We start from the raw sequence: 72089 nt of genomic DNA, 5'->3' as shown, positions 1-72089 counted from the left end.
TGGCGTCAGGTCATAATTATTGATCCGATTCTTTCATTTGTGTATAAAATATTGTATTGAAGTCTCCAAGACCGAATTTCTGATCCGATTCAGTGGTTCGACCCATAATCAGTTTTTTTTCCGGCTCGGTGAACATACCCCTTTGGAAATACTGGCAAAATTTCGAACGGGCCCCGGGGTGGCGTCAGGGCATAATTATTGATTCGATTGTTTCGTACGTGTATAAAATATTGTATGGAAGTCTCCAAGACCGAATTTCTTATCCGATTCAGTGGTTCGACCCATACTCATTTTTTCTCCGGCTCGGTGAAAATACCTATTTGACAATACTTGCAAAATTTAGAACGGGACCAGGGTGGAGTTAGGGCATAGTTATTGATTTGGTTCTTTCGTATGTGTATAAAATATTGTATGTAAGTCTCGAAGACCGAATTTCTGATCCAATTCAGTGATTTGACCCACGCTCAATTTTTTCTCCGACTTGGTGAACATACCCTTTTGGCAAGACTGGCAAAATTTCAAACGGGCCCCGGGGTGGAGTCAGGGCATAATTATTGATCCGATTCTTTCGTACGTGTGTAAAATATTATATCGAAGTCTCCAAGACCGAATTTCTGATCTGATTCTGTGGTTCGACGCAACTCAGTTTTTTCTCCGGCTCGGTGAACACACCCCTTTGGCAATACTGGCAAAATTTCGAACGGGCCGCGGGGTGGCGTCAGGTCATAATTATTGATCCGATTCTTTCATTTGTGTATAAAATATTGTATGGAAGTCTCCAAGACCGAATTTCTGATCCGATTCAGTGGTTCGACGCATACTCAGGTTTTTCTCCGGCTCGGTGAACATACCCCTTTGGCAATACTGGCAAAATTTCTAACGGGCCGCGGGGTGGCGTGAGGGCATAGTTATTGATCCGATTATTTCGTATGTGTATAAAATATTGTATGGAAGTCTCCAAAACCAAATTTATGATCCAATTAATGGGTTCAACCCATACTCAGTCTTTTCTCCGGCTCGGTGAACATACCCTTTTCGCAATACAGGCAAAATTTCGAACAGGCCCCGTGGTGGAGTCAGGGAATAGTTATTGATCTGTTTCTTTCGTATGTGTATAAAATATGTATCGAAGTCTCCAAGACCGAATTTCTAATCCGATTCAGTGGTTCGACCCACGCTCAGTTTTTTCTCCTTCTCGGTGAACATACCCCTTAAGCAATACTAGAAAAATTTCAAACGGACCGCGGGGTGGTATCAGGGCATAATTATTGATCTGATTCTTTCGTATGTGTAAATATTGTATGGAAGTCTCAAAAATCGAATTTCTGATTCGATTCAGTGGTTCGACCCATACTAATTTTTTCTCCGGCTCGGCGAACATACCTCTTTGGCAATACTGGTAAAATTTAGAACGGGCCACGGGGTGGAGTCAGGGCATAATTATTGATCTGATTCTTTCGTATGTGTATAAAATATCATATTGAAGTCTCCAAGACCGAATTTCTGATCCGATTCAATGGTTCGACCCATACTTAGTTTTTTCTCCGGCTCGGTGAACATACCCCTTTGGCAATACTAGGAAAATTTAGAACGGGCCCCGGGGTGGAGTTAGGGCATAGTTATTGATCCGATTATTTCGTATGTGTATAAAATATTGTATGTAAGTCTCCAAGACCGAATTTCTGATCCGATTCTGTGGTTCGACGCATACTCAGTTTTTTCTCCAGCTCGATGAACACACCTCTTTGGCAATACTGGCAAAATTTCGAACGGGCCGCGGGGTGAAGTCAGGGCATAATTATTGATTGATTCTTTCATTTGTGTATAAAATATTGTAAGGAAGTCTCTAGGACCGAATTTCTGATCCGATTCAGTGGTTCGACCCATACTCAATTTTTTCTCCGGCTCGGTGAACATACCCCTTTGGAAATACTGGCACAATTTAGAACGGGCCCTGGGGTGGCGTGAGGGCATAGTTATTGATCCGATTTTTTCGTATGTGTAAAAAATATTGTATAGAAGTCTCCAAAACAAAATTTATGATCCAATTAATGGGTTCGACCCATACTCAGTCTTTTCTTCGGCTCGGTGAACATACCCTTTTGGCAATACAGGCAAAATTTCGAACAGGCCCCGTGGTGGAGTCTGGGAATAGTTATTGATCCGTTTCTTTCGTATGTGTATAAAATATTGTATCGAAGTCTCCAAGACCGAATTTCTAATCCAATTCAGTGGTTCGACCCACGCTCAGTTTTTTCTCCGGCTCGGTGAACATACCCCTTTGGCAATACAAGCAAAATATCGAACGGGCCGCGGGGTGGTGTCAGGGCATAATTATTGATCCGATTCTTTCGTATGTGTATAAAATATTGTATGGAAGCCTCCAAGACCGAATTTCTGATCCGATTCAGTGGTTCGACCCATACTCAGTTTTTTCTCCGACTCGGTGAACGTACCCCTTTGGCAATACTGGCAAAATTTCGAACGGGCCCCGGGGTGGAGTCAGGGCAAAGTTATTGATCCGATTCTTTCGTATGTGTATAATTTATTGTATCGAAGTCTCCAATACCGAATTTCTGATCCGATTCAGTGGTTCGACCCACGCTCAGTTTTTTCTCCGTCTCGGTAAACATACCCCTTTGGCAATACTGGCAAAATATCGAACGAGCCGCGGGGTGGTGTCAGGGTGTCAAAATTTAAAACGGGCCGCAGGGTGGCGTCAGAGCATAATTATTGATCCGATTCTTTCGAATGTGTATAAAATATTGTATGTAAGTCTCCAAGACCGAATTTCTGATCCGATTCTGTGGTTCGACGCATACTCAGGTTTTTCTCCGGCTCGGTGAAAATACCCCTTTGGAAATACTGGCAAAATTTCTAACGGGCTGCGGGGTTGCGTGAGGGCATAATTATTGATCTGATTCTTTCGTATGTGTATATAAAATATTGTATGGAAGTATCCAAAACCAAATTTATGATCCAGTTAATGGGTTCGACCCATACTTTGTTTTTTCTCCGGCTCGGTGAGCATACCCATTTGGCAATACAGGAAAAATTTCGAACAAGCCCCGGGGTGGATTCAGGAAATAGTTATTGATCCATTTCTTTCGTATGTGTATAAAATATTGTATGGAAGTCTCGAAGACCGAATTTCTGATCCAATTCAGTGATTTGACCCACGCTCAGTTTTTTCTCCGACTCGGTGAACATACCCTTTTGGCAAGACTGGCAAAATTTCGAACTGGCCCCGGGTGGAGTCAAGGCATAATTTTTGATCCGATTCTTTCGTATGTGTATAAAATATTGTATGAAGTCTCCAAGATCGAATTTCTGAACCGATTCAGTGGTTCGGCCCATACTCATTTTTTCTCCGGCTCGGTAAACATACATCTTTAGCAATACTGGAAAATTTCAACGAGCCGAGGGGTGGCGTCAGAGCATAATTATTGATCCGATTCTTTCGTATGTGTATAAAATATTGAATGTAAATCTCCAAGACCGAATTTCTGATCAAATTTTGTGGTTCGACGCATACTCAGGTTTTTCTCCGGCTCGGTGAACATACCCCTTTGGCAATACTGGCAAAATTTCTAACTGGCCGCGTGGTGGCGTGAGGGCATAGTTATTGATCCGATTCTTTCGTATGTGTATAAAATATTGTATGGAAGTCTCCAAAACCATATTTATGATCCAACTAATGGGTTCGACCCATACTCAGTCTTTTCTCCGGCTCGGTGAACATACCCTTTTGGCAATACAGGCAAAATTTCGAACAGGCCCCGTGGTGGAGTCAGGGAATAGTTATTGATCCGTTTCTTTCGTATGTGTATAAAATATTGTATCGAAGTCTCCAAGACCGAATTTCTAATCCGATTCAGTGGTTCGACCCACGCTCAGTTTTTTCTCCTTCTCGGTGAACATACCCCTTTGGCAATACTAGAAAAATATCGAACGGGCCGCGAGGTGGTGTCAGGGCTTAATTATTGAATCGATTCTTTCGTATGTGTATAAATATTGTATGGAAGTCTCGAAAATCGAATTTCTGATTCGATTCAGTGGATCGACCCATACTAATTTTTTCTTCGCTCGGCGAACATACCTCTTTGGCAATACTGGTAAAATTTAGTACGGGCCACGGGGTGGAGTCAGGGCATAATTATTGATCCGATTCTTTCGTATGTGTATAAAATATCATATTGAAGTCTCCAAGACCGAATTTCTGATCCGATTCAGTGGTTCGACCCATACTTAGTTTTTTCTCCGGCTCGGTGAGCATACCCCTTTGGAAATACTGGAAAATTTTTGAACGGGCCCCGGGGTGGAGTTAGGGCATAGTTATTGATCCGATTATTTCGTATGTGTATAAAATATTGTATGTATGTCTCCAAGTCCGAATTTCTGATCCGATTCTGTGGTTCGACGCATACTCAGTTTTTTCTCCGGCTCGGTGAACACACCTCTTTGGCAATACTGGCAAAATTTCGAACGGGCCGCGGGGTGAAGTCAGGGCATAATTATTGATCGATTCTTTCATTTGTGTATAAAATATTGTATGGAAGTCTCCAGGACCGAATTTCTGATCCGATTCAGTGGTTCGACCCATACTCAGTTTTTTCTCCGACTCGGTGAACATACCCCTTTGGAAATACTGGCACAATTTAGAACGGGCCCTGGGGTGGCGTGAGGGCAGAGTTGTTGATCCGATTTTTTCGTATGTGTATAAAATATTGTATGGAAGTCTCCAAAACCAAATTTATGATCCAGTTAATGGGTTCGACCCATACTTTGTTTTTTCTCCGGCTCGGTGAGCATACCCATTTGGCAATACAGGCAAAATTTCGAACAAGCCCCGGGGTGGATTCAGGAAATAGTTATTGATCCATTTCTTTCGTATGTGTATAAAATATTGTATGGAAGTCTCGAAGACCGAATTTCTGATCCAATTCAGTGATTTGACCCACGCTCAGTTTTTTCTCCGACTCGGGGAACATACCCTTTTGGCAAGACTGGCAAAATTTCGAACAGGCCCCGGGGTGGAATCAGGGAATAGTTATTGATCCGTTTCTTTCGTATGTGTATAAAATATTGTATCGAAGTCTACAAGAACGAATTTCTAATCCAATTCAGTGGTTCGCCCCACGCTCAGTTTTTTCTCCGTCTCGGTGAACATACCCCTTTGGCAATACAAGCAAAATATCGAACGGGCCGCGAGGTGGTGTCAGGGCATAATTATTGATTCGATTCTTTCGTATGTGTGTAAAATATTGTATGGAAGCCTCCAAGACCGAATTTCTGATCCGATTCAGTGGTTCAACCCATACTCGGTTTTTTCTCCGGCTCGGTGAACATACCCCTTTGGTAATACTGGCAAAATTTCGAACGGGCCCCGGGGTGGAGTCAGGGCATAGTTATTGATCCGATTCTTTCGTATGTGTATAAATTATTGTATCGAAGTCTCCAATACCGAATTTCTGATCCGATTCAGTGGTTTGACCCACGCTCAGTTTTTTCTCCGTCTCGTTAAACATACCCCTTTGGCAATACTGGCAAAATATCAAACGAGCCGGGGGGTGGTGTCAGGGTGGCAAAATTTAAAACGGGCCGCAGGGTGGCGTCAGAGCATAATTATTGATCCGATTCTTTCGAATGTGTATAAAATATTGTATATAAGTCTTCAAGACCGAATTTCTGATCCGATTCTGTGGTTCGACGCATACTCAGGTTTTTCTCCGGCTCGGTGAAAATACCCCTTCGGAAATACTGGCAAAATTTCTAACGGGTCGCGGGGTTGCGTGAGGGCATAATTATTGATCCGATTCTTTCGTATGTGTATATAAAATATTGTATGGTAGTCTCCAAAACCAAATTTATGATCCAGTTAATGGGTTCGACCCATACTCTGTTTTTTCTCCTGCTCGGTGAACATACCCTTTTGGCAATACAGGCAAAATTTCGAACTGGCCCCGGGGTGGAGTCAGGAAATAGTTATTGATCCATTTCTTTCGTATGTGTATAAAATATTGTATCGAAGTCTCCAAGACCGAATTTCTAATCCGATTTAGTGGTTCGACCCACGCTCAGTTTTTTCTCCGTCTCGGTGAACATACCCCTTTGGCAATACTAGCAAAATATCGAACGGGCCGCGGGGTGGTGTCAGGGCATAATTATTGATCCGATTCTTTCGTATGTGTATAAAACAATGTATGGAAGTCTTCAAGACCGAATTTCTGATCCGATTCTGTGGTTCGACCCATACTCAGTTTTTTCTCCGGCTCGATGAACATACCCCTTTGGCAATATTGGCAAAATTTCGAATGGGCCCCGGGGTGGGTCGAACCAAATTTATGAATTTCTTATATGATTCAATGGTTCGACCCATACTCGGTTTTTTCTCCGGCTCGATGAACTTACCCCTTTGGCAATTCTGGCAAAATTTCGAACGGCCCCGGGGTGGAGTCAGGGCGTAGATATTGATACGATTCTTTCGTATGTATAGAAAAAATATTGTATGGAAGTCTCCATGACCTAATTTCTTATCCGATTCAGTGGTTCGACCCATACTCATTTTTTTCCGGCTCGGAAAACATACCTCTTTGACAATACTGGCAAAATTTCGAACGGGCCCCGGGGTGGCTTCAGGCATAATTGTTGTTCCGATTCTTTCGTATGTGTATAAAATATTGTATGGAAGTCTCCACGACCGAATTTCTGATCCGATTCTGTTGTTTGACGCATACTCAGTTTTTTCTCCGGCTCAGTGAACACACCCTTTGGCAATATTGGAAAAATTTAGAACGGGCCATGGGGTGGAGTCAGGGCATAATTATTGATCCGATTGTTTCGTTTGTGTATAAAATATTATATGGAAGTCTCCAAGACCGAATTTCTGACCGATTCTGTGGTTCGACCCATACTCAGTTTTTTCTTCGGCTCGATGAACATACCCGTTTGGCAATACTGTGAAATTTCGAACGGGCCCCCGGGGTGGCGTCAGGACATAATTATTGATCCGATTCTTTCGTATGTGTATAAAATATTGTATGGAAGTCTCCAAGACTGAATTTCTTATCCGATTCACTGGTTCGACCCATACTCATTTTTTCTCCGGCTCGGTGAACATACCCCTTTGGCAATAATGGCAAAATTTAGAACGGGCCGCGGGGTGGAGTCAGGGCATAATTATTGATCCGATTCTTTCGTATGTGTATAAAATATGGTATGAAAGTCTCCAAGATCGAATTTCTGAACCGATTCAGTTGTTCGACCCATACTTATTTTTTCTCCGGCTCGGTAAACATACCTCTTTGGCAATACTGGAAAATTTCGAACGAGACGAGGGGTGGCGTCAGGGAAAATTTATTGATACGATTCTTTTGTATGTGTATAAAATATTGTATTGAAGTCTCCAAGACAAATTTCTGATCCGATTCAGTGGTTCGACCCGTACTTAGTTTTTTCTCCGGCTCGGTGAACGTACCCCTTTGGCAATACAGGCGAAATTTCGAACGGGACCCGGGGTTGCGTCAGGCATAATTATTGATCCGATTCTTTCGTATGTTGTTAAAATATTGTATGGAAATCTTCAAGACCGAATTTCTGATCCAATTCAGTGGTTCGGCCCAGACTCAGTTTTTTCTCCGGCTCAGTGAACATACCCCTTTGAAAATACTAGCAAAATTTCAAACGGGCCCCGGGGTGTAGTCAGGGCATAGATATTGATACGATTCTTTCGTATGTGTAGAAAAAATATTGTATGGAAGTCTCCAAGGCCTAATTTCTTTTCCGATTCAGTGGTTCGACCCATACTCATTTTTTCTCCGGCTCGGTGAACATACCCCTTTGGCAATAATGGCAAAATTTAGAACAGGCCGCGGGGTGGAGTCAGGGCATAATTATTGATCCGATTCTTTCGTATGTGTATAAAATATGGTATGAAAGTCTCCAAGATCGAATTTCTGAACCGATTCAGTGGTTCGACCCATACTTATTTTTTCTCCGACTCGGTAAACATACCTCTTTGGCAATACTGGAAAATTTCGAACGAGACGAGGGGTGGCGTCAGGGAAAATTTATTGATACGATTCTTTTGTATGTGTATAAAATATTGTATTGAAGTCTCCAAGACCAAATTTCTGATCCGATTCAGTGGTTCGACCCGTACTTAGTTTTTTCTCTGGCTCGGTGAACGTACCCCTTTGGCAATACAGGCGAAATTTCGAACGGGACCCGGGGTGGCGTCAGGCATGATTATTGATCCGATTCTTTCGTATGTTTTTAAAATATTGTATGGAAATCTTCAAGACCGAATTTCTGATCCAATTCAGTGGTTCGGCCCAGACTCAGTTTTTTCTCCGGCTCAGTGAACATACCCCTTTGAAAATACTGGCAAAATTTCAAACGGGCCCCGGGGTGTAGTCAGGGCATAGATATTGATACGATTCTTTCGTATGTGTAGAAAAAATATTGTATGGAAGTCTTCAAGGCCTAATTTCTTTTCCGATTCAGTGGTTCGACCCATACTCATTTTTTTTCCGGCTCGGTAAACATACCTCTTTGACAATACTGACAAAATTTCGAACGTGCCCCGGGGTGGAGTAAGGGCATAGTTATTAATCCGGTTCTTTCGCATGTGTATAAAATATTGTACGGAAGTCTCGAAGACCGAATTTCTGATCCGATTCAGTGATTTGACCCACGCTCAGTTTTTTCTCCGACTCGGTGAACATACCCTATTGGCAAGACTGGCAAAATTTCGAACTGGCCCCGGGGTGGAGTCAGGGCATAATTATTGATCTGATTCTTTCGTATGTGTATAAAATATTGTATGTAAGTCTCTAAGATCGAATTTCTGAACCGATTCAGTGGTTCGACCCATACTCATTTTTTCTCCGGCTCGGTAAACATACCTCCTTGGCAATACTGGAAAATTTCGAACGAGCCGAGGGGTGGCGTCAGGGCATAATTAATGATCCGAGTCTTTCGTATGTGTATAAAATATTGTATGTAAATCTCCAAGACCGAATTTCTGATCCGATTCGGTGGTTCGACGCATACTCAGGTTTTTCTCCGGCTCGGTGAACATACCCCTTTGGCAATACTAGCAAAATTTCTAACGGGCCGCGGGGTGGCGTCAGGGCATAATTATTGATCCGATTCTTTCGTATGTGTATAAAATATTGTATTGAAGTCTCCAAAACCAAATTTATGATCCAATTAATGGGTTCGACCCATACTCAGTTTTTTCTCCGGCTCGGTGAACATACCCTTTTTACAATACTGGCAAAATTTCGAACAGGCCCCGGGGTGGAGTCCGGGAATAGTTATTGATCCGTTTCTTTCGTATGTGTATAAAATATTATATCGAAATCTACAAGATCGAATTTCTGTTCCGATTCAGTGGTTCGACCCACGCTCAGTTTTTTCTCCGTCTCGGTGAACATACCCCTTTGGCAATACTAGCAAAATATCGAACGGGCCGCGGGGTGGTGTCAGGGCATAATTATTGATCCGATTATTTCGTATGTGTATAAAATTATGTATGGAAGTCTCCAAGACCGAATTTCTTATCCGATTCTATGGTTCGAACCATACTCAGTTTTTTCTCCGGCTCGATTAACATACCCCTTTGGCAATACTGGCAAAATTTTGAACGGGCCACGGGGTTGCGTCAGGGCATAATTATTGATCCGATTCTTTCGTATGTGTATAAAATATTGTATGGAAGTCTCCAAGACCGAATTTCTTATCCGATTCAATGGTTCGACCCATACTCATTTTTTCTCCGGCTCGGTGAACATACCCCTTTGGCAATACTCTAAAAATTTAGAACGGGCCGCGGGGTGGAGTCAGGGCATAATTATTGATCCAATTCTTTCGTATGTGTATAAAATATCATATCGAAGTCTCCAAGACCGAATTTCTGATCCGATTCTGGGGTTCGACGCATACTCTGTTTTTTCTCCGGCTCGGTGAACATACCCTTTTGGCAATACTGGCAAAATTTTGAATAGCCGCAGGGTTGCGTCAGGGCATAATTATTCATCCGATTCTTTCATTTGTTTATAAAATATTGTATGGAATTCTCCTTGACCGAATTTCTGATCTGATTCTGTGGTTCGACCCATACTCAGTTTTTTCTCCGGCTCGGTGAACATACCCCTCTTGTTGTACAGGCAAAATTTCGAACGGGACCCGAGGTGGCGTCAGGGCATAATTATTGATCCGATTCTTTCGTATGTGTATAAAATATTGTATGAAAGTCTCCAAGTTTGAATTTCTGAACCGATTCAGTGGTTCGACCCATACTCATTTTTTCTCCGGCTCAGTAAACATACCTCTTTGGCAATACTGGAAAATTTCGAACGAGCCGACGGGTGGCGTCAGGGCCTAATTATTGATACGATTCTTTCGTATGTGTATAAAATATTGTATAGAAGTCTCCAAGACCGAATTTCTGATCCGATTCAGTGGTTCGACCCGTACTTAGTTTTTCTCCGGCTCTGTGAACATACCCCTTTGGCAATACAGGCAAAATTTCGAACGGGCCCCGGGGTGGCGTCAGGCATAATTATTGATCCGATTCTTTCGTATGTGTATAAAATATTGTATGGAAGTCTTCAAGACCGAATTTCTGATCCAATTCAGTGGTTCGGCCCAGACTCAGTTTTTTCTCCGGCTCATTGAACATACCCTTTTGAACATAGATATTTATATGATTCTTTCGTATGTGTAGAAAATATTGTATGGAAGTCACCAAGACCGAATTTCTGATCCGATTAAGTGGTTCAAACCATACTCATTTTTTTGTGGCTCGGTAAACATACCCATTTAGCAATACTGGGAAAATTTAGAACTGGACCCGGGATTGTGTCAGGCCACATTTATTGATCCGGTTTTTTCGTAATTGTTTAAAATATTGTATGGAAGTCTCCAAGACTAAATTTCTTATCCGATTCACTGGTTCAACCCATAATCATTTTTTCTCCGGCTCGGTAAACATACCCCTTTGGCAATACTGGCAAAATTTAGAACGGGCCGTGGGGTGGAGTCAGGGCATAATTATTGATCCGATTCTTTCGTATGTGTATAAAATATTGTATGGAAGTCTCCAAGAGCGAATTTCTGAACCGATTCAGTGGTTCGACGCATACTCTGTTTTTTCTCCGGCTCGGTGAACATACCCTTTTGGCTATACTGCAAAATTTCGAATAGCCGCGGGGTGGCGTCAGGGCATAATTATTGATCCGATTCTTTCATTTGTGTATAAAATATAGTATGGAATTCTCCTTGACCAAATTTCTGATCTGATTCTGTGGTTCGACCCATACTCAGTTTTTTCTCCGGCTCGGTGAACATACCCCTCTTGCTATACTGGCAAAATTTCGAACGGGACCCGAGGGGGCGTTAGGGCATAATTATTGATCCGATTCTTTCGTATGTGTATAAAATACTGTTTGGAAGTCTCCAAGACTAAAATTCTAATCCGATTCAGTGGTTCGACCCATACTCAGTTTTTCTCAGACTCGGAGAACATACCCTTTTGGCAATACTAGCAAAATTTCGAACTGGCCCCGGGGTGTAGTCAGGGCATAATTATCGATCCGATTATTTCGTATGTGTATAAAATATTTTATGGAAGTCTCGAAGACCGAATTTCTGATCCGATTCAGTGATTTGACCCACGCTCAGTTTTTTCTCCGACTCGGTGAACATACCCTTTGGCAATACTAGAAAAAAAATATCGAACGGGCCGCGGGGTGGTGTCAGGGCATAATTATTGATCCGATTCTTTCGTATGTGTATAAAATAAAGTATGGAAGTCTCCAAGACCGAATTTCTGATCCGATTCTGTGGTTCGACCCATACTCAGTTTTTTCTCCGGCTCGATGAACATACCCCTTTGGCAATACTTGCAAAATTTCGAACGGGCCCCAGGGTGGTGTCAGGGCATATTTATTGATCCGGTTCTTTCGTATGTCTATAAAATATTGTATGGAAGTCTCCAAGACTGAATTTCTTATTTGATTCACTGGTTTAACCCCTTTGAACATAGATATTGATATGATTCTTTCGTATGTGTAGAAAATATTGTATAGAAGTCACCAAGACCGAATTTCTGATCCGATTATGTGGTTTAAACCATACTCATTTTTTTGTGGCTCGGTAAACATACCCATTTAGCAATACTGGGAAAATTTAGAACGGGACCCGGGATTATGTCAGGCCACATTTATTGATCCGGTTTTTTCGTAATTGTTTAAAATATTGTATGGAAGTCTCCAAGACAAAATTTCTTATCCGATTCACTGGTTCAACCCATAATCATTTTTTCTCCGTCTCGGTGAACATACCCCTTTGGCAATACTAGCAAAATATCGAACGGGCCGCGGGGTGGTGTCAGGGCATAATTATTGATCCGATTATTTTGTATGTGTATAAAATTATGTATGGAAGTCTCCAAGACCTAATTTCTTATCCGATTCTGTGGTTCGAACCATACTCAGTTTTTTCTCCGGCTCGATAAACATACCCCTTTGACAATACAGGCAAAATTTTGAACGGGCCCAGGGGTTGCGTCAGGGCATAATTATTGATCCGATTTTTTCGTATGTGTATAAAATATTGTATGGAAGTCTCCAAGACCGAATTTCTTATCCGATTCAACGGTTCTACCCATACTCATTTTTCTCCGGCTCGGTGAACATACCCCTTTGGCAATACTCTAAAAATTTAGAACGGGCAGCGGGGTGGAGTAAGGGCATAATTATTGATCCGATTCTTTCGTATGTGTATAAAATATTATATCGAAGTCTCCAAGACCGAATTTCTGATCCGATTATGTGGTTCGACGCATACTCTGTTTTTTCTCTGGCTCGGTGAACATACCCTTTTGGCAATACTGGCAAAATTTCGAATAGCCGCGGGGTGGCGTCAGGGCATAATTATTCATCCGATTCTTTCATTTGTTTATAAAATATGGTACGGAATTCTCCTTAACCGAATTTCTGATCTGATTCTGTGGTTCGACCCATACTCAGTTTTTTCTCCGGCTCGGTGATCATACCCCTCTTGCTATACTGGCAAAATTTCGAACGGGACCCGAGGTGGCGTCAGGGCATAATTATTGATCCGATTCTTTCTTATGTGTATAAAATATTGTATGAAAGTCTCCAAGTTTGAATTTCTGAACCGATTCAGTGGTTCGACCCATACTCATTTTTTCTCCGGCTCAGTAAACATACCTCTTTGGCAATACTGGAAAATTTCGAACGAGCCGACGGGTGGCGTCAGGGCCTAATTATTGATCCGATTCTTTCGTATGTGTATAAAAATTGTATAGAAGTCTCCAAGACCGAATTTCTGATCCGATTCAGTGGTTCGACCCGTACTTAGTTTTTCTCCGGCTCGGTGAACATACCCCTTTGGCAATACTGGCAAAATTTCGAATGGGCCCCGGGATGGCGTCAGGCATAATTATTGATCCGATTCTTTCGTATGTGTGTAAAATAGTGTATGGAAGTCTCCAATACCGAATTACTGATTCGATTCAGTGGTTCGACACATACTCAGTTTTTTCTCTGGCTCGGTGAACGTACCCCTTTGGCAATACTGGCAAAATTTCGAACGGGCCCCGGGGTGGAGTCAGGGCATAGATATTGATATGATTCTTTCTGTATGTGTAGAAAATATTGTATGGAAGTCACCAAGACCGAATTTCTGATCCGATTAAGTGGTTCAAACCATACTCATTTTTTTGTGGCTCGGTAAACATACCCCTTTAGCAATACTGGGAAAATTTAGAACGGGACCCGGGATTGTGTCAGGGCACATTTATTGATCCGGTTTTTTCGTAATTGTTTAAAATATTGTATGGAAGTCTCCAAGACTAAATTTCTTATCCGATTCACTGGTTCAACCCATAATCATTTTTTCTCCGGCTCGGTGAACATACCTCTTTGGCAATACTGGCAAAATTTAGAACGGGCCGCGGGGTGGAGTCAGGGCATAATTATTGATCCGATTCTTTCGTATGTGTATAAAATATTGTATGGAAGTCTCCAAGAGCGAATTTCGGAACCGATTCAGTGGTTCGACCCATACTCATTTTTTCTCTGGCTCGGTAAACATACCTCTTTGGCAATACTGGAAAATTGAACGAGCCGAGGGTGGCGTAAGGGCCTAATTATTGATCCGATTCTTTCGTATGTGTATTAAATATTGTATAGAAGTCTGCAAGACCGAATTTTTGATCCGATTATGTGGTTCGACGCATACTTTGTTTTTTCTCCGGCTCGGTGAACATACCCTTTTGGCAATACTGGCAAAATTTCGAATAGCCGCGGGGTGGCGTCAGGGCATAATTATTCATCCGATTCTTTCATTTGTTTATAAAATATTGTATGGAATTCTCCTTGACCGAATTTCTGATCTGATTCTGTGGTTCGACCCATACTCAGTTTTTTCTCCGGCTCGGTGATCATACCCCTCTTGCTATACTGGCAAAATTTCGAACGGGACCCGAGGTGGCGTCAGGGCATAATTATTGATCCGATTCTTTCGTATGTGTATAAAATATTGTATGAAAGTCTCCAAGTTTGAATTTCTGAACCGATTCAGTGGTTCGACGCATACTCATTTTTTCTCCGGCTCGGTAAACATACCTCTTTGGCAAAACTGGAAAATTTCGAAAGAGCCGAGGGGTGGCGTCAGGGCCTAATTATTAATACGATTCTTTCGTATGTTTATAAAATATTGTATAGAAGTCTCCAAGACCGAATTTCTGATCCGATTCAGTGGTTCGACCCATACTTAGTTTTTTCTCCGGCTCGATGAACATACCCCTTTGGCAATACTGGCAAAATTTCGACCGGGCCCCGGTGTGGCATCTGGCATAATTATTGATCCGATTCTTTCGTATGTGTATAAAATATTGTATGGAAGTCTTCAAGACCGAATTTCTGATCCAATTCAGTGGTTCGGCCCAGACTCAGTTTTTTCTCCGGCTCAGTGAACATACCCCTTCGGAAATACTGGTAAAATTTCAAACAGGCCCCGGGTTGGAGTCAAGGCATAGATATTGATACGATTCTTTCGTATGTGTAAAAAATATTGTATGGAAGTCACCAAGACCGAATTTCTGATCCGATTAAGTGGTTCAACGCATACTCATTTTTTCTCTGGCTCGGTGAACATACTCATCTTTTGGCAATACTGGCAAAATTTCGAACGGGACCCGGGGTGGTGTCAGGGCATATTTATTGATCCGGTTCTTTCGTATGTGTATAAAATATTGTATGAAAGTCTCCAAGACTGAATTTCTTATTTGATTCACTGGTTTAACCCATACTCATTTTTTCTCCGTCTCGGTGAACATACCCCTTTGGCAATACTGGCAAAATTTAGAACGGGCCGCGGGGTGGAGTCAGGGCATAATTATTGATCTGATTCTTTCGTATGTGTATAAAATATTGTATGGAAGTCTCCAAGATCGAATTTCTGAACCGATTCAGTGGTTCGACCCATACTCATTTTTTCTCCGGCTCGGTCAACATACCTCTTTGGCAATACTGGAAAATTTCGAACGAGCCGAGAGTGGCGTCAGGGCCTAATTATTGATCCGATTCTTTCGTATGTGTATAAAATATTGTATAGAAGTCTCCAAGATCGAATTTCTGATTCGATTCAGTGGTTCGACCCATACTTAGTTTTTTCTCCGGTTCGGTGAACATACCCCTTTGGCAATACTGGCAAAATTTCGAACGGTCCACGGGGTGGATTCAGGGCATAATTATTGTTGGGTCAAGAGTTTGACCCAAATGAGGAGATTTGACCTAAATGAAGAATATTGAAGATTGAAATCTTCTCAACCTCCTCAGAAACTGCTAAGTATTGAATCCGGGTACACCTTGGACCTTCGAGTAAGCTTTTACTTAGCCGAGTATGAGACTTTGCCTTCCGGGCACGGTTTACTTCAAATAATCTTCTTAAGTGGATATCCGAGCAAGGTATTCTTTTTGGTGATTTCCGAGTAAGGTTCATCTATTTGGCATATCCGAGTAAAGTTCACTTTGTCAAGCAGGGTTGTTCTTCAAAACCAAGTATTTTACTCTTCCGAGTAAGGTATGGTCAACCAAGTCCAAGAAACCAAGTAATTGGAAGACCGGGCATGGTATTCTTTAATAATTATGTCCGAGTATACTTGATGAGTTGATGGAATATCTCTAAGTTATATCGAGTAAAGTATTGCTCGAGTAAGGTATGTACTCCCGAGTACGCCTTATCAATAAGATATTCAACTAACAAAGAGCCGAACAGGATCATAGAAGAACAAGGTTGCTCGTGAGGATTTGTCGAGCAAAGTTTGATAAGTCCAAGAAGATTGAAGTCTACTCGTTGAATATTTTACTTGGTAAAATATTCTCTAAGTAAAGTCTACCCGGAAACTGATTCCGAGTACACTTCTATGTTTACCAAGTCTGAAGGAAGGCCGAGTACGCTGCGTACTCGGAGACTGAAGTTTAATGAAAAGCCTACCCGGAAGACTTGTTTTACACTTAGTATAATTTTTGAATATGTAAAATGAATATGTACTATCGGATAGGGTTTCTAGAAGGAATGACAGCCTGTCCTAGGTTGGCAGGCCTATAAATAGAATAATTAGGGCACGCCGCCAAAGACAGACATAGATACGAATAAGACCGACACATTAATCAAGAGAATATTGTGTGTGTGACGGCTGTCCGAGGATTCCTCCTAAACCCTAATCGATTATCCTTTTGTATGATTAACGTTATATAAATGGAAATCTTTTGAGTGAATCCTTCGTGTGTCTTCGTATTTTGAATATTCATTGCAACCGTATGTTTGTTATTGATTCCGCCTCTAACAAACGGTCATCATTCTAAACTTAGTAACCCGTCATTAACTCTCTTGTCGACACGATTAATTTTGTGTGAGTTATGACATGATTGATTAAGATCAGATCCGAAAACCGACCTGACAATTATTAATCTGATTCTTTCGTATGTGTATAAAATATCATATCGAAGTCTCCAAGACCGAATTTCTGATCCGATTATGTGGTTTTACGCATACTCAGTTTTTTCTCCGGCTCGGTGAACGTACCCCTTTGGCAATACTGGCAAAATTTCGAACGGGCCACGAGGTGGCGTCAGGGCATAATTATTGATCTGATTCTTTCGTATGTGTATAAAATATTGTATGGAAGTCTCCATGACCGAATTTTTGATCCAATTCAGTGGTTCAGCCCATACTCAGTTTTTTCTCCGGCTTAGTGAACATACCCCTTTGGCGATTCTGGCAAAATTCCGAACGGGCCCCGGGGTGGAGTCGGGGCATAGATATTGATACGACTCTTTCGTACGTGTAAAAAATATTGTATGGAAGTCACCAAGACTGAATTTCTGATCCAATTAAGTGGGTCAACCCATTCTCATTTTTTCTCCGGCTCGGTGAACATACCCCTTTGGCAATACTGGAAAAATTTAGAACGGGCCACGGGGGTGGCGTCAGAGCATAATTATTGATCCGATTTTTTCGTATGTGTATAAAATATCATATCGAAGTCTCCAAGACCGAATTACTGATCCGATTCTGTGGTTCGACGCATAATTTCTCCGGCTCGGTGAACACACCTCTTTGGCAATACTGGCAAAATTTCGAACGGGCCGCGGGTTGCGTCGGGGCATAATTATTTATCCGATTCTTTCATTTGTGTATAAATTATTGTATGTTAGTCTCCAAGACCGAATTTTTGATCCGATTCAGTGGTTCGACCAATACTCAGTTTTTTCTCCGTCTCGGTGAACATACCACTTTGGAAATACTGGCAAAATATCAAACGGGCCCCGTGGTGGCGTCAGGGCATAATTATTGATCCGATTGTTTCGTATGTGTATAAAATATTGTATGGAAGTCTCCAAGATCGAATTTCTTATCCGATTCAGTGGTTCGACCCGTACTCATTTTTTCTCCGGCTCAGTGAACAAACCTCTTTGGCAATACTGGCAAAATTTCAAACGGGCCCCGGTGTGGAGTCAGGGCATAGTAATTGATCTGGTTCTTTTGTATGTGTGTAAAATAATGTATGGAAGTCCCCAAGACCGAATTTCAGATCCGATTCAGTGGTTCGACCCACGCTCAGTTTTTTCTCCGGCTCGGTGAACATATCCCTTTGGCAATACTGGCAAAATTTCGAACGGGCCCCAAGGTGGCGTCAGGGCATAATTATTGATCCGATTCTTTCGTATGTGTATAAAATATTGTATGGAAGTCTCCAAGACTGAATTTTTGATCCGATTCAGTGGTTCGACCAATACTCAGTTTTTTCTCCGTCTCGGTGAACATACCACTTTGGAAATACTGGCAAAATATCAAACGGGCCCCGTGGTGGCGTCAGGGCAAAATTATTGATCCGATTCTTTCGTATGTGTATAAAATATTGTATGGAAGTCTCCAAAACCGAATTTCTGATCCGATTCAGTGGTTCGACCCATACTTAGTTTTTTCTCCGGCACGGTGAACATACCCCTTTGGCAATGCTGGCAAAATTTTGAACGGGCCCCGGGATGGAGTCAGGGCATAATTATTGATCTGTTTCTTTCGTATGTGTATAAAATATTGTATGGAAGTCTACAAGACCGAATTTCTGATCCGACTCTGTGGTTCGACCCACACTAAGTTTTTTTCCGGCTCGATGAACATACTCCTTTGGCAATACTGACAAAATTTCGAACGGGCCCCGTGATGGAGTTAGGGCATAATTATTTATCCGATTCTTTAGTAAGCGTAGAAAATATTGTATGGAAGTCACCAAGACAGAATTTCTGATCCGATTAAGTGGTTAGACCCATACTCATTTTTTCTCCGTCTCGGAGAACATACCCCTTTGGCAATACTGGAAAAATTTCGAACAGGCCGCAGGGTGGAGTTATGACGTAATTATAGATCCGATTCTTACCTATGTGTATAAAATATTGTATCGAAGTCTCCAAGACCGAATTTCTGATCCGATTCAGTGGTTAGACCCACGCTCAGTTTTTTCTCCGGCTCGGTGAACATAACTCTTTAGCAATACTGGCAAAATATCGAACGAGCCGCGGGGTGGTGTCAGGGCATAATTATGGATCCGATTCTTTCGTATATGTATAAAATATTGTATGGAAGTCTTCATGACCGAATTTCTGATCCGATTCTGTGGTTCGACCCAAACATAGATTTTTCTCCGGCTCGGTGAACATACCCCTTTGGCAACACAGGCAAAATTTCTAACGGGCCGCGAGGTGGAGTCAAGGCATAATTATTGATCTGATTCTTTCGTATGTGTATAAAATATTGTATCGAAGTCTCCAAGACCAAATTTCTTATCTGAGTCAGTGGTTCGACTCACGCTCATTTTTTCCTCCGGCTCGGTGAACATACCCCTTTGGCAATACTGGCAAAATTTCGAACTGGCCCCGGGGTGGCGTCAGGGCATAATTATTGATTTGATTCTTTCGTATGTGTATAAAATAATGTATGGAAGTCTCCAAGACCGAATTTCGTATCCGATTTAGTGGTTCGACCCATACTCATTTTTTCTCCGGCTCGGTGAACATACCCCTTTGGCAATACTGGAAAAATTTCGAACGGGCCGCGGGGTGGCATTAGGGCATAATTATTGATCCGATTCTTCCGTATGTGTATAAAATATTGTTTGGAAATCTCCAAGACCGAATTTCGGATCCGATTCAGTGGTTCGACCCATACTCGGCTTTTTCTCCGGCTCGGAGAACATACCCCTTTGGCAATACTGACAAAATTTTGAACGGATCCTGGGGTGGTGTCAGGGCATAGTTATTGATCCGGTTCTTTTGTATGTGTATAAAATATTGTATCGAAGTCTCCAGGACCCAATTTCTGATCCGATTCAGTGGTTCGACACACGCTCAATTTTTTCTCCGGCTAGGTAAACATACCCCTGTGGCAATACTGGCAAAATTTCGAATAAGCTGCGGGGTGGCGTCATGGCATAATTATTGATCCAATTCATTCGTGTGTGTAAAAAATATTGTACGGAAGTCTAAAAGACCGAATTTCTGATCTGATTCAATAGTTCGATCCATATTCAGTTTTTTTCCGGCTCGATAAACATACCCCTTTTGCAATACTGGCAAAATTTCGAGCGGGCCCCGGGGTGGCGTCAGGGCATAATTATTGATCCGATTCTTTCATATACGTATAAAATATTGCATGGTAGTCTCCAAGACCGAACTTCTGATCTGAATCAGTGGTTCCACGCATACTCAGTTTTTTCTACTGCTCGGTGAACATACCCTTTGGATATCCTGGAAAAATTTTGAGCGGGCCCCGGGGTGGTGTCAGCGCATAATTATTGATTCGATTCTTTCGTATGTGTATAAAATATTATATGTTTGTTTCCAAGACCGAATTTCTGATCCGATTCAGTAGTTCGATCCATACTGTCCATCTCGTTGAACATACCCCTTTGGCAATACTGGCAAAATTTCGACCGGACCGCGGGGTGGCGTCATGGCATAATTATTGATCTGATTCATTCGTATGTGTATAAAATGTTGTACGGAAGTCTACAAGACCGAATTTCTGATCCGATTCAGTTGTTCGACCCATACTCAGTTTTTTCTCCGGCTCGGTAAACATACCCCTTTGACATTACTGGCAAAATTTCGAGCTGGCCCCAGGTTGGCGTCAGGGAAAAATTATTGATCCGATTTTTTCGTATGGGTATAAAATATTGCATGAAAGTTTCCAAGACCGAATTTCTGATCCGATTCAGTGGTTCGACCCATACACAGTTTTTTCTCCGGCTCGGTAAACATACCCCTTTGCCAATACTGGAAAAATTTCGAGCGGGCCCCAGGGTGGCGTCAGGACATAATTATTAATCCGATTCTTTCGTATGTGTATAAAATATTGTATGGAAGTCTCCAAAATCGAATTTCTGATCCGATTTAGTGGTTCGATCCATACTCAGTTTTTCTCCGGCACAGTGTACATACCCCTTTGGCAATACTGGCAAAATTTCGAACGGGCCCCGGGGTGGCGTCAGGGCATAATTATTGATCTGATTCTTTCATATATGTATAAAATATTGTATGGAAGTCTCCAACACCGAATTTCTGATCCGATTCAGGTTCGAACCATACTCATTTTTTTCTCCGGCTCGGTGAAATACCCCTTTGGCAATCCTGGCAAAATTGTGCGTCAGGACATAATTATTGATCTGATTCATTCGTATGTGTATAAAATGTTGTATGTTAGTTTCCAAGACCGAATTTCTGATCTGATTCAGTGGTTCGATCCATTCTCAATTTTTTACAGGCTCGCTGAACATACCACTTTGGCAATACTGGCAAAATTTCGAATAGGCTGCGGGGTGGCGTCATGACATAATTATTGATCCGATTCATTCGTGTGTGTGTAAAATATTGTACGGAAGTCTACAAGACCGAATTTCTGATCTGATTCAATAGTACGATCCATACTCAGTTTTTCTTCGGCTCGGTAAATATACCCCTTTAGCAATACTGGAAAAATTTCGAGCTGGCCCGGGGTGGCGTCAGGGTATAGTTATTGATCCGATTCTTTCGTATGCGTATAAAATATTGCATGGAAGTCTCCAACACCGAACTTCTGATCTGATTCAGTGGTTCAACGCATACTCAGTTTTTTCTTCTGCTCGGTGAAAATACCCCTTTGGCAATCCTGGAAAAATTTTGAGCGGGCCCCGGGGTGGTGTCAGCGCATAATTATTGATCCGATTCTTTCGTATGTGTATAAAATATTGTATGTTTGTTTCCAAGACCGAATTTCTGATCCGATTCAGTGGTTCGATCCATACTCAGTTTTTAATCCGGCTCGGTGAACATACCCCTATTGGCAATACTAGCAAAATTTTGAACGGGTAACGGGGTGGCGTCAGGGCATAATTATTGATCTGATTCTTTCGTATGTGTATAAAATATTGTATGGAAGTCTGCTAGACCGAATTTCTGATTCGATTAAGTGGTTCTACCCATAGTCAATTTATTCTCCGGCTCGGTGAACATACCACTTTGGCAATACTATCAAAATTTCGAACGGGCCCCAAGGTGGCGTCAGTGCCTATTTATTGATCTGATTCTTAAGTTTGTGTATAAAATATTGTAGGGAAGTCTCCAAGACCGAATTTCTGATCTGATTCAGTGGTTCAACCCATACTCGGTTTTTTCTTCGGCTAGGTGAACATACCCCTTTAGCAATACTAGCAAATTTCGAACGGGCCGCGGGGTGGCGTTAGGGAATAATTATTGATCCGATCCTTTCGTGTACGTATAAAATAATGTCTGGAACTCTCCAAGACCGAATTTCTGATCTGATTCAGTGGTTCGACCCATACACAATTTTTTCTCCGGCTCGGTGAACATACCCCTTTGGCAATACTGGCAAAATTTTGAACGGGCCCCGAGGTGGCGTCAGGGCATAATTATTGATCCGATTCTTTCGTATGTGTATAAAATATTGTATGGAAGTCTCCAAGACCGAATTTCTTATCCGATTCAATGGTTCGACCCATACTCATTTTTTCTCCGGCTCGGTGAACATACCCCTTTGGCAATACTGGAAAAATTTAGAACGGGCCGCGGGGTGGAGTCAGTGCATAATTATTGATCCGATTCATACATATGTGTATATAATATTGTATGGAAGTCTCCAAGACCGAATTTCTGATCCGATTTAGACGTTTGACCCATACTCGGTTTTTTCTCCGGCTATGTGAACATACCCCTTTTGCAATACTAGCAAAATTTCGAATGGGCCGCGGGGTGGCGTCAGGACATAATTATTGATCCGATTCTTTCATATGTGTATAAAATATTGTATGGAAGTCTCCAAGACCGAATTTCTTATCCGATTCAATGGTTCGACCCATACTCATTTTTTCTTCGGCTCGGTGAACATACCCCTATTGGCAATACTAGCAAAATTTCGAACGGGCCCCGACGTGGCGTCAGGGCATAATTACTAATCCGATTCTTTCGTATGCGTATAAAATATTGTATGGAAGTCTCACTAGACCGAATTTCTGATGCGATTCAGTGGTTCAACCCATACTTAGTTTTTTCTCCGGCTCGGTGAACATACCCCTTTGACAATACTGGCAAAATTTCGAGCTGGCCCCCGGAGTGGCGTCAGGGCATAATTATTGATCCGATTCTTTCGAATGTGTATAAAATATTGTATGGAAGTTTCCAAAACCGAATTTCAGCTCCGATTCAGTGGTTCGACCCAAACTCAGTTTTTTCTCCGGATCGGTGAACATACCCCTTTGACAATACTGGCAAAATTTCGAACAGGCCGCGAGGTGGATTCAGGGCATAATTATTGATCTGATTCTTTCATATGCGTATAAAATATTGTATGGAAGTCCCCAAGACCGAATTTCTGATCCTCTTTAGTGGTTCGACCCATACTCAGTTTTTTCTCTGGCTCGGTGAACATACCCCTTTTGCAATACTGGCAAAATTTCGAGCGGGCCTCTGGGTGGCGTCAGTGGATAATTATTGATCCGATTCATACGTATGTGTATATAATATTGTATGGAAGTCTCTAAGACCGAATTTCTGATCCGATTCAGTGTTTCGACCCGTACTCGGTTTTTTCTCCGGCTCGGTGAACATGCCTCTTTAGCAATACTTGCATAATTTCCAAAGGGGCCGCGGGGTGGCGTCAGGGCATAATTATTGATCCGATTCTTTCGTGTGCGTATAAAATATTGTATGGAACTCTCCAAGACCGAATTTTTGATCTGATTCAGTGGTTCGACCCATACTCAGTTTTTTCTCCAGCTCGTTGAACATACCCCTTTGATAATACTGGAAAAATTTCGAACGGGCCACGAGGTGGCTTCAGGGCATAATTATTGATCCGATTCTTTCGTATGTGTATAAAATATTGTATGAAAGTCTCCAAGACCGAAATTTTGATCCGTTTAAGTGGTTCTACCCATAGTCAATATTTTCTCCGGCTCGTTAAACATACCACTTTGGCAATACTAGCAAAATTTCGAACGGGCCCCGGGATGGCATCAGGGCATAATTATTGATCAAATTATTTCGTATATTAATAAAATGTTGCATGGAAGTCTCAAGGACCGATTTTTTGATCCGATTCAGTGGTTCGACGCATACTGAGTTTTTCCTCCGGATCGGTGAACATACCCCATTGGCAATACTGGCAAAATTTCGAACGGGCCGCGAGGTGGCTTCGGGGAATAATTATTGATCCGATTCTTTCGTATGCGTATAAAATATTGTATGAAAGTCTCCAAGACCGAATTTCTGATCCGATTCAGTGGTTCGACCCTCACTCAGTTTTTTCTCCGTCTCGGTGAACATACCCCTTTGGCAATACTGGAAAAATTTCGAACGGGCCGCGGGGTGGCCTCAGGGCATAAATATTGATCCGATTCTTTCGTACGCGTATAAAATATTGTATGGAAGTCTCCAAGACCGAATTTCAGATCCGATTCAGTGGTTCAACCTATACTCAGTTTTTTCTCCGGATCGGTGAACATACCCCTCTGGCAATACTGGTAAAATTTCGAACAGGCCCGGGGTGGCGTCAGGGCATAATTATTGATCCGATTCTTTCGTATGTGTATAAAATATTGTATGGAAGTCTCCAAGACCGAGTTTCTGATCCGATTCAGTGGTTCGACCCATTGTCAGTTTTTTTCTTCGACTCGGTGAACATACCCCTTTGGCAATACTTGCAAAATTTCGAACGGGCCTCGGGATGGCGTCAGGGCATAGTTATTGATCCGATTCTTCCGTATATTAATAAAATGTTGTATGGAAGTCTCCAAGACCAAATTTTTGATCCGATTCAGTGGTTCGACGTATACTGAGTTTTTCTCCGGATCGGTGAACATACCGCTTTGGGAATACTGGCAAATTTTCGAATGAGCCGCGAGGTGGCTTCAGGGCATAATTATTGATCCGATCCTTTCGTATGCGTATATAATATTGTATGAAGGTCTCCAAGACCGAATTTCTGATAAGATTCAGTGGTTCGACCCTTACTTAGTTTTTTCTCAGTCTCGGTGAACTTACCCCTTTGGCAATACTAGCAAAATTTCGAACGGGTCGCGGGGTAGCCTTAGGGCATAAGTATTGATGTGATTCTTTCGAATGTGTATAACATATTGTATTTTAGTCTGCAAGACCGAATTTCATATCCGATTCAGTGGTTCGACCCATACTCAGTTTTTTTCTCCGGATCGGTGAACATACCCCTTTGGCAATACTAGCAAAATTTCGAACGGGCCGCGAGGTGACTTCAGGGCATAATTATTAATCCGATTCTTCCGTATGCGTATAAAATACTGTATGGAAGTCTCCAAGACCGAATTTCTGATCCGATTCAGTGGTTGGACCCATACTCAGTTTTTTTTCCGGCTCGGTGAACAAACCCTTGTGGCAATACTGGGAAAATTTCGAACGGGCCGCAAGGTGACGTTTGGGCATAATTATTGATCTAATTCTTTCGTAGGGTCATAAAATATTGTATAGAAGTCTCAAGACCGAATTTCTTATTCAATTCAGTGGTTCGACCCATACTCAGTTTTCTCTCCGGCTCGTGAACATACCCCTTTGGCAATACAGTCAAAATTTCGAACGGGCCACGGGGTGGCGTCAGGGCATAATTATTGATTCGATTCATTCGTATGTGTATAAAATATTGTATGGAAGTCTTCAATACCGAATTTCATATCCGATTCAGTGGTTCGACCCATACTCAGTTTTTTTATCTGGCTCGTGAACATACCCTTTTGACAATACTGGCAAAATTTCGAAAGGGTCGCGAGGTGACGTCTGGGCATAATTATTGATCTAATTCTTTCGTAGGGTCATAAAATATTGTATAGAAGTCTTCAAGACCGAATTTCTGATTCGATTCAGTGATTCGACCCATACTCAGTTTTCTCTCCGGCTCGTGAGTATAACCCTTTGGCAATACTGGCAAAATTTCGAACGGGCCACGGGGGGCGTCAGGGCATAACTATTGATCCGATTCTTTCGCAGGGTCATAAAATATTGTATGGAAGTCACCAAGACCGAATTTCCGATCCGATTAAGTGGTTCGCCCCATACTTAGTTTTTTATCCGGCTCGTGAACATACAACTCCAGTGGTGCCAACAAGAATGAGGTTAACTTTTGAAAGCCGATGGTTCCGCAGATAACCTGACAATTATTTAGGGCATGTCGTTCGTAGTGAAGTGGAAATTAGCTTTGATGTAGCTTACCGAGTTTAAGCTTGTTGGTGCAAGTGGAGAGCAACCACAAGATTTTCGTGTTACAAGACTCAAGAGGCTCTCAACAAGATTAGAAAGGAATTTTATATGGTTGTAGTTTGTCCAACTATGTTTTACGGAACCCATTCTTAGGGCATCAAGAAGACAAACACAAAATTTGGTGACACACCTCCGTTTCAGGACCTCGGGCGAGTGACTAATAATTAATACCTGATATGACGAAATAATAAAAAAATACATTTTTTATGTTTGAACTATAATTTATGCTAACTTAGGGTGACAATCTCACTGTCTACATTAGGGATGAGCAAAATCGGTACCGGTACCGGTACCTAAATCGGTACTGATTTGGTACCGTCGGTACCAAATCGGTACCAAAGTTTTAAGTTTCGGGATCGGTATGATACGGTACCGGTATTTCTCGATTTTTTACCTCCGGTACCGGTATAATCCCGTTACCGGTATCATACCGGTACCGAACCAAATATTTCGGTACCGGTACCAAGAATTAGCGAAATTCGGGATCAGGATTTTCGTACCGGTACGGTACCGTGCTCATCCCTAGTCTACGTACACAAGCCATTGAAAACATTTCTTTCAGAATCTGTACAAGGTTTTAAAAATTCAGCAAGCTAGGTTTCAATGTACATGAGACTATCTATCAATCCTTGAGTTGTAGACTTTCATTGGCTATTCTTTTGTATGATTACTTGAAAAATAATCTGAAAAGAATACGTTAGCATTGTTGTTGGTGAATATACCAATAATTAACGCTTTGTATAAAACATTTCATATCAATGGTTAAGCCAAATCTTGAACATAATATTGTCATGTTTACTAATTCAGTATGCCTATTATAAGAGTTGAACAATGGTTAGGTCACCTAGTTCACCCGTAAGTTTAATGTATGCGAACACCTCGGTTCTTTTCTAGCCATGTTACATCATCATACCTGTTACACTAATATAAAAAAGACATAATTATAAATTTTATCCTTTAAACATATGCAATTTATGGATTAGGTCATTTAAAAAGTTTATAAGCATGTGTTGTCCTTTACATGACATGTTTATTTGATTTTCGTCTTTTTGACTAACTGGCATCCAAAAACCCCGTTAAGTCTTGGCATGTGCGGGCATTTAAGTCTTTTTACACATACTATTTAAGTGCTTATAATTAAAAACAAATTAAATATATTATTAGAAAAAAGAAACTAAATAAAATATGTTAAACAAAAACCCCGTTAAGTCTTTACATGTTTGAATTTAACTGAGTTTTTTGGATGACAGTTAGTGCAAAGGAAAAAAACGAATGTATTTTGTCATATAAAGGATACCACCCATAAATAAAGTTTTTAAAGGATCTGATACATAACTCGCATATATTTAAATGATAAAATTTGTAATTATATATATAAAAAAAAAGAAGAAGAAGAAGAAGAAAGAAAACAGACATGAAAAGATTTGGTTACGCCTAAACATGCACTTTGTTAACAAACAAAACCGAAAGAATAATCTTAGTTCAGATTATCTAGAGCCCACTAGCCCATCAGGCCCCAAGTTCCATAATATTAGAAAAACTAATAGATTTAAATAAGCGAATTAATCAGGCCATTTATAACCAAAACAAAATATATATTTTAAAAAAAAAATCTGAAAGCACATACTGTTAGCTCATCTGATTGTAAGTTAATAATATAATAACAATATTATTATGTATATATATATATATATATATAACTTATTAAAATGTATAAATAATCAGCACATTTATGTTCTTGAGCCTACTAGAACTTGATAAGTGAAGTTCGGACTTATACTCATTTACTAAACGAATTTATTTTTAGAATCGAGTATGGGTTGTGAGCTCGTTTAATCCTGACGTAATTCAAACTTTTTTAACAAGCCGGTCTTGAATGGCTTACGCCTTACGAGCAGTTTGAATTCTTTAATATTAACATAATTCAAGCTTTTAGCAAGCTGACCTTAATTAACTTACAATCAGATTTAACTCGTTTACACCCAAAACAATATTCTCTTTTCACATCAAACAATACAATTTATAATATTATTCTGCACGGGTTCATTTGTGGGTTCATTTGTATTATTGAATAGTATAACTATTATTATTATTTAATGCCTCCACGAGGCTAACACGGTCATGTGTTTATTAAAAAAGTTATCTTAAGATTATAAAAATATTAAATGGTATTAATAAAATAGACAAGTAAAATATTACAATTTTTTTTTAAAATAAAATATGATAGTTGAATTTAACATAAAATTCGCTTAATAAAAACAATGGTAAAAACAAAATAATCCCACAAATATTGGGTTTTTGTACATTAAAGTGTATGTAAGTTTACGTTTGTTAATAAAATAATATTATTTTTGTGAATAAATTAATCATTTGGAAACAAAATACGAGTTCATTATATGTTGACTGAAAGTGACACTATGTCAATATATAATGGAATAATTGTTCACGTTATCCACACAACGTACAATCACTAATGCACAAAGTACAACACTTAGATGCGTTTAATCTCACCGACTTCAATATATTAATTTCGTTGACAATGTCATCACGTCTTCATGCGTGTTACTCTTCTATTGTTTTATATAAAATCACGAATTTGATTTGATTATTTGATTTGATTTTGCTTTAATGATTACAAAAGAATTTCGGTAGGTAAAACTTTAGACAAGATAAGACGTGTATACATGTATAATATCATATATGAAATTAGTTTTAAAAGGTTTATGGGTTTGAGCGGTTCAGAATTTCAGATGTTATAAAGCCTTTTATTCATCTAAACTGAATATATTATGTGCTCTTAAAAAACTTGTATTATGGTGAAATTTTAGATAACGGTTAGAAATACACTTTGTTATAAAGGGTTTACCCTTAAGCTCAGATAACAAGTATCTCAATGGTTAGTGTTTTAACCATATAAGACAAATGAATATACACCCACAAAAACAGCTGGTTTTGAGTAACGTGTTGAGTATGGGACCGAGTAATGGACATGTTTTTATAATCGAGTATCAAACCGAAATTATGGGAAAAAAAAACGTGTCATATTCGACTTATTGTCATCGTTATTCCCTATTTCAAAGGCACCGGAATCAAGAATACTGGATTGTATAGTACTGGTTCATTGTTGGTTCATCATAACCGATTCAATTCTAAACTGAATCTGAATGAGTTAAATTTTTGAGTAGCGATTCAAGTATGATTTCTCTCCCATTTTAATAAAACAAAAGGAAAAAATAGGACAAATCAATACTAACCCGAATCAAAGAGTTATTGATCTGGATTCGACCCCTAGATAAAGAAGCTACTACTTGAATCTGACTCAAGCCAGTTTTAAACCAATTTACTGTTATCTAGAAGGTTTGTATACTTTTACCCGTAATAACTTCAACGGTTATAACTTAAAAATGTAAAAAAGTAAAAGAAAATAAGGTTGGTACACTTTTATCTAGTCTAGGTCTATATAATAAGAAGATATTCCTTTTAGTTTAGCCCTGCTTGCGGTGCGCACATATGATGTATATATGTGTGAACCCTCGGGTGGGCAAAAGTGAAATTGCACTAATTTTGACGTTATTTTACTAATCTCGTGAAAATAACGTTAAAAGTGACGGACGGTTAATCAGGCATCATGTAGTGGCGTTGATAGCTGAAAGATAAGGGTGCATGCACCGATCAGCCGGTGTCCCGATGATTGAGTGCTATGTGCCTTATGTCCAAGGCTTGATGCAAAACTACTATCGAGCCGGGGGTCTCACCGGAAGCAGCCTCTCTATCCCTATGGGGTAGAGGTAAGGCTGCCTACATCTTACCCTCCTCAGACCCTACCATAGCTTTGCTATTGGTGGGATATACTGAGTACGATGATGATAATGATATTCCTTTTAGTTGCAATTATCTTCTCTATAAAAGTCATTATATCATAATCAAATTTATTCTTGTGGTTTAGAAGTCATTAGTTTTGTAATGTATCCAAAACACTCTTAATAGAGTTTAAAATTCTCAAAATGAGATTTGTGTATGATTTTTATGCACAATGTACAAATCATAATAGCAACACAATATTAAATTTAGAAATTTCAGTTCTGGATTTATAACTTTAGTTTGGAGAAGAAGGTTACCCACTTTTATGTCAATTTGTGTACATTATTATAAGATGTGCTTATAACGTGTCACATAGATCCATTAAATGTTATATTTCTTATTTTAGTCCCCTCTTTAACAGTTATTTTCAGTTTTAGCCTTTTGCCTAGATAGTTGCATTAGAAACCAACAAGATGCAAATAAGGCAAGCTGCTCATGAACTATTCGAAATTGGATCGATAAAAATTTGAAACGAGAATAGCTTTTTCAAGCTCGATCAAGCTCGGGCCTCATATAAAGCTCATTTAGTTGTCGAGCCTAAGCTCGAGACTTGTATGATTTATGTATGAGCTCGTTGAATTTTAGACTTCCTTACATTTAATTCACATTGCATGTCCAAGCTTAGGCTCATGTGTTATTTTTTTTTACAAAATTTTTAAAAGTAATTAAAAACGTACATAAATTACTTATTAAATAACAAAAGAGCTAAGCCTGAGCTTATAAAAATAACTTACAAGCCAAGCTTGAGATTTATAAAAATAGCTCGAAACGAGTTAAGCTTGATCTGTAGTAAGTCAAAACGAGATTGGGCTTAGCTCATTTACACCACTGGAAACAAATAAAAACTACATTTGGGCAAATTACTTTGTTTTTTATTAAAATTTTAAAAGTAATAACTTTTTTATTTCAATTTTATAAAAGGTTTGGGCTCTAAGCTTAACTTCCGTTAACTCTAATAAATGAAAAAAAACACAGATAAAATGAACCCTAAAAATCTAACACACGAAAACAACACAAACATGAACCCAAAATTAAATACAAACACAAGAATGAAAACACTAGAAACAAATGAAAATACACAAATGTAAAAGTAAACCAACAACATAACATAACACTACTAATGAACTGGGAAATGGTCCGGTTCCGGCTAAGACATGCCATATCACAATAACATTATATTGTGATTGTAACGAATCATTTTCATATCACCCATCAAAAGTCGTGTCTGTGTTTTCATGTCTCATATGTTTTATAAAAATAGTGAAATTCCAAGAAGATGGAGTGAAGAAAAACCCAACCATAACCAAAACCGAATCATTAACCGAAATTAACCATAACCAAACAAAAACAACGGTTATGCTTAACTAAATATAACTAAACCGAACATTTGGTTATGGTTACAACTAATATGTTATCGTTAACCAATTTTAACCAAAACCAAACCTAACTTTGTATGTTTGTGTTTTTTCCAACTTTATACCTCCATTTCAACTCGAACATTTAAAATTTATGCTACAACCATTTATAACATAATCTAAAACACCATAATCAATCTTGAAACCAACATATATCAGCTACGAAATTTCATAATTGAGCTTTAAACACCATAACCGAACCATTTTCAACTTAAAGAAAGAGAAAAAAATATACACCGGACACTTAACCAAAACCGACCCACAACCGAAGTTTAACAAACCTATGGTCAACCGACCATAACCAAACTGACCTTACGTGACAGATAAAAAAAAGTAGCAGTATCTAAAACTTCAGGGACTACAATTAAAAACAGCTTCTCATCTAACGGCAAATCACTAACGCCGTTAGTCTGCAACCCATCTAAAAACGACTTTCGCTCCACCATTAACAGAATCCAATTCTCTCTCACACACACTCACAAACACACACTCTAAAACACACACACACACATCGATCGAACGGTTCAAAACCTAGGGTTATATCATATCACTCTCACAGGTATTCATATTCAATACATATATATATATGTATATATGTATCTATATTTATCAAATTCAGTGGTTAATATGATTAGGTACGTTAATCTGGACATATTAATCGTTTATCGGTTATAATATCGGATCTCAGCTACTGCGGACTCGAAGCTCTCGTTCGTTTTACAAATCGGCAGTTGAATATACACTTCAGGTGAATATTATGAATATTAGGTTAAGTTTTGTTAATAATATTACTGGAAATTGATTGCGCTGTGATTAGGATCGTGTAGTGTTATTGTTCGAGTGATTAGGCTTTTGTTAGATTGAATTCCGTTAATGTTTAGGTGTATATGTATATGTATGTACATGTATGTATTGGATTTAGTGGTTAATATGATTAGGTGTGTTAGTTTTATGTTAATTAGGAGTAATTATCTGTTATTTAATCGATTAATCGTTTGTCGGCGATAGTTTTGAATATCGGCTTGCTCTGAAGTGTTTGAATCGTGTGTCTAGGGTTTTGTCGACTGCGGACTCGTTCGGTTTGTTAATCGGCAGTTGAATTCACACTTTCGGTGAATTTTTGTTATTAATATTACCGGAAATTGATTGCGGTGTGATTAGGATCGTGTAGTGTTATTGTTCGAGTGATTAGGTTTTTGTTAGATTCAGTTTTGATGAGTTTTAGTTGAATTTTGTTAATGTTTAGGTATATATGTATATGCATGTATTGAATTTAGTGATTAATATGATTAGGTATGTTAATTTGGACCTATTAATCGGTTATCAGCTATAATTTCGGATTTCAGCTTGCTCTGAACTGTTCGAATCGTATTTCTAGGGTTTCTGACTCTTCGTTCTGTGAATCGGCAGTTGAATACACATTTCAGGTGAATTTTAGGTTAGTTTTTGTTATTAATATACCGGGAAATGATTGTGCTGTGATTAGGATTGTGTAGTTTAATTGTTCGAGTAATTAGGTTTTTGTTATATACATTTTAAAATGAGTTTTAATTGTTTCTGGTTACATGTTGATTGAATTCCATTGATATTTATGTATATATATTGAATTTAGTGGTTAAGATGATTAGGTGTGCTAGTTTTTATGTTAAATTGGAAAAACCGTCTTTTATATAATCGATTAATTGTTTGTCAGCGAAAATTTCGGATCTCAGCTAGCTCTGAAGTGATTGTATCGTATTTCCAGGGTTTCGTCGACTGTGGACTCGAAGCTCTCGTTCGTTCTGCAAGTCAGCAAGTTGATTGCACTTCAGGTGAATTTTTGTTATTATTTATATGTAGTTTTTTTTTTTTTTTTTTTTGTGAAGAAGATTAGGAACCGGAAATTTGTTGTGATGTGAGGTGTAGGATCGTATATTCATATTGTTGAGTAATTAGCTTTTTGTTAGATTCAGAGTCAATTATGATGAGTTAAAACCTTGTCTGGTTACCTGTTAACTGAATTCTGTTAATATTTAGGTATTAATATTAGAGGTTGCAGGTAGAGGTGCAAATCCTAACCAGAAAACCGAACCGAAACCTGTTAGTAACGGAAAATAACCATAGATTTGGAACTGGTTAGGAGTTTCGATCAATAACCAGTTTAGATCAGGTTAACCGAACATAGGTAATAAGGTTAACTTCAATAGGTTATTATTGGTTAACCGATTAATGAACGAACCAAACTGGTTACACACGTTAGGGATTTTCCACTCAAAAACCGGTTAGGAACTGTAACTTTTTTACTGTTTGACCAATAACCGGTTACGGTTAGTAACCGAAATTCCGAAAACTGGTTAACAGGTATTTGAACCTCTAGTTGCAGGTTGTAGAAATTTGTAATGATTGTTGTGTTATTTTAGGGCATTCAATCTACTATTTCACCATTGTAATATCCATCTCATCATTAACAGTTGTACTTGTCGCATTTTGGAGTTTAAATATTTTCATTTTGTCCTTTACTTTTGTTTTAACTTTTTATTAGGTCCAACTTTTGGTTAATTGAGCGTGTACTAATGGCTGAAATGATACTTTAGCATTAAAATTAAAAGAGAATATATGCATTTCTTGAATAGACTGTTTAATTCTTTACTTATTTAACAAAAGACATATTTTATGCTTCAATAATTGTGTCTATTGGTTCCAATTAATTTTATATAAAGTTCCATGAACCTTCCTTCCATGGGGAGGAATGCATCTAGCTTTTTTATCTTTAATCACACCTTTTGCATTGTGTCAGTTTGTTGATTCTGTAAGCCTGCAAAAGTAGAATATGTCCCTTTTAGTTGCAGGTTTGCATGTGGATTGATTTTATTCTTATTACAAGCTCTGATGTTTAATATCATATTATTGAATATTCAGCTTTTACGGGAAACAATAATTGGTGCAAGCAAGAACATATTATAATCTCTAGTGGGATTGTTGGTTATTGAACTTATTGTTCCAAATTTTCATGTGAGTGAGGATGGGGTCTGCCTGTTGTGTTGCTGCTAGAGATAGAACTATAACAGATCGATCTAGTAATGATATTATTATTACAAGAAATGATCGGTATTCGCCATCATGGAGCTTTAGGTGGGATAACCGTGGGTGTGTGGCAGGTGAAGACTCATCCATTAATGACAGGTTGGATAATAAGTCTCATACAACTGTGGAAACTGCTTATGCGACAGAAGGCAGCCCGTTGGACAGCTCTAGAAGTCTGACGTGGCAAAAATCACCACTTTCTGAAGAGATTGGGCTTCCTCAATTAGGTGAGTTTATCTTCATTAAAAAAATGCATCGCATGTATTTGGGCTGTTACAAGCATTGTTAAATTATTGACCCTGTTGCCATGTTACTGTTAGTATTAGTTACTTTCGTTGAGTCTTTTTGCAGTTTATCAGTTACAACAAATGAAATGATTCTGTATTTTAAGTTTCAAGTGCTAATTCAATTAATTTCTTGTTTGACTCATTTGAGCTTCTTGTTTGACCCATTAGGGCTTTACTGATTTGCTGAACTCATACATGAAAGTTGTCTTATTTAGCCACATATTTATGTTATCGCTAGTATCTTTGCAATGTGGAGCGGGTTGAAAAAGATAGGTTGACACAAATAACTATTAAATGGGAATGCGGTTGTTTCTTTGTTATATATTTTAACCATTAAAGCAATCAAAACATATTGAAGCATATGTTTTTTTATTCTTTTCCTTTTCAAGGCCCAGATAAATATATTTCATAGGTATATAATGAGATTAATCTTATAGACAATTCCATTCGAAGATAATCTGTACAAGGTTGCGGCCTCAATACTTCACTAAATCTTTCCATCTGTGAAATTGTGGCTCTAAATCTAACTACCAAATCATGGCTTATGTGTGTTTTAACCTGTAGAAAATAAATGGCTGCATGACTTGAGCACCTTGAATGTTACATGATACAATTAGGTATTGTAGGCAAATTGTTACCGTGTATTGGTCATATTCCGAACTTAGTTTCTCTTATTATCTTTAATTATAAGAAATTTACCGCTATTTAATATATATTTGCATCATATAATTGTCTGTTATTTTGCTAATATAATTAATCTGCTTGGTCTTGCAGATACTCTGAGTTCCAAAAATCTTCATGAGGTTAGTTACAAAACAATTTATATATATATATATATGGGTTGATTTCATGTATATAGCTCATAAAAGTTTAAAGTTTCATATACATACATATATATACACACACTCAGTCATACACACACATATATCATATATTTACTATAAACTTCTCGTTTCTTTGAAGGCGAAAGGTCCAAGGGGAACCCAAACTCCAGTAGCTATGGAACTGTCTCCAACCAACATGTTGACCCCAGCACATTCAATATCATCCTTGTCAGCAGCATCTCCTTTGTCTTCGTCCCAAAGTCAACTTATGCCCATGTCAAGTTTGACCCCGTCAAGATGGTCCCGCCGTTCGCCAGGTCACCATCATCTACTCCGTCAAGTATCAGATAGCCGAATTCGTGGCATGATGTCACCAAACTTCTCAATATCCGAAGACGGTTCTCCTTTTATGCACCACCCAGGGTGGACTAATAAGTCAAACATCGGGTCCCATGGCGGGTCTTCAGATAGCTGGTCAAATAGAGATAGATGGTCTTTTGACAGTGATGCTATGAGCTTCAGTCGTGATAGATTTAGCCGATCTAGGGTTTCTTCCTCTCCAACTGTTGAGATTGTGACATGTGGCATCTGTTGCAAGCTTTTAACCGAGCGGTCCACTTGGAGCAGTCATAAAGTCATGGCTAATAATGGGCTTCCCATTGTGTCCGTTCTGATCTGTGGGCACGTTTATCACGCTGAGTGTTTGGAAAATATGACATCCGAGATTAATAAGTATGACCCCGCATGTCCCGTTTGTACTTTGGGAGAAAAAAAGGTTATTAAGATGTCGGGTGAAATGGATTTCAAGGGCAAAATCGGAAAGAAATTAATTCGTCGTGTGGTTGATGGTGGCAATTCTGGTATTTTTAATCAGTTTACAAATGGCAGGGGTCCCGTGATGGGGTTGAGTTCTAGCATGAAAAGCTCTTCAAGTGCAGCAAAACCGTTTTTAAAAAGACATTTTTCTTTTGGCTACAAACCGAATAGATCTTTTTCAGACAACGGGTTTAGAAAAAAGAGATTTTTCTGGTCCAAATCGAGCAAGGAGTGAGGTTTTCGCTTTTATAAAGGTACACGTCTTGTCATTTATTATTATTATAAATATTATTATAATTATTATTATCATAATATCATTGTTATTATTAATATTGTTATAAATACACGGTGATTTGTACACTACATAAGTTACTCACCGTGTACACGTAATCTCTTGATACATGCCTCTTCCATGAACTCAGATTGTTTGTTAATTAAGCACTAATTAATTTGTTTAGTTTAGTAGATTGTGGGTCAGATAATGGTTTAGCGGTTAATTTCTCAATTTCCTTTTGTATGCCTGTAAAAGGCTCTTGCATGATTTGAGAATGACACAAAGTATCAAAATCGACTCTAAATATCCTTGTTCATCTTTGATTTGTCAGTTTTTTCTTTGTATAGAACTAGTGGTATCCGAGCGGCGGTGATCCGCACCCTGACTCAACTTTGTCTTTTTCTAACTCGACGTTTCAAGCCATATTAGCCGGTTTTCATTGGCTCAGATCATTAGAAGAGGATGTGGTTGTGTCAGGATGCGGATCACCACCGCTTGATACCATTGTTCCGCACATAAGAGAATTGACCAATAAAGAAATAAGCATGGATATTTAGAGCCAATGTCCATCATTTTTTTCATACTCAAATCATCCAATAGTAAATTGACGAAACAACCCGTGACCTATTTTTGTACCACGGTATATTAAGTTGAACAAATGAACTCGTTAATTAGCAACAATTTGCATGTAAGAAGAAAACGTGGGAGAGGCACGTATCATCTCTTTGCTTATTTACTAATGATTATTACTCCAATCACAAAGTTATTTTGCAAAACCAAACAAAATCTTCACTATGTAAGATACGTTTTTATTAAAGAATGCCAATTTTACCCCTAATTCGTTTAAGATATGACTTACAAGTTGATTCCGGGGACTTGCAATGGGAAGTGGAAAATTTTTCATATTATTTTTTTGCATGCGACTTGTTTTTATGTTTTATCCTAAAACATAGAGGTCGCAAGATGGACGCGTCAGGCGCATAGTTACATGGTTCGCTCTATACCCCACGATTTTCGATCTGGATCGTTCATACCGAAACGCGGTACAAACACAATCCTGGTACGCTCTGGATCGCGATTCAGATCGTGCAATTGGCGGTCCAGAAAATTAGGTCAAAATTGAACCAAATTGGTCAAGTGGAATAACTGAAGTATAAAATTAACATGATATGGTACATCGTACCAGAGTGATCTAAATGAACCTACCTACCATCGTACCAAATTTTAGGGACCTAGCGAATTGTGATCCTGTACTGGAGCGTACTGCGAATCATGTGATTATGGTCAGGCGGATTGAGTAACTAACTCATCTAAATGGATTTGGGTTAAAAATGTCATTTGCTGTACGAGTCGAGTCACTTTGATCAAATTTAGCTTCTAAAGAAATGAGTGCGTTAATTATCATTATAATAATTTTGTTACAATAATATTAGTAATCTTTGAATAAATAATGAGTGTGTTAAAGATACACATTTGACCCGTTATTTATTTTGCTTTAGAACTGTGAACAGACTTACATCGGCCCGTTTAATAGTATATGTGTAGAGATTGAATAAATAAAACAAGTTATTTATTTTGGTGGTCTAATTAATTTTCTTGATTTTTTTAGGTAGAGGATAAAAACAAAGACATAAATGTTTCTTATTTCACCTTCGTTGTCGTGGGCGCTGAAAGTGTGTCTGGGTCAAAAGGATAGGTCAAAATATATATACAGGTGTCGAAAATAATATGATTTTAGATTCATTCATTTTGTTTTAAGTTGTAATTTGTATGTTGTAAATTGATTTGAAAAAATGGGGGATAGTGTGCATGTATATTGGTCAGAGTTTATAGATTTGTTGCTTCATATATTGTGGTTTTGAGTATGCTTAATACAGGTATAATTGGACAAGTCAAATCGGTTACCCTTTTAGAAAAATCGTTAAGTTACGTGTTCTTACGTATTGGAATTAGGATTTATTTTTATTTTTTTACTCATCAAACACGAAGTCATTTAAAATACATATTGGGGGCAACAAGTTGTGTCGCTAGCTATTTTTCAAATGAAAACCCAAGTCTTCTAAAAGCTACCTTGATGGATCTTTGACTCGTAAACTGTTATGCATAACTCGTTGGACTTGGGTATATAGCTTGACAACTGCATGAGAAATGAAACCAAAAACATCAAAAGTTTGCATGAAACAGTTTTTAAAGCAACCTGACCCATCGTAAAAGTACTATTACACAATCTCTCAAGTCTTTAGTTTGATGAGTAACGACTACAAGTCAATGTATTTGGGTGTTTCAAACTCACAGCGCGGATGGTCTCTATTTCGGAATAGAGGAAAAGTTTGCTTCCATCTTATTTTCGTCAAAACCTACCATTAACTTGTTATGAGTAGTCTTTAGTAGAGCTGCACAAATCGGGTACACCTTGAAAACCCGAACCGGTTCGGAACCGGTTTTTTTCAACCCGGGTAGAGAATGACACCGGTTCCAGTCAGGAACCGGTTCGGTTCCCGACCCGAACCGGTGCCCAGATATGCGAACTTTTAAGAACCGGTAGGGTATGAACCGGAACCGGTTTTTACGTAAAAACCGGTTCCACCGGTTTTTTTTGAAATTTAAAAATTAGAGCCGTTAGGAACCGGTTCCAACGGCTATATAGCCGTTTTTGACCGTTGGAACCGGTTTTTTAACTATAAATAGGGTATTTTCTTACTAATAATAGCAAGTTTCAAAACTATCAAACACACTTCAATTCCAAAACCATAAAACACACTACAAACCAAAATTAACCTTAAACCGACCACAAATGGCATCCAATGATGACGTTGTTATGGTGATCGAAACAACAAGATGCCCCGATGTTTGGGTCCATTACGATTTGTGTCTCATGACCGACTCACATGAGTTGGCACGTTGCAAATATTGCTCGAAGTTTCTTAAAGCAGGGTCCAACTCGACATTACGAAAACATACGAATAAGTATTGTCGAGAGAAAAAAAGATTGGAAGATAAAAAAAAGGAAGTGGGAGAGACGTCCGGCTCTACAACCCAAAAATAAGTATTCCCGGATTAAAACGACGGACTTTGTTTTTTATGTTTTAGTTGTTATGTTTAGTATCGTTTATGTGTTAATAATGTTTGTAATAGTTAGTTTTTAAATAAATAAAATGTTCGTCGTTATTAAAAAAGTAACAAAAATTAATCGAACAAATTATAATAAAACATATAGTACAATTCTTCTTCGTCGAAACAAATAATTTTACCAAAACAAATAATTAGTCGAACAAGTTACAAATAACCAAAACAAATAATTACAAGTAATGGAAACAAGTAATGGTGAAACAAGTAATGGAAACAAGTTATATATAGGTTTGGCCCAAAAACCGGTTCCAACGGCTATATTACCGTTGGAACCGGTTCCAACGGATATATTGCAACAAAAACCGGTTCCAACGGCTAAATTACCGTTGGAACCGGTTCCAACGGCTATTTGGTGTCTAAAAAACCGGTTCCAACGGCTATATTACCGTTGGAACCGGTTCCAACGGCTAGTTTGACTTTTTGTTTGACCCTTGAAAAAAAACCCGTCGGAACCGGTTTTTCCGGGTACGACCCGAACCGGTTCCAAATAATAACCGGGTAGGAACCGGGTTGGAACCGGTACTGAAATATATATAGTAGAACCGGTCCCGATTTTCGGGTACAAAAATACCCAAACCGGGTATTGTTTCAACCGGGTTGGAACTGGAACCGGTTCCGGTTCGGTTCCACCGGTTAGGTTCCGGAACCGGTTTTTTTGTGCACGTCTAGTCTTTAGTTAGGCGGATTTGTCCGTTTGTGTTTATTTAGATTTTGTGTTCCAAGGTCATTTGAATACATCAACCTGCTTAGAATATATAAACATGTGAGTGTCAAAGTGGGTTACTAGCAAAGCCACCCTCAATTATAAGTTGTTTGATGTCTTACGACACGCATGATAACGCAGAAAAGTCCCGACGGCAAACATAACTTTGCCAATAATCACGTAAGTTAATTCTTTGTCGGTCAAATATCAAATGAGCGAATAATTTGACATGTATGGACTCTCTTTCACTAATCATCTAGTGTTTACTCATGCCTTTTAAACTTCCAACAAACTCCGATTGGTAGATAAAGTTCTAGTTTCTTATTTCTAATCTAATAAATAGAGGGGTGTTCATAAGATCAATTTTAAATGAACCTCAAAAACATAATATGTTTCAATTGTAACACATAGGACTATATAGCAAGCACAATCGCCATCTGATAAACTTAACACAAGTATTCATAGCAAATTTTTGTCCTACTGTTTTAGTGTGTGTCGTTAAGTATAAAGGCACTTAAATCACTTATGTCAAGACACGAACCATCGTACGTGAGTTTTAAAGCACATATAACTAGACGTGCACAAATCGGGTTCAACTGGAAAACCCGAACCGGTTCGAAACCGGTTTTTTCACACCGGGTTGTAAAATGGAACCGGTTCCAATCAAGAACCGGTTCGGTTCCCGACCCGAACCGATGCCCAGATATGCTAACTTTTAAGAACCGGGTAGGGTATGAACCGGAACCGGTTTTTACGTAAAAACCGGTTCCACCGGTTTTTTTTGAAATTTAAATATTGTAGCTGTTAGGAACCGGTTACAACGGCTATATAGCCGTTTTTGACCGTTGGAACCGGTTTTTTAACTACAAATAGGTTATTTTCTTACTATAAATAGCAAGATTTGTTTGTGTACTTGTTAAACCAATTCCAAAACTATAAAACACACTCCAAACCACAATTAACCTTAAACCGACAACAAATGGCAACTAATGATGACGTTATGGTGATCGAAACAACAAGATGCCCTGATGTTTGGGTTCATTACGATTTGTGTCTCATGACCGACTCACATGAGTTGGCACGTTGCAAATATTGCTCGAAGTTTCTTAAAGCAGGGTCCAACTCGACATTACGAAAACATACGAATAAGTATTGTCAAGAGAAAAGAAGGTTGGAAGCTAAAAAAACGGAAGTGGGAGAGTCGTCCGGCTCTACAACCCAAAAATAAGTATTCCCGGATTAAAACGACGGACTTTGTTTTTTATGTTTTAGTTATGTTTAGTATCGTTTTGTAATAGTTATTTTTTAATAATGTTTGTAATATTATTTTTTAAATAATATTTAGTTGGGTGGTCAGGTAAAGGAACGGGTTTGCTAAAGGAGTAGTATTTTAGTTTGTTTTTGAGTTTGGTGGTAAAACAAGTGGCGGAAACAAGTTATATATAGGTTTGGGCATCAAAAACCGGTTCCAACGGCTATATTACCGTTGGAACCGGTTCCAACGGATCTATTGTCTCAAAAACCGGTTCCAACGGCTATATTACCGTTGGAACCGGTTCCAACGGCTAATTGGTGTCTAAAAAACCGGTTCCAACGGCTATATTACCGTTGGAACCAATTCCAACGGCTAGTTTGACTTTTTTTTGACCCTTCAAAAAAAACCCGTCGGAACCGGTTTTTCCAGGTACGAACCGAACCGGTTCCAATTAAGAACCGGGTTGGAACTGATACTGACATACAAATAAGAGAACCGGGTACGATTTTCGGGTACAAAAATACCCAAACCGGGTATTGTACCAACCGGGTTGGAACTGGAACCGGTTCCGGTTCGGTTCCACCAGTTAGGTTCCGGAACCGGTTTTTTTGTGCACGTCTACATATAACCGATAGTACCAACCAAACCAAACATATTACAAGAATTATTATCAGGAATATAACCTAATAAATTCATACTAAACGTCATGAAATACACACATTATAAATCCATACATAAACCCGAGTTTCAAAAAAGATAGCTCCTTACCTGTCTTTCTCTTCTCACCGATTAAAAATCGAAATCAATAGAAGTATAAGATTCACTAACCAACGGTCAGGATTTAATCACACCAGTTTAAAAAAGAAGTTAAAAATGTCCCTGTTGTTACAACCCTCAGGTTCGGTTCTACTTACGCCAAAACCAGAGTTTCATACGCATAAAAACTGACAATTAAAACAGTCGAAAGTTAAAAAGAAAAAAAAAACTAAAATAACCAAACCTACTTTACCTGACTGAATGAGCCATCTTACTGAACCAAAACAAAAAAGTTTGACCGGTGGCTTCACCATTCCATAATACCGACACAAATTAAGTCTCAAAGACGGTTCTTTATTGTATAACGCTTACAGTGCTGATGTCATCGTCATTCCCGTCCTCAAGCATAACGACGACATCATCATCGTTTTTAAGCTGGTCGGGTATTTTCTTAGCTCGTTTTTCATCGATCGGGGTTTCGAGATTGGGTCCATCAGACAGCTTTCTTTTCTTTCCTGCTGCAGAAACTGTTTCGACTCCTGGTTCGAGTATTGTCACATCATCATCATCATCTTCCATGGCTTCAGGCGCTGGCTTGGATGTCGATGATGTGCTGGCACCGTTGTTGTCAGTAGCTTCCTTATTGTTTTCTGCTGCAGGAGCCGCCGGTGTCCATCCGTGAAGAACCATTCCATCCGGTTCCTTCTCTTGGTCAAATTCCTCCCTAAAACACGTATAAATTATTCAAATAATATGCGGTAATTCGTTTTATCTTTAACGAGGCAAACGGGTTATAAAAACAAAAACAAGCGTAAAGCTAAATCCAGTCAAGTACATATCATAACTGATACTATCTAATTTCTGTAACACACTTGATACTTTACAAGTATGTTTATCTCGTCAAACGAGTAAAAAAAACACGCCAAATACGGAGTTCATAAACCAAACTACAAATTAACTAGTAAAATGGGAAAACTGGTTAAAAGTTTATTTATAATGTTGGTTACTAAAATAATTTAATTTAGAGCCAACCAAAGCATATCTTTAAACAAAAAAAAACCACCTAAATCAGTTTATTTATAATGTCGGTTATTGGAAATCATATACGCTTACTACATTAAAAAATAATTTATACGCTAAGTTAAAGATAAAACGTGAGGGACAGTTTTGTCCTTTTTTCCCCAAATACACCCCAACCCTGAGGGGCTTGTGAATTAGGACTGGGTTTTATTTGGAGAGAAAGGGGACAAAACTGCCCCTCACGTGAGGGGCACGCTGATGGGTTTAACGACAAAACTTAACAGGGTTAGTAAGCGAAATGAAACCACAGAGACGAAAAGCGCAAATTTGAAACTATTGGACTAAAACCGCATATTTGGAGAAACCACATAGACGAAAATCGTAGTTCACTCTAAAAAATAAAACGTTAACATTTTTATACAAAAAGAGTTTTTGTCTAACCCAATCTGACCCGTATGGCCGTATGAAATTTTTACCCACTTTGACATGTTCCACTAACGGCCCGACCTGTTTTACGATCTCTAATTTTAACGTTCAATATATTAATGTGAACATAATATAGAAAATATTGTGGACCCGACATCAATAAAGATTGACAATCTGTTTAATCAACACAAACCTGTGCTTGATATTGATGCTGCATACAAGTTCTTGTTGAAGATCCTCAATGGTAATAATTGTCCCCCCGGTGATTGCATATGGAAGCTCAGATAACACCTATGGAGATTATTAACATAATGATAAAAAAAATATTAAAACAAATTATTACATATGGTAATAATAGGATAACTTGGTACTTAAGTCGGCCAAAAAACCAAATACTTTGGGCATTTCTGGTCTGTTTTAACGGTTTTAAAAACAAGAAACCTGGTTCAAAAGGTTAAGACCAAAGCGTTTTGGCCAGTCTGGCTGACACAACTAACCCATCCGGTTAAAACCTTAGTGGTTTGACCCAAAACTTGTGCCAAAACCGGCCTAACCAGACAAGTGTATGTTGAGACCGTTAAAACCTTAGTGGTTTGACCCAAAACTTGTGCCAAAACCGGCCTAACCAGACAAGTGTATGTTGAGACCGCCAAGTATTTAACTTTTCTCATTAAAGCCGCCAGTATATTAGAGCTACTTAGGCAACCCAAGTATGTATCTAGTTCTATTTATACCTATTCATGCCAAAAAACATGTTGAATGACTAAAATGCCCTTAGAACTCTTTTGAATAGACACCTATAATCTATACACGCTGACGAATCATTAAAAGTACCTTTTGTCTTTTCCATATTTCCTAGCTCGTTTTCATCATTAGACGTTTATTTATGTATTTAAATACATGAGTTGACTCGACATATATATAATATTAATATCTTTAAAAAGAGCTACTAGCATTTTAGAAAAAACATAGTTTCCTATTCTCGAAAAAGTGAAAACACGCACCTTCTCAAGATTTGCTGCATAATTAGCAACCATATCTTCTTCCAAATCATCGCCAACTTCATAAAGAAGACTTGAGCCGTGAGTGATTAATGGCAAGCTCATACCAAGTTTTGATGTAACAACATTCTCCACCAAATCCCTCAGCTTGGCACGATTGGTATTGACTTCAAGCAATAATGGTGTCTGTTTTCAATAAAAAAATGAGTTTAACTTCAGTAAAAGATATATAAAAAATACGAACTGAAAATATTTTATTCCGTAGACTTCAGATGCAAATTAGCAACCAACTTTTCCTTGATGTTGTTTAAATAAGATCTGTTTTACCATTTATTACATTTACTACTTACTGTAGCAACAAATGCCTGATCGGTTTTAGTTGCTAAGTTTAAAAAAGTGCTAATATGGTTTCAGGTTTGTCATTTTAGTCTATATTTGTATGTCACAAAGACCTGATGTGACAATTAACAATTAGTTTTATAAAAAACTTGTATAAATATTTTCAAATATATTATTTTAGAAAATTACTTCAATCTGGTATATATAGATATTTTTTAGTTTTTTAGATAGCCATATTTTCATACGTGGCATCCCGTGACAAGTCGGCAGAATCAGTTAACATGAGTTTGTTTGCTAAAACTGGTATAAAATCGTAAGATGGTGATACATACCGACGTACCTAATCAGTTACAAGATATGTAGAAGATAATTGTGGGACAGTGTATCTTATATTATTATTTGTTTTTAAATTACTGCAGAGATAAAGGTAGTCTTGTCGAATGGTTATTTATCAAAATTAGGATTTGTTACCTTTGTTTAGAGATCAAGCCTATCTCAAATGTGGCTAATCATTTCAATTTCAGTACTTTAGATTTCGGTTTCTATCAGATGGTTTCTATTTTGTGCATAATTTAAAGCTAGTAGCTTAAAATTAAAAAAAAATTGTAAATTCACTTCTGTAGTTCTGTTTTACGCAGTTTGAAGCATAATACTATGTGAACAAATAAAGCTCCCTCACCACTAATAGTTTATAACTTATAATGTTATAAGTCAAATGTGTCATTTATGGAAATGGTAATGTTAAAACTTACTTCAGAACAAACATAGCAGGATTTGTTCTGTTCCCACGGCTCCGCAGGCATAAGGAGCATCTTCCTTGCTGGATGTTCAAGACAATATGTCATTCTGCAAAGTTATTAAAAACTATATCAAAAAAGAAGAATCTCACCTGATTCCTTGATGAGTGTTATAGACAACTGGGGTTGAGTTTTATTACATAAAAGACACATAAAAATATTTAGCTAAAATATAAATGAGACAGACAGATTGAAAGCGTTGATAGTCGCACAAAAGTGCAGCTTCTATCGTAACAAAATACTTCTATTTAGCAAAATAACTAAAAATAGCAGACACTAATTTTTATTCAAAATTAAAATTAAAAAAAAAAAAAAAGACTAGGTTGTGTTTTATCTTAAATGTGTTAAATCAATTAGTGAATTAAAAAAGTTTCTGAAAGACAAAAACAATCAAAACAGGTTATTAATATTTATATATATATAATGGGAAGTTTACGCATTAATCCGTTATGTTTTGTCCCTAAACTCACTACTTTTTTTACCAGACCCCTTACCACACTATCATAACTTTTAACACATTAAGTATTTACTCAAAACTTAAAAACTGAAAAGAAAAAAAACATTTTCAGGCAAACCAACCCGACCTGCCACATTTCAGCCACATTCAAACTTGCCTTTTACATCCCAAATATATTTTAACCTGTTACCCGACCTGTGCATATTGTCACATCTAAGTATGACTAGGATATATTTATTGAAAACAAGTTCGACTTGAATTGCATAAAAGACTACTTACCTACAATTCTTTGCATCCTTCTGCAGCACCTTGATTGCTTCTATCACAATCAGTCCTGCAATAATAGCATTTGTTGTTGCAACTGCATGAATTATATTTCCAGCAATGCCCTTAGCGTCAAAAAGACTATGCAAAGGAATATTAAAAGAAGCTGCTCGAATGTTTGCAGCTGCAGTGACAAATTCTACAGCTAGAGAATCATCTTTGTCAAAAGTTAAGTTCCCAATGTCCTGCCAAAAAAAACAGAAAACGGTAAATAAGGATTTATTAACCTTGCTCCATAACAAGAGGTGGCGATTTCGACCTACTTATATACGGGTCGAATTGGGTTACATTTAATCCCAAACAGGTCAGTATAAAAAAGCTAAAATGAGAATTGAGTTAAATAAATCATACGACTGATACAAACCTTCTGCCTCTTGGAAAAGAATAATTTCAGTGCAACAAAGAAAACCCTAGAATTCTCCTTAAGACTCCAAACATCTTGTGGATTCTTCAAACCCAAATATGTCATTGCAGACAATGAGGACAAATTATCATTCACCAAAACTTTGTCTGTGTTTCCATTCTGTTGAGTTGGTTCATCAGACAAAACATCCTTAACATAGATAGGCCTAGGTTTGTTGCGGTTTTTCCATGTTTCCTCATTGGACAGAGCAGTTTGAATATTGTGACCAAAAACATGATCATAAATTCTGTTTGCATACTGTTGGATGTCTTCATCTTTTCTTAGTTCAAAAATATCTTCTGAATGCTCTGATGAGGTGGCAGTGTCATTAGAACGCACATTGAGATCATTACCTTGGTTTTTATCTCCAAAAAGCTTTGCAAATAGCAAGTCTTTTGCCCATACAATGCAATGAACAAACTGCAAGAATGTAGCAATCCATTAAAATTACATAAAAGAGAATAGAAATAAGTTAAGAACTTGAGAGTGGCAATTTTAACTTTCAACCCATTACTTAAAAAGAATGATTAAGGAGTTCCGGTTGATATTTATCGCAAGCAAGTCAAAACATGTAATGTTAAAAAACAGTTTTAAACAAAATCAGTAAAATGAGACAAAAGTTGCCCAAAGTGTATTTTAATGCACAATACCTCCTAAATCATTTTATTCAAAAGCTTGGATCACTATCAAAATAATGCATTTTTCACAAACATACTTGAAACACTGATTACATTTATAAAATAGATTAAACAAAATGTGTTATGGGTCAACCGAAAACCCAAAACACTATCATTGTTGAGATCCTAACATGTTTTGTTATAAACTAGCCCACATTATAAGAGCAGGGCAAATTAATTGTAGTTTGAGCTGTAAGGACAAGACATACAATTAGAAAGCTTCGATATACATTATACTTCAAAGCCATGATAACACGTTCTACCATTAAGAATGAGGCTAGTATTCTGAGTTGTAAAATTACATCTATGCCCAAGTAAGATATATTTGTGAAGATCATATTAATACCTTTGATGGGGTGCTTGTAATAGTACACACAGGATATGTCTTTGGAGTTGGTTTGGGCTGGCATTCATAGCATTCTGTTTGACCCTTGATGTGCACAGTCACCTAAAATAAAATTAAAAAAATGAAAACAATTAAAAAAAGCTTTGTTTATCGCATTTTGCTTAATGAATATACTAGACATGTGTATACCAGCCCTTATTATGCTTGTCACTAGGCCCAATAAATTTCACAAACATGTCAAGAGCGAAAAAGTGAAAGAAAGAAATACAAAAAAGGATCATTGACTGATTAACAAAGAACCAAATTCATTTGAGACAACCTAACAGCAAGTCAGAGTTTTGACTTTCCCAAATTTAAAGAAAAAGATTAACAGCAGTTACCTGACCCAAAAATCCAGTAGTACCACTTTCCACCAAGGGAACATCAGCTGCCAAGCAGAGGCGATTCACATGCCGCCTGGCATCCAAGTTGTCAAGTCCGTTTAAAACTACACTGAATTGCTTGAAAAAGTCAACATTGAAGTCAGGATCTTTGACATTAGCATGATAAGGCGTAATGCTAATCTGAGGCCTAAACTTTAGCACAGCATCACGAGCAACCTGACAAAACCAAAAGGCACATAACAAAATTCAATAAGCAATCATCAAGCAATAAAGATTAAAGAATAGTATCAGCTTACTTTTGCCTTGGATTGACCCACGTGTGCTTGACGAAATAAGAATTGCCTATTTAGGTTGCTCACTTCAATTGTGTCCATATCAATCTGCAATTAATTAAAACCAATTTGCAAACAATAATTAAAATCATCATCATCGTACTCAGTATATCCCACCAATAGCAAAGCTATGGTAGGGTCTGAGGAGGGTAAGATGTAGGCAGCCTTACCTCTACCCCATAGGGATAGAGAGGCTGCTTCCGGTGAGACCCCCGGCTCGATAGTAGTTTTGCATCAAGCCTTGGACATAAGGCACATAGCACTCAATCATCGGGACACCGGCTGATCGGTGCATGTACCCTTATCTTTCAGCTATCAACGCCACTACATGATGCCTGATTAACCGTCCGTCACTTTTAACGTTATTTTCACGAGATTAGTAAAATAACGTCAAAATTAGTGCAATTTCACTTTTGCCCACCCGAGGGTTCACACATATATACATCATATGTGCGCACCGCAAGCAGGGCTATCATGTAGTGGCGTTGATAGCTGAAAGATAAGGGTACATGCACCGATCAGCCGGTGTCCCGATGATTGAGTGCTATGTGCCTTATGTCCACGAGATTAGTAAAATAACGTCAAAATTAGTGCAATTTCACTTTTGCCCACCCGAGGGTTCAAACAATAATTAAAATGAAACATGAAAACATCGTATCAACTGCATAAGCAAAAAAATTGCATGGTCCGGAGGGAGACTTGGAGATTGGTTGTTCAAACAACATATCTGCTTATTGTGTTTTCTAATGCGTATAAAATTAGTGTTTGAATAGAAAAAAGTGCTTATCTATATCTGTTTACTTTAGTAGTTTAGTGTGATATAAGTTGTCACGATAAGTAGTTTTGAGATTGCTTATTACAAACTAACCATCCTTTGAGATTCCAAAATTATAGAGTTACCCTTAGAGTGAAACAAATTGTTTTCAATAAGCTTATTATCTTTGATTATAAAAATAAAAATAAGCTGTTTAAAAAACAACTCTAAACTGAAAGTTCAAATGGCAAGAAAATATCATCAACACCAAGTGGCTTCTCATACAAAAAAACAAAATTAAATTTCTAGCAAACTAGACAGGGAACAAACAAATAAAATCATAAGATTATAGTAAAACCAATATATCAAATAATATCAAGCTATTTGATGCAATTATCTACAACCAAACAGGAACCACCAGTAGTCATACTTGAAATGCATACTTGAGTCTAACTCTTTAAGTACAAAAGAAACCATGAGCGTCTTTAAAACAAAAAAGACAACTATCAAACTATATTATCAAACTTGCTGCATACCTGGAAAAAACTATGATAAGTTAGGTGTAAAAATGCAAATCTAGACCTACCAATCCATGTATGCTTTAAGCTCTAACAAAATATTCAACTGCTTTAACTGCAAGTACACTTGGGAGCAGCTGTTTCACACAAACAAATAGCTAAAACCACCAAACCATGCTAGAAAACAGATATAGTAATAACACTTTCACTTCCTCTATTACATAATCCAGCATTCAAAATTTATCAAAGCATACTCCAACAGTCCTACTCACAAATCACAATCTAATCAGTACATAATAGTCATCCATATTCAGTCAAGTTAGCTGATATAAATGGTTAAACAGACACAAAAGAATGAAGAGAAAGCACAATTAAGCAGAGAAACAAGGTCACCAAAACCATGACTACATACTGTAGGTAACATCATTAGAGAAAGCACAATTAAGCAGAGAAACAAGGTCGCCTAAACCCTGACTAGATACTTTAGGTAACATCATTAAATTGAACAACAATGAATATTGGATTTTAATAATCCAAACTATCACATATTGACTGATAGTAATCCATATTTACACTTTGACCTACCTTTCACTTTTTGTTGCCAAGGGCAATATCTTGGTAGCATAACTATAATAAATTTTACGCTCAATTTACATTTAATTTTTACTCTATTTCGCTAGCACGTTTCTCCATTTCGTTTATAACCATTATTGTGAGAAAATCAAGTATAAATCTGCAATGATTATGCTACAGGAATCGATCTTGACAACAATATTGCAAGGTAGGATTATCATTGGTCAATATATAAGTATGAATTATTATCGACCTATAAGTCATGGTTAGAATTACGAAGATCCAATTTTCAAAACAAAAATAATGTAACCGATATGATTATTACATATTAAGCATGTGACCAAATTAATCTACTCATTCGATTCTGTTACAAACAAATAATTAAAACAATATCAATCTCACCAAAATCAACAAACAAAGCAAAACAAAACCCTAAAAACTCAAAAACCTAACGGTGTGCATAAACTAAGACCTATATACTCTTACAACAATATATAACAGTATAATAATGATAAACTAAACAAATGTGATACATAGCATCATTAAAAACCGTGGACATAAACTAATACTATATACTCTTACAACGATATATAACAGTATAAGTGTATAACAATTATAAAGTAAACAAAATGTGATAGATAACATCATTAAACTGAACAAAAATGATGTAACCTATATAATTATTACATGTTAAGCATGCGGCAGCATAGGCCTATTCATTATTATATTCTGTTACAAACATTTCATTTCAAACATCAATCTCACCAAAATTCAACAAACATAACAAAAATAAAAACCATAGAAACTCAAAAATCTAACTGAAAACATAAAGCAAAACCTAATCACTCCTAGACACTTGAAAACCTAACAGTGAGTACAAACTAAGACCTATTTACTCTTACAACAATACATAACAATATAATAATAATATACATAATCTGAAAAATATCAATTCCACCAAAAATCAACAAACACCCTAGACACTTAAAAACCTAACAGTAAACATTAACCAAAACCTAATGAGTCTTACAACAATACAATAACAATAAATATCACTCGCAATAACAGCGCGTAGACTAGTTCAGTTGACTTACAATACGAGCATCTTCAAAACCTAATTCCTCTTACAGTATGAATACCTCAACACAATTCAACAGTCAAAACCCTAAGTACTCAAAAACCTAATTCCTCTTACAACTAAATACAACAACACATAACAATACAATAACAATAAGCATCACTAGGACTAACACGCGTAGACTAGTATAGTCGACTTACAATATAAACATCTTCAAAACCTAATTCCTCTTACAATATGAATACCTCACCAGGATTCAACAGTCAAAACCCTAGATACTTGAAAACCTAAACGAGTGTGTAAACTAAAACCTAATTCCTCTTACAACAACAAATAACGATATATAGATAATAATAATAATAATAACAATAAACAGAACACGCATTAACAGCACGTAGACTAGTTTAGCTGACTTATGACATAAACATCTTCAAAACCTGACTTGCAATATAAACATCTTCAAAACCTAATTCCTGTTACAATATGAATACTTCAAAACATTAAGCCTAATTCTTCTTACAATATGAATACCTCACCAGGATTCAGCAGTCAAAACCCTAGACACTTGAAAACCTAACCGAGTGTGTAAACTAAAACCTAATTCCTCTTACAACAACAAATAACGATATAATAATAATAATAATAATAATAATAATAATAATAAAAAACAGAGCACGCATTAACAGCGCGTAGACTATTACAGTTGACTTACGATATGAATATCTTCAAAACCTGATAACGCTAGGGTTTTAAGCAGCTCACAACCGATACCACCAGCACCGACCATAAGCACCTTAGCGCCCTGGATACAATAACGAGTTCATCTAATTAAACAGCTAATTATTAAAACTAAACCTAATAACAGTTTGAGTCGAATCGGTTAAACAGTATACCTTGATTGCAGATAACTGTTGTACGGACGCCATTGAAACGGCTGAGTGTGTGGGTGTGAATAAGTGAGAGGTAATAATAATAAGAATAATAATAATAAAGGCGCCAAAAGATCTGGCGAATGAGTATGTGAGTGTTCGTCGTCTTCACGCTGTTTTGACTAGCGGAAATGAAAATGAAGGTTAATGGAAATGAACGGTTTATGTGTGGTTGCTGGGCTTTGCTTTTCAAAACGGATTGATGCGTGGGTTGTTGCCCATTTGCCTGTCATTTTATTGTAATCGTTTTATAGTAAATTATATAAAACTTTATTATGACAATATACAATGGACTCAAAACCTCGTGGTGTGTGTATTTTACCCGGTTTCGGTTTCGGGTATGAAACCAGGTTCGGATGTGACTGGGTAGGAGGAGATTAGAAAATTGGGTATTGGTCATACATGGGTCGAGTTTGGGTCTAGATATTGCCTCTAAACATCATACCCTATGTATCCGGGTTCGGTTTAGGTCCGGTATAGAACCAGGTATTTAAATACACTATTTTCGAGTATTGAAAAACCCTATTTTCAGGGTTTTTCGGGTATATTTGGGTTTTTTAAAAGGGCTACACTTTTTTTTGTATTTTTAAGGTAATTTCGTGTGTAGATCAGGTAAAACCAACCTGGTTTCAGGTATTGGGCAGGTTCTGATTTTCGGGTATTACCAGGCACATCGGGTCCGGTTTATGGTACGGGTTTTGGTATTGAAATGCATACCATATACATACCCTACGGATAGGGTCGGGTTCGGGGTAGTAAAACCCTTATATAAAAAATTTGGTTTCGGGTTTTTTGTGCACCTCTGTCCTTAGTAATATAACCAAGTACCACACACGAAACGTTGTGACGTCCTAATGGTGAACTTAGTAAAAATATAACTTTGTTAATGCCAAAATATAACAAGTTAACATATTTATTTAATAATAAATAAAAAAAAACACATGTTGTAGTGGTTCACATACACGAATTCGATCAATATCTATTTGTGGCATCGAAAGAAGAAAAAAAAATCTAACAATACAACTCGTTAATTGTTCACTATGGATACTTTTCCCTAATTGTAAGATTATTATCAGCCTGATAGGCTAGTCTTTATATGGGCCGAACCCTGATGTTGATATTATTTCATCAATGTTCAACCTACTTAATTTATAGTTGTAGATACCGTTTGTATATGAATTAAATAGAAATACCTTACTGAAACTACAACACATAAGTAAAAGGAAAGCAATAAAATGTCTTACCGAGATGAAATATAGTGCAGTAAATAAAGAGTGTGTTCCTTCAAACAAAATTTGAGTCTTATGAGATAACTCGTTTTGTTTCACAGCTAGAACAGACGGTGTTATCAATGGAAGATGGTAGCACCTGAACACGTACCTTGAAGAGTTGAAGATGAACAAAATGAAGTTTAATAACTTTTGCGATAACAGTGATTAAAAGCTTGATTAGTGCCTTGTTTTGATAATGATTTGACTTATGTAACTTGTAATGCTAATTGTTTTTACTAAAATTATTATACACTGAATAAATTATCTCAAGTTGCATTTGTTGTTATTCATACATCTAGAAATCAAAGAGACAAAAATCATCCATGTTTTTGAAAATCAAAATGTAAATTTTCTATTTTTGTTAAATATCAAAATTCTAAGTTTCATACAAACATGGTTGAAGTTAACTCGTAAGCATAGCTTAAACATCTAGAAATCAGTCTACAAAAATGGACAAGAAAATACATAACGTTCAAAACATAAACACAATATGATGTGGACTGGCCGTCCATGGCCACTAGAAGCAAACATCCGGGGTGCATTCCATATCACTGTTGATTTATGTTTTAGCACTACGCATTTTGTACATTGCTTTGAAGTCGAATCAATCCCTTCAAAATAACTTAGTAATGAAATAAAAACAACATATCATGCAAAGCAAACTTTAACAAGCAATATATATAGTTTTAGCTTTTAAAAGAAATTGCCAAATAAGTTGGGTTTCTTTTGGTGTTTATATCGGAAATAAAAGGTTAAAGTTTTGAAGTGTTGTCATTTGTGCAAAGGACAACATGAATTCAAACCATGAAACAAAACGGTTGTGTTTTGTTCAGTTTTGAATTTAAACATTTTGTTTTGGTTTTTAATAATCAAAAGTTGTTAAAGGTTTGGCTCAGATGTTGACCTCAATACCGTAAAAAAAAACCAAGAACCTGTTTTTTATAGCAAGGTTTTTTACTTACTCGAACCCAAACATGGAACCGGACCCAATTTTACCCAGCAACACCCGAATACCATAATCAAATCTATACCCGGAACTGGGGTTTTCCAATACCCGAGACCAGGTATTTCAAATACCCGATCTATACCCAAAATTAATTGAAAAATACTACAAAAATACCCCCAAAATGCATCATTTAAAAAAACTCAATCTATAATAAAAAAAAACCAGGAAAAAAACCAAATATAGGGTTTTTTCAATACCCAGAAACATGGTATTCAAATACCCGGTTTTATACCCGACATGCATAGAGTATGACTTTTAGAGACAATACCCGGAACCGACCCCAACCCGTGCATGATCAATACCCAATTTTCCAATACCCGGTCATACCCAAACCTGGAACCAGGTATTAGAAATACCCGATTTGTGCACATGATGATTAGTTATTGGGCCAAGTAATTGGGCTTAATTATTATTAATCGGGCTATCCTTAAGTACCGGTTAATGATCCCTATGTTCCCGATGGATGAACCTTGCCCAATTTGTCGCAAGGTCTGTTTGGATTCTTTTGGTGACCATGCGGTGCATTGCAAAGAATTGCCTGGCTTTAAATACAGACATGATCTGGTTAGGGATGTTCTGTGTGATGTTCTTAAACGGGCAGGGATTTCTGCTAAAAAGGAGGCCCCTGTAAACTTTCTCACGGATCCTATTGAAGGGAGGTCTACTTTATGACCAGCTGATATTCTTGTGTTCGGGTGGGCAGGGGGGAAACACGCCTGTGTGGATCTTACAGGAGTGTCACCTCTTGTTGGGCTCAGGGACCGTGGATTTGTTGTGGGTCAGGCTGCGTTGAAGGCTGAATCGGGCAAAGTTGTTAAACACGAGAAAGCTTGTTTAGATAATCAACATGTCTTTCTACCATTTGCCTTTGATACATTTGGTTTTCTGGCTCCAGAGGCTGTGAAATTTTTGAGTAGGGTTCAGCGCGTCGTACACGGAACCTCTTCAGCTTCTAGGTCTCGAAGCTTCGTTTTTAGCAGGATTGGCTTTGCTGTTCAAAAGGGGGTTGCGGCGCAGCTTGTTGCCCGTTTGCCTGCCACTTTATTGTAATCGTTTTATAGTAAATTATATAAAACTTCGATTATTTATATATTTATTTAATGTGTTTTTAAGCTTCAATTTAACAATAATAATCACAAATCAATGGTGAAGAATAAGAACGGTGAAAGCCAGTACAGTCCAGCCTCTGTCTACGTCACCAATTTGCCCTACACTTTCTCTAATTCTCAGGTATTATTATTATTAATTACGTGTATGTATTTCAGTATTTGTGTGTGAAATTATTATTATTATTATTAAACTGTAAGTAAATTAATTTGACTGACCTAATTGTTATTATTATTATTATTATTATTTTGCAGTTGGAAGAAACGTTCAGTGATGTCGGACCAGTTAGAAGGTGTTTTATGGTTACAGAGAAAGGTAAGCTTGACTAGGCTCGAGCTCGGCTCGTTTAACATATACAGAGCTCGAGGTCGTTAATAGTTTTTCAAGCTCGAGCTCGGCTCGTTTACTATTTTTGATTAGTATTGTATATTTATAGTTATTTATGTGTATATTTTTTCATTTCTAATTTTATATATAACATAGTATACGTTATCGAGTTATTTTTCATAACGCTATACACTCTAATTAATAATTATTGTACATATATATATATATTTTTATGCGTATATATGAATATATATATAACTAAAATTATATGAATGACAGGCTCGATTATGCTCGCTAGCCAGCTCGAACTTGATAAATGAAGCTCGGTCTTGGGCTCGTTTATCAAACGAGCTTAAAAAACGAACTTATTTGTAAGCTCTAGCTTGGTTTTGGGCTCGTTTAAGCTCGGCTCGATCGAGCTTTCTCATGAGCTGAAAGATGTTATAATATGAGATTACGTGTACAGCTTTCACTTGAATTTGGTGGAGTTAGTTAGACCTGCGGTTGTAGAGTTGGTTGCCAGTTATTGTTGTTATTCTTAATGTCTCTTCATCTATATAATGAGGAGAGCATTGTATTGTAAACTTGACTTGATTCATTGAGATAGATTGAAATGATAATACCTGGCTATATGAAGTTACGAAGCGAACTGTGCAATTTGATTAACGAATCTTATAAGTTTGCGGTTTCAGAATAACAGTTGCACTTTCATTATAATTTACAAGAGCTAGTGTCATCTAATGTAATTTGAATCGAGAAGCGGGAAGAAATGGTGGGATAACTCTTAAGTAAAAATGCACAATATTATTATTTAGCCCTATAGTTACATTTATTTTTAGGTGCTGAAAACTGACTTGTAGTTTAGACTTTCCAAGAAATCTGCTAAATAATGTTTGCCTATGTAAGGGCTATTTTTATTGGTTAATAAAATTGTCATGTTTGATTACTGACTAGACATTGTAGAACTAAATCATCACATAAGTAGTTCTCAACTATGATAATGGTTAATAAATAGTTTTAGGAAGTTTGACCAAAATAGGAAACATTATGTTAAATAACAACATGAAAATTTTCAATTTTTTAAACAGCTCTGTAAGAATAGAGTAATATGGTTTTTTAATTTGCAAATGAGGCCCTTCCAGTTTTACAATACAAAAGTACTAGGGGCACTATTAAAACTGAGATATAAATTGTTTTATATCATTTTGTCTAAAATTTGAGCCTTGTTTTTATTATTAGAAACTGAAATTTTTACACATGTTTGTATGTTACAGGGTCGAATGAACACCGTGGCTTTGCTATTGTTCAATTGTAAGTCTGTCAGTGCAATATTGTTCTTTTTTAGTTTTGTTTACTCATCTACTTTACTATACAAACATGTTTAGATTCTTTTTCATATATCTGTCAATAGGCTACCTTTTTTACTTTTGGTTTATATTTTCATCGACAGTGCTGTTACTGATGATGCCAAGCGTGCAATTGAGCTGAAAAATGGTTCTTCAGTTGGAGGTCGCACCGTTGGAGTTAAACAGGCATTGCACAGGGCCCCACGCGAACAAAGACGATCTAAAGGAAATGAAGGTTCATATAACTTTTGTTTTTATGCATACTTTTTTAAATATGCTTGCTTGTTTAAACATTTGATTTTATGCATATTTTTTCAACTTCAGCGATTCCATCTGGTGACACTATTATTGCAAAGAATGCCAATGATGATATTGCTAATGATATTAAGGATGACAAGGATGACTCCTTAACACCCTTATTAAATCATAAATTAGCACAGGATACTCAAGAAGAAGGTTCCTATAATTACTCGCTTTTTGAATCAATACTTTTGGAACCTTGTACTATCACTAAAGTACTAAAGTGACTCCTCTTAAATATCCAGGAACAAGTATGAAGCCGAAGAAAGCAGTGACCCCGTTGAAGATCGAACATGTAGAGGATGATTTATCAGAACCAGTAGTAAAGAATATGCAATCTGATTCTCAAGAAAAAGGTTTCAACAATCACACAGTTTTTATTTACTGATACTAGGATCTTCTACTATCACTAATGACCCCCCTCTTAAATATCCAGGAAAAAGTAAGAAGCCGAAGAAAGCAGTAACCCCGTTGAAGATCGAACATGTAGAGGATGATTCGTCAGAACCAATAGTAAAGCAGAAGCAATCTGATTCTCAAGAAAAAGGTTTCAACAATCACCCAGTTTTTATTTACTGCTACTAGAATCTTCTACTATCACTAAAGTATGACCTCCTCTTATATATCCAGGAAAAAGTAAGAAGCCGAAGAAAGTTGTAATCCCGTTGAAGACCGAACTTGTAGAGGATGATTCATTAGAACCAGTAGTAAAGAATAAACAATCTGATTCTCAAGAAAAAGGTTTCAACAATTACAGTTTTTTATTTACTGCCACTAGAATCTTCCAGTATCAATATAGTGACCCCGTATTTTATAAATACGCAGGAAAAGTTGATAAGCCGAAGAAAGCAGTAGTTCCCTCGAAGACCGAACGTGTAGAGGGGGCATCTTCAGAAAAGCAAAGGTATTTCGGTATCTATTTATTTAATTGGATGATACATGTGTCCGTTTATGATATATACAATTTGAAACTTCTATACTGTAAATCTCTAATTATTATTGCTATAAACAGGGTTGCGAGGACGGTTATAATTGGTGGACTTCTCAATGATGACATGGCAGAGGCTGTTCACAGGCTTGCTAGAGAATGTGGGACCGTTTCTTCCATAACTCACCCTCTTCCAAAAGAAGAAATTTCACATCATGGTAAATACAATATGGTATTATGAAATATAGAAGGGATATATATGAATATCATCTTTATATAATGCTTCAAAGAATCTTATTTTTGATGTTGACCTTTGCAGGACTTGTTCAAGATGGATGCAGATTAGGTGCTTCATCTATAGTCTACACAAGTGTCAAATCTGCACGGGCTTGTGTTGCAAAGGTGCATCAGAAGAATTTAAACGGAGGCACAGTGTGGGCCCGCCAGTTAGGTGGAGAAGTAAGCTTGTTTAAATTTTTACAAATTTATAAACTTTTTTATTATAAGAAGCTCAAGTTTCTATGTGCATAAATTGCTACATTCGCTTACTATTAGAAACCTGTGATTGTCTAATGGTTCGTGTAATTGATACCAGGGTTCCAAGGTACAAAAGTGGAAGCTTATTATAAGAAATCTTCCTTTCAAGGTAAATGAAGTTCTACTTATCTTATTTTAACTGTTTACAAGATGCGAGCTTTAACTTTTTAAAGTTATATACAGGCGAGCGTTGATGAGATAAAAGAAATGTTTTCAGCAGCAGGTCTTGTATGGGATGTATTTATTCCTAAAAAACCTGATACCGGGTACATCATTTTTTTACTTTTTATGTTAAGGGTTCCTTTGTCTTCATATCATATTTATTTAAAGTTATTTTATTCTTTTAGGCTGGCAAAGGGATTTGCGTTTGTTAAGTTTACATGCAAGCAGGATGCGAAAATGTAAGGATAATGATATTAACGCGTTGTTTGTTTTCTTTCCTACATATTTTGCAATCGTTTTTAACATTTATTCAATCTTATTTTTTCAGGCAATACAGAAATTTAATGGCAAAAACTTTGGTAAAAGGCCCATTGCTGTTGATTGGGCTGTTCCAAAGAAAATTTATACAGCTGGTTCTCAAGCTGCTTTAGAAGATGGTAACTTTGCTCTTTACACTAGCTTTCATTTTTTGAATATTTTGATATATTAAATTTGCTAGATAGTCTAGATTGTTTTTTTTAATCAATTTAAACTTTCATAATCTAAGTTCAAGGTATTTACAGGAGATAAAGAAAGTGAAGAAGGGGACTATGAAAGTGATGTTGAAGATGACCATGAAGAATTGGACAAAAACACACAGCATTCTAATAAAGATGCTGACATGTCAGATGAGTCGGACGACACTGATTTAGTAAAAGAAGAAGCCAATTTTGATGAAGAAGCAGACGCTGCAAGAAAAGTTTTAAACAACTTCCTTTCATCGAATGAAAACGCTGCGTCTTCCAAGCAGAGTGATGAAACCGTGGATGTAAACAAAACTTCGACCAAATCTGAAACGTTGATCAAATCCGAAAAGTCAAATGTTAAACCAGTTGAGACAGACGAAGAGGTGGCGAGAACACTTTTTATCTCCAATCTTCCTTTTGATATCACTAATGATGAAGTAAAACAACGGTTCATAGGATTTGGTGAAATCCAGTCGTTTTTTCTCGTTCGACATAAAATCACCAAGTAATTTTACCAGTCTAGATTAATAATTTTTCATTTTGCTTTTGCTTACTCTTTATTATAATTAATTAACAAAAAATGCTGTAATTATTTGTAGGAGGCCAAAGGGAACTGGATTTCTTAAATTTAAAACGATTGATGGTGCTGATGCTGCATTTGAAGCGGCAACTGCAGTAGCTGGTTTGGGGATTATTCTCAAAGGCAGACTGTTAGAAGTTATGAGGGCTTTAGATAAAGAAACAGCTCAGAATAAAGAAGCAGAAAAGAAAATAAAGGAAGAAGTTGATCACCGCAATCTCTATTTAGCAAAGGTTGGTTATAATTATTTTTGTGTGTTTCGTAGATGGACAAAATGGTCAGAGTGGGTGATTGGTGGGACTCTGGTGACTCGTTTGACCACTGTTAACTTGGTACTGACAAATGAAGCTATTTTTGTTTTATCAGGAAGGTTTGATTCTTGAGGGTACTCCAGCTGCTGAAGGAGTTTCAGAGAGTGACATGTCAAAACGTCGATCGTAAGTGTATAAAATAATCAGTTTGGATAAACAAGTTTTGCAACATGAAGTTGCAACTTTGGTTTTGGTTCTATAGGTCTAATAGTTAGTTTCATACCATTGAGATGGAACTAAATATTTATAAGTGAACTAAAATTTATCTTTGTATCTTTATTTTAACCTAATTTTGAAGACTTTTTATAGTCGTTTCATTTTCAATTTTTGAAAGTAATGAGAATTAACTTAACACTCACAAGTCAAAACACTAACTCCTATGGTTCATTTTATAATAGTTGATAATCTGCTTTTGATTATTAGTATTTACATAATTATATATATATATATATATATATATATTTTTGAATTTGCAGGCTGGACAAAAGATGGCGACTAAACTTAAATCCCCAAATTTTCATGTTTCAAAAACGAGACTTATTATGTACAATGTACCAAAGTCAATGACTGATAGACAGCTTAAAAAACTTTGCTTAAATGCGGTCACATCTCGTGCTACAAAACAAAAGCCTATGATCCGTCAGGTAACCTATTTGACCTGTTTTTATTTATTTATTTGTTCTTTTATTAATATTATTTTTAATCTAAATATGTTTTATATCAATTGTGTGAGATAAAATAACTGAAATTGACCAATTTACAACCTAACGGGTCAAAATTGTAAATTATAAGTTCCGTAGTTTCTATGCATAGCTTTTTCTTATATTAGTAATGCTTTGTGTAGATCAAGTTATTGAAAGATTCTATCAAAGGAAAAGAACTTTCAAAGAATCATTCCCGTGGTGTTGCTTTTATCCAGTTTACAGAACATCAACACGCCCTTGTGGCTCTTAGAGTTCTTAATAATAATCCTGGTATGTTTTTATTTTCGTTGATTGTCAATAGAGTTGCGAAAATGGGTGGGTTGACTTAAGTTGGCCTTTTAGGCTCGGGTCAAAAATCAAAATTGTCTTTCTTCTTGATCAGGTTGCGTGACACGAAACAACTTTTTATATAATTTAATCATATTCTTTTTTTTAAGTGATTTACCTAGTTTCATGCAATTTAAAATATAAACCTTTTATATGGTTAAAAATAGGTTCGGTCCAAAATGGCTAATTTTTGGGTTGAACCCGAAAAACCTTTTTGATAAATTATCGGTGTGTCAAATAAGATTATAGAAGTTATATTAGTTTATGCAATTAAAAATATACTTATAGTATTTTTTACTTGTTTTTTTTTATATATAGTATTGTTTTGATCTTATATGTCAAGAGATAAATCATAGCCCGGGTTGAATTGCTTCCTGTAATGTTGACCCTTTACGGTGGTCAAACATATATCTTAAAACGTTTTTTATGGAACACAGAAACTTTCACTCCCGAGCATCGTCCAATTGTGGAATTTGCTCTTGACAACGCCCAAAAATTGAAGCAACGTAACGAGAAGATCAAATTTCAACATAAAGATTTCGGTAATCATGACCGTAACAATGACGGTAACAATGATGGTGACCCAGAGAATCAAACCAACTTTCGCAGACCCATTGACCAGTCAAACAACTCGTCAAGAAAAAGCAAAACCCCAGAAAATAGGAAGGATAAGACATCAGAAACTGAAACCAAACCCACCACGGGCTCTAAAGAACCGTCGGAGGCTCAACAAGAAAGAAAAGAACTAAGGGCTCGTTTTGCAGCCTGGGCCGGACCCATGAATGTAGTTGTTGCTCCCAATAACAAGAGGTCAAGGGATCAAAAAGAGTCACGTAACGGCGATACTGGCTCAAATAAAAGAAGGAAAAATAAGGACCCGTTAGGGCAAGACACGGTGGATAAACTTGACATGCTTATCGAGCAATATCGATCCAAATTCTCGGGAAACCGAACGAACAAAAGTGAAGGTGAAAACCAAGGTTCCAGACGGCTCGGAAGGTGGTTCCAGTCTTAGGTTCATGGTTTCAGATGGCAATTTTGGTATGTTGTGTAACCTTTTAACTTAAAATTGTGCTTATTACAAATTATTCCTACATGTTAGAAACTGAAGTTTGGACCATTCAAAATTTTGAAAAGATTCATACAATATCTTTTATATGATTTTTTCTTGTTTATGATCAGAGTTCGAGCTTGTCTTAGCTCGTTCGTTTAATTTAAGAGTGCTCGAGTTTTGGTTCATTTATTTTTTTAGAGTTTAATTTTATTTATTGTAAGTAAATTAATAATATACTTAGGGTTTAACTATCTGGGCTTGATGAGACATATTCTTTTTTGCTTTAAAATTGTTTTATAAATTGTAAATAATGATTTTTTTTAAAAAAAAATCGGATATTAATTTTTATTATATCCCTATTTTATAGAATTTTATATCAAATATTTGGTGAGAATAATTAATTTAATAAGACGTTATAGTATGTTTAATGACTATTTGGGTTTGGTGAGATTTATACCCGTGGATTCGGGTCAAATGAATAAGAAACTTCTATTTACAAATAAAATAATTTGATGTTTTGAGAGAAAATAGGTAAAAAATAGAGCTTTTAAAGGTTTCATGATTTATTGTTTTATTTATGTACATATATAATCATTTGTACATATTATATTATATTATAATATATATTAAAAATTTAGTTTTGAAAACGGACACCAATATTTACACATTACAAGTTTCATTGACACAAATGTTACCCACACCTATTTATAATTCAATACAGTAACTCTCGCGTTTCATTAATTACATAATTAGCTCTACAACTTTTTTATAATATGATAATTCTCAAGTTGCATTAAGCTACATAAGCAACCCAACAAGTTTTTAGTTGTACAAGCCGATACCATAGCTAACCGAAGCCATACCGCTTGAGTTCTCTCCACAATGCGCGGGTTTAGCGCAACTAGTTTACAATTGTAATAACAAGATATTTACATTAAGTCGAGTTAGGTTTTGTGAAGTTCGGGCTCAAACTTGTCATTGAGCTTCAATCTATGCTCAAAATTGACCTTGTATAAACTCGAGTCTTTAACGAGCAATCTCGACTAACTTATGAGCGGTTTTAACTCAATTAGACCTACAATACACACAATTGAAACACCATTAAGTGACTATTATTCTTGTGCAATAAAAAGTGAAACATTGATGTGAGTCTTGAATTGATATTTGATTTATAGATTTGGGACCATTTAGTTGGACTAGGGTTTTAAATAGCATCAAATGTGGGTCCCGCACTAAATAATATTATGTATAATTTACAATTACAAGTCTTTAATGCATAGGTGGCTTTGGTGGATTGAGTTTGAAATAGAAGCCATTGATTTTGACATTATATGTGCATCCATGTGCTATGCCGTGCAAGGTATTGCTTAAGTTACACTAAATGTGGTGGTAGTTGGTATAATATTGATTCATATTAATATGTTTATTATTATTTTTCATAGGTCTAGAGTTGTTACTTGTTTGTTACTAACAAAATTACAAAAATGCCCTTTTTATAAGTGTATTTTAATAGTTATTTATTTATCAATTATTTTGATTTAATTATTTACTTTTTTAACATTGAAATAGAATGCAAAATATGCAACCAGTTGTGTAGGTAGTACGTTTTGGATCGAAAAATTAAGTCTTTTAAAAACTATACTGATAGATTTTTGAGTCATGGCATATTGACATTATTGTACTTGACCCGTTGGACTCGGCTAAGTAGTTTCACAACCTCAGCCATGAGGAAATAAAATCAAATGCAAATAGTATAAGCATGTGTTGGTTGTCAAGACACACTTTCTCGTGTTTAGTCACTTTGTATGAAGCAACTTTTAAAGCAGATCGACAAACCTGTCGGATCCACACACACAGACACGTGTTTCCCTTCCATCTATCCAAAGACCAAAATGTCAGCTAGTCTGAGTCTTGAATATTCTTCTAGAGAGTCTGTCAAGAAATTCATAGGTGTTTCTTTTTACCAAAAATCCCGACACATTTCTATCTACCATATTAACGACTCACAACACCAACTCCGAGTATGTTGAGGTTTATTTTTCGTATTGTAGCTGTATTAAAATCTCGTAAACGTTATCCACTCATTATATAGGTCGTGTCAAGTTGGGTCGGGTCGGGTCAGGTCAGGTCAGGACGGGTCATAACATATTATGATGTTACTAAGAGCAAAATCATATTGGGTGGTCAGTGGTCTTCACATGTCTCTCTTTGTGGGAATATGAGCATATGTGAACAAATGAATAAGGGCACAAATATATGGCCCTTTGGATGACCTACAAGCCATTTCTCTTTAGGCTCATCATATTTAGTTAAGAATAATACCAGTCTCATTAGTGTTAGATTCATGAATGGTAAAATGTAAAATGATAGTAACAATATGCTACATACTAATGTTTAATTTGGAGCATCATACATACATGAGTGATTAAGTGAAGCTAGAAGATATCCAAAACCGAATTAACCAACTTTGTCCGACCGAATTTGTTTATTAATACTTGAAACTGTCGTTGGAAAAGTCACCGATGTTAAAAATGTTGTACCGTGACAAGCAATGGAGTTCATAAACCATTGAAACCGAGCGAACACCCAAATATAAATAAATCAATTGGTTTTAGAGTAATCATGTAATCAAAGTCCAAAGAACTGAGTTTTCATATATCAAAGTGCAAATAAGCTAGAACTAACTATATGATTAGCTAATAAAAGTATCTTGAAAAAAAAACCCTGATCTAATTGTTTTACCTAACTATTTTCAGACTATTTAGCTAGTCCGGCTGGTCCAACCAACCATCCAACACAACCATTTGGCTTGCTATTGTCCGAAATCGTATTTACCAGCTCAGCCTAAGTGTTTTGTTAAAACCGGTCAAACTCGTAAAAGTTTCAGTTAAACTTCTTTTTTTAAAAAAAGAGACAACTTTAACCATATAAGAAAATTGTTTCTTTTTATTCCAATATCATCTAAAAAAAACTTGATAAACTATATTGTTTAACTTTCCCTTAACATTATTGTAATACAAGTGATATATTAGTATTGAAGTGTAGAACTTATATTAATTGTCAATGAGCTGTTGATAGATTAGTAAGAGAAAGACTCGGCGTTTCGTTTCTGTGACCTATGTTTGATTCTTGTCCCATCATTTAGTTTCAGCGGCACCGGTAATAGTAGACTAGGCGAGTAGGAGAGGTTCACTAGTTAAATTCTTAAACTGAACGGATTTTATCTCACCGCTTTGTCATGCCTTTAGGCAATTAGGCGGGTATTTACGAACATTAGTCTTAGATGAATGTATCCCGATATAATAAATTTAGCCAGCAGTTTATTTGAAGGTTTTGTCGATTATTAAATAAGAAAAGAACTTATATTAATGAATAATAATTGAAATTTGAAAAAGAGATGAGATGAGGAAGCCAGGTATGCTAATTAATACACCACATGTTGTTGCTTTTGTCATTTCATGCACTTAAATCATTAACAATTGCATCATTTTCGGTTTGCTTTATTCCTTTTTTAGACTTTCCTACTTATCAAACACCACCGACTTCTTTATATCATTTGCTACATTTTATATTTTTGTTTTTTCTTAATAATTTTTATCACTTGAATATCGAATACTTTGGTTAAACTTAAAAACTCTATGCTAACACGTATATCCAGTGTCGTAAAAATTACTAGGACGTTAGTCGGGCGATGAAGTAGGGACAGTCAATTTATCAGGATTACTAGATATTAGTTTTAATTTAAAATCTTCATATATTAAATAAAATGATTCAATTACAATAGAGAGGTGAGTAAGTGGGCAACAAGCTGCGCCGCGGCCTCCTTTTGAATGTCAAACCCGATCCTACTGAAAGTAAAGTTATAGTTATTTGGCGTCGATAAGTTACTGTGCACGACCCGTTGAACTCTTTTAAGAAACGTAATAACTTCGGGGGCAAGGGACCCAAATGTACCAAAAGCAAAAGGAAGCTCATGTGAATTTCCTGTCGGATCCCCTTGAAGGGAGGTCTACTCTCCGGCCAGCAGACGTTCTACGGTATGGATGGGCATGGGGAAACACGCTTGTATAGATCTTACTGGATTATCCCCCCCTTGAAGGGGCACAACTTATGAGGGGGCGGGGGTGTTCTGGTTACTAGGGCTAGCAATTCGTGTCTTGATGGGTTTAACATGTTAGAAACGACACACTTAATACAAGTATATGCCAAACAAGAATATAACCCGTTTAACTACTTTATTTGTTATGACTATAAAACAGTTTTAAGTTTCATGTATCAAAAGGGAAAATGATGGGAAAAAAAATCACATACCACACTTTTTTTTATTAGCATGTCTTATCCTGTTTTAACACAGGTACCCAATTTACTAGCCCTACTGGTCGTCCCTCGTTTTTTCGCTTTGTAGGGTAAATTTTCTCGATTTTGTTCGAAATTTTTTATGAGTATTGAGCCTAGTAACCCCTGTTCGCAACTGCTTCGGGTCGTAAATGCTAGTAGCATAATAATATTTCTTTAAAAAATATGAAAAATCAAGGGTATTGTAGAAGAAGATATAGAAAAGGATATAGATGAATACCCTTAAAAAAAGCCCCTTTAATGCCCATGCTCTATGAAGTATTAACCACTTCTTGGACACAACATTATGACTAGTCTCAATTTGCTTCCATTTTCATTTTTGCCATACTCTTATGTCATCTTGTACAAAAAATCTTATAATTAAAACTCCCATTTTTTTTTCTGCTAACAAACAGATAATATTTTGACATCTATAGTAATGAATGTGAATAAATTTCATGTATCAACTTTATTCACGTATAAAATAGAAAAAGTAGTAAATTCGTGAGAAAAACACATACTCGTTAAAAATTTACTTGTAAATAAACTAAACAAATCAAATCACACCTTTGTACATTATAAACTATTTATGATGATACTAATAAGTAATAACCTAGCATAACTTAAAAATGTGTATTGATTTTTATAAATCCCAATTATCATCTGTTGGTCACTGTCGGTCATAACTAACGAATTGGCTGATAATGACCCCACATTTTATCGTATATGTTCCCAACAGTCCGTGACTAACAAAATGTTAACACCGTTAGTTGCGGATCACTATAAAAACGTTTTTGGCAGTAAAAAAACATATTTTTTTTCCGGAAAACTCAACATTTCGTCTCAAACCTCTTTGTAATCTTAGATCGAACTTTTAGGAACTTTTTTCTAGTAAAATCCCCGGAGGTCGTTGAACCATTGTCGGAATCTGTTGTTGGTGCTCAAGTGGTGGTGGCTGGTTGCTGATGGTGTTCAAGTTGAGTTTTTCGGAACAATTTATGATTTTTCCTGCCAAAAGTATTTTTCTGGCAAAAGTATTTTTTTGGCGACCTGTAACTAACGGCATTAGCATTCTGTTAGTCGCGAATCGTTAGAAATAAATATGATAAAAGGAGATATCATTGTCAGTCAATTCATTAGTTAAGACCGACATCGATCAAAAGATGATACTTGAGATTAATAGAAATAATAGACAGTTAAAAATGAAATGAATTTGATATTTCGTATAAATATACAAACAATAGTTATTTCAGAAGTTATTTAATTTTTTATCGTTAAGAGATGTAATCTAGATATGTGTTAAGAGTCAAATGGCCAAAACAAAAAATTCTACACTAGTATTTTTTTTATTCTACACCAGCTTCTTTTAAAATACATACATACAATATATATATATATACACATATATATATTATCCAACATAACAGTGGACAAGTTATTGGTATTCAGTAGTGTTTTTTTTCATGTCACATGATTCACATAACATTTATTATGAGACAAAGGTACAAACAAATTGACTACAAGTACACACTTTACCATGTGTCATTTGTGCAGGATTTAGGCATCTTCTTTGTAGTTTAATTTTTATTATCCACTAAAATGTTAAGAAATAAGACATTTTTTTATATTGGGGTATTCACAAGTAAATAAAGAGGAATGTTTATTACACAATCCAATTTTAAGTAACTAGACAATTATAGTTAAACACTTGTTTATGTTACTTTTAAGTATTATATATAAGAGCAACCACAACGTATGGATTGTCCGGTAGGAACGTCCGGATGAGGTGGAAGGCAATGGACGATGATGCTGCGGACCACATTGATGTGGAGCAGGTTTATGGACGTGATGCCCGGATCTGCAGACCTTGTTCAGATGAGGAGGTGGGCCCCTCCCTCTCACAAACATAGTGCACGAGTGAGCACACACACGCACGTGTGCATGTTATAATTTTAGTGGGTTTGTGTAAGATATGTTGTTGTGGAATTTGCAACATTTTGATTAGGATAAACAATAAGTAAACTATATATTATGGTTATCAGAGTTACTTTTTAGTTAGAGTGAGATATACTTTTGGCAACGAAAGTGAAAACTGAAAGTATATCATTGGTCATATTGGCTGTATAAATTATTATCGGCCAATTTGATTATTAAAATCCGATTTTTCTTAAAATATCATGTTATTAAAAGGAATTTTATTTCTCTTAAAAAATTTAAATTAGATAAAGAGTACGAAGGACTTAAAATTTATGCAATAAAAACTTATGTAATACACACTTAAATTTGCTTAAATATTTTAAGAAAAATATCCCTAATAAATCATATGATAAAACAGTTATAATACAACATTATATTTGATTTCCTCTTGAATAAAGGGAACTTCTAGTAAAATAAAATTAAAAAAAAAAACTAAAAGAAAAACACACAAAGGAAACAAAAGCATCCCATGTAGGTGGCCCATAATTTTATTTTGTTTACAGTTGTCATTGCTTTTATAATATTGCTGTTATTAAAGTTTATATTTTTAATGCAAGAATAATATGTGGGGTTGATAGAAAATATCAACTAATTTACATACCCAAGGAGATCTTGGGTTGATCCATTTTGATGATTAGGTGTTTGTGGTTTAGTTACTGATTAAAATTTTACTTATTTAAAGATAAAAATTGTAACATTTTAGTTTGATTTAATGTTGGAAAAAAATATTTGTATTTTATTTATTATGTATAAAAATATATTTAACAAAAAGTAAAGATGCATCACAAAATTAAAGAAAAAGTTCAAAGAAAATATATGACACACGTCAAATATTGAGTGACTCATACATACTTTTGAACATATAATTAGACATGTATAATTGTATATCATTACACTTTTTATTATGTTTCTTTTTAGACAGTTGATTCATATAGAAGATTGAAATCATGTGCTTGATTAACTTGTTGTTTATGGTCATGTCATTAGGTTTTACCATTCATACGGTTTAATCTTTAAGAAAAAAACTTACCTAGAGTTAAATGACATATTCGTAAAGTTACAATATTGATATGATCATTTACCAACAGTCGTTTCTAGCCCCGTCCAGTGAAAACAAGAAGTGACACTTATCAAACGAACAAATAGAAACCACAATGAGTAAAAGAAGACTAGTTAGAGGGATCACCTCCTTAATCATCCCACGAGTCCCAGATAACCCTGTTTAGTGAAAACAAAAGCCCACTAGTCGTTGCTAGCCCCGTCTAGTGAAAACCTAAGGCGGCACTTATCAAACGAACGAATGGAAGTCCAACGAACGAATGAAAGTCCAGCGAACAAATGGAAACTACAATGAGTAAAAGAAGACTAGTTAGAGGGATCACCTCCTTAATTATCCCCCAAGTCCCAGATAACCCAGTTTAGTGAAAACAAAAGCCCACCACTCGTTGCTAGCCCCGTTCAGAGGCTACACTTATCAAACGAACGAATGGAAATCCAATGAACAAATGGAAACTGCCATGACTAAAAGAAGATCGGTTAGAGGGATCACCTTCTTAATTAAGCCATCTATGCCCCCTCCTAAAATATTATTTATGAAGATTGAACCTGAAATTTATTAAAAAAACCCAAATTTCTTACCACTAAATCACATTACATCACACTGAAAAGGACATCTTGAACTATGTATTGTACTGCTATTATGATATATAATAAATAATAATGACCAAATATTTAATAGTTATTACTGATTTTTTTAAATTAAAATTATCTTTTAGAAAACATAAATCACTAATAAAATTTTTTAAATGGTTTAGATTTGTTTTGGCTATATCATAAAAAAATATACTGCTACAAGAGATTCTTTCTCTCTCTCTATGTATAACATTGTATATATATATATATACACACATACAAGTTTTTATAAAAGATAAAGATTTCTAAATTCTCTCTGTCTCACCTTCTCTCTACCCATAGTTGAAGAAAAAAATGGCAGCTAACTCAGCTTCCAAATATGTTCATCTATTCTACACTTCATTCATAATAATAATATTATTATTATTATCATGTATTGAGTTAACTCAATGCAGTGTGACATATGACAAGAAGTCTCTTATTATCAATGGTCATAGAAGAATACTCATTTCTGGTTCTATACATTATCCTAGAAGTACCCCTGAAGTAATAATAATCAATCTG

The 72089-nt window shown here is 36.7% G+C and overlaps 3 protein-coding genes and 1 pseudogene across 8 annotated transcripts in view; 3 read left to right on the top strand and 1 right to left on the bottom strand.

Annotated features, from left to right (window-relative positions):
- Positions 1-32181: 32181 nt before the first annotated feature.
- LOC143631442 (uncharacterized) lies at positions 32182-38711 on the top strand. Of its 4 annotated transcripts, XM_077100214.1 has the most exons (7): positions 32182-32210; positions 32340-32399; positions 32705-32763; positions 34550-34941; positions 35776-35804; positions 35965-36895; positions 38525-38711. In XM_077100214.1, exons 4-6 carry the CDS (start codon positions 34653-34655, stop codon positions 36874-36876), a joined length of 1230 nt encoding a protein of 409 aa, XP_076956329.1. In that variant the 5' UTR covers positions 32182-32210; positions 32340-32399; positions 32705-32763; positions 34550-34652; the 3' UTR covers positions 36877-36895; positions 38525-38711. The 4 variants fall into 4 exon arrangements, with proteins under 4 accessions (XP_076956329.1, XP_076956328.1, XP_076956330.1 ...); XM_077100213.1 differs by lacking the exons at positions 32182-32210; positions 32705-32763 and having other exon boundaries at positions 32324-32399; XM_077100215.1 differs by lacking the exons at positions 32182-32210; positions 32340-32399; positions 32705-32763 and having other exon boundaries at positions 33860-34941; positions 35965-36901.
- Positions 38712-42766: 4055 nt separating this feature from the next.
- LOC143631441 (SUMO-activating enzyme subunit 2-like) lies at positions 42767-53280 on the bottom strand. The gene is made up of 11 exons (XM_077100211.1): positions 53080-53280; positions 52899-52988; positions 49228-49311; positions 48929-49147; positions 48549-48650; positions 47487-47945; positions 47078-47307; positions 46297-46390; positions 45209-45391; positions 44398-44495; positions 42767-43482 (listed from the first exon to the last, which is right to left on the bottom strand). Exons 1-11 carry the CDS (start codon positions 53110-53112, stop codon positions 43113-43115), a joined length of 1962 nt encoding a protein of 653 aa, XP_076956326.1. The 5' UTR covers positions 53113-53280; the 3' UTR covers positions 42767-43112.
- Positions 53281-56504: 3224 nt separating this feature from the next.
- LOC143631440 (uncharacterized) lies at positions 56505-63555 on the top strand (annotated as a pseudogene). The gene is made up of 20 exons (XR_013153359.1): positions 56505-56622; positions 56754-56814; positions 58101-58137; positions 58277-58407; positions 58497-58628; positions 58909-59019; positions 59103-59213; positions 59298-59376; positions 59485-59618; positions 59720-59859; positions 59996-60046; positions 60121-60203; positions 60285-60360; positions 60428-60536; positions 60663-61110; positions 61205-61418; positions 61552-61626; positions 61973-62140; positions 62341-62470; positions 62965-63555. The product of XR_013153359.1 is annotated as an uncharacterized LOC143631440 (transcript).
- Positions 63556-71809: 8254 nt separating this feature from the next.
- Positions 71810-72089, top strand: part of LOC143631437 (beta-galactosidase 5-like) — an 11449-nt gene continuing 11169 nt past the window's right edge. For both annotated transcript variants that reach the window (XM_077100208.1, XM_077100207.1), the window contains exon 1: positions 71810-72071. In XM_077100208.1, coding sequence (XP_076956323.1) covers positions 71880-72071 — 192 coding nt within the window. In that variant the 5' untranslated portion in view covers positions 71810-71879. The remainder of the gene's footprint in view (positions 72072-72089) is intronic.

This window comes from Bidens hawaiensis, unplaced genomic scaffold (assembly GCF_021521415.1).
Source record: "Bidens hawaiensis isolate Kalapana, Puna unplaced genomic scaffold, B.hawaiensis_p1.1 tig00006068_1, whole genome shotgun sequence".
Taxonomy (NCBI): Eukaryota; Viridiplantae; Streptophyta; class Magnoliopsida; order Asterales; family Asteraceae; genus Bidens; species Bidens hawaiensis.
The sequence above is the reverse complement of the archived record's forward strand: the minus strand, read 5'-3'. Positions and strand labels throughout refer to the sequence as shown.

Coding starts and splice junctions, on each gene's coding strand:
- LOC143631441 (XM_077100211.1), bottom strand. CDS start 53,112: ATGGCGTCCGTACAACAGTTATCTGCAATCAAG. Junction 52,989..53,079: donor AACAGTTATCTGCAATCAAG/GTATACTGTTTA, acceptor TATTGTATCCAG/GGCGCTAAGGTGCTTATGGT. Junction 44,496..45,208: donor ATGCAGCAAATCTTGAGAAG/GTGCGTGTTTTC, acceptor TAATCTCCATAG/GTGTTATCTGAGCTTCCATA.
- LOC143631442 (XM_077100214.1), top strand. CDS start 34,653: ATGGGGTCTGCCTGTTGTGTTGCTGCTAGAGATAGAACTATAACAGAT. Junction 34,942..35,775: donor GATTGGGCTTCCTCAATTAG/GTGAGTTTATCT, acceptor TTGGTCTTGCAG/ATACTCTGAGTTCCAAAAAT. Junction 35,805..35,964: donor GTTCCAAAAATCTTCATGAG/GTTAGTTACAAA, acceptor GTTTCTTTGAAG/GCGAAAGGTCCAAGGGGAAC.